We start from the raw sequence: 72,089 nt of genomic DNA on the forward strand, positions 1-72,089 counted from the left end.
TTGGGAACCCATTCTCTATTGAGAGATACACGCTTGGCCTAGATACAGGGGGAAGGGCCTAGGTCCTGCCCCAAATGATGTGTCAGACTTTTAAGATCCCTCATGGGAGGCCTCATCCTCCCTGGAGAGTGTATAAGGGGTGGGATGGGGGGTCAGTGGGAGGCATAGGAGGACAGGAGGGAAAGGGAACTGGCACCATGGTTACTTTTCTTTCAAGCCTTCTCTCATTCTTTTCAGTAGGCACTCCCATTCATTCCCCTATACATGTGACGAGTCCACTATGCACACTTGCCAGTGGTATCACTTTGCACGCCCTAAATTCCTTCCATAATGGCATCAATAAGAGTGAATTAGCATCCACTATCATGACCTTATTTTACTGTCCAGGCTTTTAATGAGCCTATGTCTAAACATAGGCACATTGGACAGTTCATGCACAGCTTAACTCTCAGCAGACATAGTGATTTGATCTCGGATCTGGGAAAACATGCATTCTTCATATTGCTTTGGGTTGTCTTGAAAATGAATGAGATAAGCATTGCAGTGAGAATTTATTTTGAGGGATGGAAGCATGGCAATAAACAATGAAAAGGGAGAAAAGAAGAAAAATGTCCAATAAAGTTCTTCATATTCAGTGAGCTAGTACTGTGGGTGATCAGGGTCAATGCCAAAAAGAAATGTAAGCAAAGGAATGTCTCAAAGCTATTCCACAAAGAGGAGAAGTTGTGGTTGTTCTTTGACTACTGTAGTCAGTCAATCATTAAGAACTACTCCAGGACTAGAGGAAAATGGATTGCATTGTTCTAATTCAGAAAATTTCCTAACATGGGTAGGCAGGAGGTCCTAGCAGGCAGAAGTCACACAAGAGCACTGGGGTTGTATGATTCTAGGATAACTTTCAGTCACTTACAGCATCTATATTACCATACTCATTCTGAGATCTGCAAAAGAAACTGTGGGGATGAGTTTTTGCACTCACAGCTTAGGTGAGAAACTAAAGACCAAACTAACTAAGTACCCTATGCTGCTCTGTAAAATACTTGCACTATGCCTGTATTTGTCAGAAATTGCTACCCCAAAACATATATGTATATGTTTTACACACACAAACACACCACATATACACTCTCTCATAAATAAATTCTATATATAAATAAACTACATATAGAGAGATATTTATCAAAAATGGAGATTAGTTGCTTAGTCTGTGAAGCCCAAAACAGTCTGAATTACAGAGTTTCTGTCATGCAGGTGATTATTGAGGACTCAGGAACTGCCACTGTGTAATCTCCCTTGTGTCTTCAGCCTCACAACTGCAGTTTCCACTGGATGTAGGAAAAGTCCTATATGAAGAAAGCTCACCTGTCTCTTCACTACACTGTACAATGCTTGGGGACAATTTCTTCTCATTGTCACTCTACTCATAGCCATAACTAAATCCATGTCTCCAGGTAAATGCCAGGAAGGTTGGACCTTGATTCCTGGCTAAGCAGGGCTTTGCCAGAAAGGACTTTACATTGGAAGAAACAACAGCTTTCAGTGTTCTGTCATCCAGACACTGTTTCTCCCTGAAATCTCAAGGCTTTAAGCCATCTGAACCCTGCCCCTCCATATGGTTCTCTGTCACATCCTTCCTTGAGGTCTGAAAAGCACCTGAGAAGCCAGTAGAAAGACTTGTGTGGGTACTTTGTTGAATAAAGGTGGACAAATTCCCAGGAGATGGAGGTGTCCCCAGCTGCCCCATAGTTAAGTCATGTGTGCATTTGGCATCATGGCACAGTGGTCAAGACTATAGCTCCATGGCCCCACAGATTTTACTGAGCCTCATCTTACTGTCTTATGTGAAGTGATCTAGAGCCAGTCCCTTGTCCATAATGACCCTCAGGATTCCCACTAGTGAGAATCACAGGGTTATTCTGAGAACCACTGATCTGCACACAAGACACTGGGATCAGGGTTTGACAATTGCAAGCTTCAAGAAATATTTGGCAAAGGAATATAAGGATGGATAAAAATAGAAACATTAAATAAATAGAAAGCATACAATCCATCAGGTTCTACCACATTTAAAAGATGCACAGTGTGCTACACATCACTGCCATCCTACTCCAGCATACTTTCATCCCTTCCCAAACAAAAGCAAAACCCAAATACAGCCTTCCCTGCCACTACCACATAGCTGCCTCCTCTTCACAAATGTTCCCTCCGAACCATTGGAGAGGACCCTGAAAAAAGACAGCATAATCATGCCTTCTATTACAATTTTAGGAACTAACACTCAGTAAAGTTTCTGTTTCTTTACATCTGTCTATTTTCGTGTAAAACATATGTCCATGTCTGCACTCAAGAGAGCTCCAACCGCAGATTTACCTCCTTGCAACACATCCGGCCTGGCGGGACAATAGCCTCCCCTGCCCCCTAACCCTTTCATCCTACTTAAGCCATATTGACCTGTCTAATAAACTGAGACTTGATCAGAGTACTCTCTTGTCTCCATCTCTCAAGTCTCTTGCACACTCCATTCTCCCTCCCTCCCCCAGGGTTCCCAGTGACTGACCCTGCGAGCCGGGGCAAACCATCATCATTTTTTCATCTTCATGCTCTGGAAACTTCATACAACTGGGAGCTTAAAGCCTAGTTTTATGGCTGGCTTATTTTATTTTTCATAGTTTAATGTTTTGGCTTTCCTGTAGCATATTGTTTTTACAAACATCATTCAGTGAGGGACAGACTACCAATTTATTCATTGTTTAGTTCATGAATATTTTGGTTGCCTTTTCCTACTGTTTTAAATATTAAATAAGTGCTATTTTATAGACATTTTGTTTGGCTCATTGTTTTCATAATTGTAGTTATGTTAATAGAACTGGAAATTTTGTGCCACATAGGAAATGTCTGCTTAGCTGTTAGAGAAACCAAGCCTTTAAACTGCTTGATAATCTATTACTTATGTTTTCCTCTCTAGAACTGACTCTGTATTTTCATATTACTACACAGTGACACTCACAGCGACCTCGAGTGAGAATATGGCATTTTCTTAGCCAGTTATACCAAGCTGTGTTCAACTCCAGCACTGCCCTGAGGTGGTGGTCCTTTGAAGAGGAACCCTTCATCAGCACCTGGTAAAGGATCCTCCCAGGTGCACTTCCACACAGTAGCCCATGATCTCTCACATGCATGCCAGTCTCTCCCTGGCCTCACATCTGGCTCGGTAAATGTTCAAAGTATGCAGGAATTCAAGGATGTGTATGTGGTAAAAGCCTAGGATTTGGGTGAAATAGAGTTGATGTACGGTACGAACGTTCTATCCCTAAATCTCAGCCCTGAAGTAAGTGAGCTCCTGACCTTGGTTGTATTTGACCTCATACAGGGCCACTTGCAAGTCTGCTACTCAGCTAATCTAGCCTTCTCTAAGGAGGTTTGATGAAACCTAACCTCACTACCAAACACAAGAGCCCAAACTCTAGGAAAGGAAAGCTGGGAGTTGAGCTCAGGTCTCCTTGGTGAGCAGTTGTGGGGCACTGAGGGTCTCCAAAACTTTTCAGCCTGTTACAAACCCCCTCTCCCATTTACCCACTAAAGCTTTAAGCCACCTCAAGGTATTTGCTTGACTTTGAGAACTCATGGGGCCCTGAAGTAAGTGTTACCAGGAGAGAAGTTTGTGTGAGAAGTTGTAAATTACATTTTCAGGGACCATCTGTAATCTGAGATTTCAAGACTGATTGTTTAGATAATAGAGGGCAAATTCTGGGTGAGTATTTAGATAAAGCTGAGTAAACTTTGGAATAGAGGAGGTGGCTCAAGGATCCCATGGAAATCCAAGAGAGCCCTTTGGAAGTGGGAGAGATTTTCTGTTGGTCTGCATTGTGTAACTGAGCTTTGTGGGCAGGGTTCCCTGGCAGGTTCCCAGCATGTGGGCAGGGCCATGCTCTTCCCTTCCTTGCAGGTCAGAGTCAGAAACCACATTGACCTGGGAGCCTGTCCCTGCAGGATGTGTCTCCGAGCTCTGTTCTTGGTGTTGCAGGCAATCATCGTGGTTTGGGGTGAGTACTTTCAAAATAAGAATTTGTGGGGACACATTTTAAAAATAGTTGCAGAAGTGTGCATAGAGCAAAACCAAGAAAGATCGATTCAGTTCTGGAGGGGAATTCACTCTCCTGACTTGAGCTTGCCTTGAAGTGGCCCAGACCACAGCACAGGACACACTGAGGTCAGGAGAGGATAAAATCCCTGAGACCCAGCAGCACACTGTACAGAGGGCACAGAAGGGCAAGGAGCCAACTCCAGCACAAACAGAGTTTGTGCACAACCCCAATCAGGTGGAATAGGTTTCCCTACTTCACTGGACTGCAGAGAGGATTAGGCGGCTTCATTTCTAAATTTAAGGAGATGCACATTGGCAGAAGGGCATCCCTTCATGCCTCTATTCGTGATGGGCACTCCATGCATATTTTCTATTAATACATAAGTATGTGATATATTAATAGAAAATATGAGGTATGATAAAGACAACATATCAGGACCCAATAGTCATTGAAAAGACACTTTGTTGTTCATTGTTCCTAACATTGAACTGGGGGTGGGAGCACAGGAAGTTCCAGGTGGGTGAGCAGGCTCAAGGCTGCAGCCAGTGATAGCATTTCAAGGGATGCTAGAGAACAGTGCTCATCTTGGCTGTCCAGTACCAGGCTCTGGGTAATGAGGGCAGATGGATAGGTGGACAGCCGTCCACACTATCAAATCTGAGTAAAACAAGTAATTAGCATGGTGATTCTGTATTGGACAAACCCTAAGAGTGACAGTTCCCACAGGGCACAATGACCTCCTAAACATCAGACACACAATGGTTACTGTGTGGCTATAGCATTGATTTTTAACATGTGTCTATGACATTTTATTGACTGAAAAGGGGGGATTACAGGGATGTGTGTCAGATATGAAACAGAGCATTCCTTTGCTGCTAGTAACCCTGGCAATGCCATTCTTTCCATCTTTAGGAAGTTCACAAGGGTGACTCCAAGTTAAATGGCATATCAATAGTTACCTAGAAAGACTCTTGTTATAAATACTGCCAAGAAACAGGGATGTACATCTGGTATACACTAGGGATCACATATGTGTGCAGTTTAGATGATGGAAGTCATAACTGCTGTTAGTAACATTCTCTCCCCCCGCCACCCTGTCACCTGCATGCGAGCATACTCTGAACTGGGTGATGTGGGTGAAAGTTCACAGCTAATTCAGCCATGACTGAGCATTTGTGATCAGACTTTACCCTCTTTCATTTCTCAAGCTTACATCTCTCTCATCCTTCATTTCACCTCCTTCTTTCCTCATCTAAGCCTTCCAAGGTCCATGCCCATCTCTGACCACCACTCTGGTGGGTGTCACTGTCAGCTCTAGCTGTGTCTGTTTGTAATTATGGCTCTTTCCTTGCTTTACACTCCTACAGTGGAGTCACATACACACATGCCACAGACTCTTGAGATGATCACATGCAGTGCTTGTTTGTTTATCTTTGCCTCACTATGCAGTTCAGGCTGTTTTAACTTGCTATGTAGCCCACACTGATCTAGAACTTAATGGGAACCCCTGCCCCAGCCTCCCAAGCAATGGGGTCATAAGTGTACCCCAAGGGCCCTGATTCATTTATCAGGACATCTCACTGTCTTCTCATTGCATCCATGCCACAGGGGGCTGGTGTTGTTTACTTGCCCTTAGCCTTCTTTCTTTCCTTTGCCCATAGCAGGGCAGGGAGAAGGTCCTCATTCGTCATGCTCATCAAAATGTCTCTTCAAAGCAGTTTCTTCCTGATTATAAATGGGGCACAAGCATTTTAAACAACTCCTGAAATTCATGGAAAAAATATCAACATGCTTTGTCACCATCTATGGATCACCTCATATCCAGGTTTCCCAGGAAGTCTGTTTCAGTGGTATACTAAAAATAAAAAGTTAAACAAAATCATAATTATTAGCAGCAATGACAAAAGGAGATAAGCATTAGATAACTTCTAATGGCACCAGGCATTGCTCCAAGCTTGTAACTAGAATTTCCCAAGAGTGTCCAGTATTAATGGCTGTCTCTATAAAGCTCTTCTTAGACTTAGGATGAGGTTACACTCTGATAATTTAATAATATTAAAGTAAAACATACATCATTAATCAAATGTCATTATGTCAAAATATCATAAGTTGTGTATCCCCCAGAATTTCCCTTGCTTTTGCTCACAATAATTAGCAGCAGAGATAAAAACAACCAGATGCCCATATTATGGAACTGGTTATTAAAATGATGTCTCACAGATACTATTTTGTAAGCTTGATTCTCATAAATACTTTCTAATGCCCAGGCTAGAACTGAGAAAAAAACCCAGAATTTTCTTTTCTGACCACATTATTATTATTATTATTATTATTATTATTATTATTATTATTATTATTTTGGTTTTTCGAGACAGGGTTTCTCTGTGTAGCTTTGGAGCCTATCCTGGCACTTGCTCTGTAGACCAGGCTGGCCTCAAACTCATAGAGATCCACCTGTCTCTGCCTCCCGAGTGCTGGGATTAAAGGCATGTGCCACCAACGCCCAGCTATTATTTTTAGATGTATACAACATCCATCATATTTTTTATCCTTCAAGCTGCTCTCAAATCTTCCCCAACTTCTTACCTACCTACTGACCTTCATGTTCTTTCTCTCTCTTAATTTCTCTTTTGAGGGAAATTTGATATACCCCCTGAAGCTAAAGGACAAGAATTAGAACCAGAAGATAGAAAGTATGGCTTACAGTTGTTGCTCTAACAAGTAGGCTATTAACCAAACAAGTAGACACCAGAATTGGTGGTGATGAAATGTGTGCATGTCCTCCTGATGCTTACAGGGGACCAGGTGGTTCTCTCTGTCCCACAGAAGGGAGAAGGACAGATGAGGAAGCTGCAGGGAGATGAGGAATGATTGTCTTCTGTTCAAGAATGGAGCCACAGAGTCAGACAGGGTATTGACCCAGCTTCTCCTCCCCTCGGAGGATCCTACACAGACAGATCACAGTGCTTTAGATCATTGTGTTCTCAGTGCCAGAAAGGTTTCTGTTACCTAATTGCCCACCATGTGAGCTCTTCTCATTTAGCCATGGGTCCAGTACCCTCCCCAACACACAGGACTCTAAGGACTGTCTTCTCTCAATGGACTCCACCTGGGCATCAATAGGCCATTCATCCTTACCAGCCAGGGTCTGTGTTATACTTTCTGGGCCTCTTACTTTTACTGGCTGCTTAATCACTGTATCTCCATTATCCTTAGTCATCCCTCCTCCTGCTGAATGTCTTGGTTCCTGCATCCTGTCGCCATTCAGAAGATCTCATTTCTTCCAACTTTTCTAGCACCTGCCTAGCTCTTCTTTGGGGACACTTCTTATCTCAAGCATTAAGTCCAGCACATCTGTTTTCCAATAAGGCCCCCTTCCTGAGACAAGAGCCACTTGTTCTTCCTCTAGAGACAGAGGCCACTTGTTCTTCCTCTACTCCCGCATGGATCTCAGCACCAGGAACGTAATTGATAGAGGTTTCTCAGAAGGAAACCAAAAGCTCTTTTTGTTCTAGCAGTTCCTTTTTCACGGTGACTTTGGCTGGATGCTTTTCTACCACACACACTCCAGTTTGATTTCGAATCAACCCTCTGGAATAAGTGTTCCCCATCTTAATTTCAGGTCTGAAACAAATGATACCTATAAGTATTTGGGTAACTTATTCAAGCTCATGTGCTTAGAAAATAGGGAAACCCACATGGAATCCAGGTCTAATTTTGTCACTCTGATGTGTTCTTTTACTTCTTCATGTTCCACAGGGCACCCATCCTCACCTCCAGTGGTGAACACTGTTCATGGCAAAGTCCTGGGGAAGTACATCAGCTTAGAAGGATTCTCACAGCCTGTGGCCATCTTCCTGGGAGTCCCCTTTGCCAGGCCTCCTCTTGGATCCCTGAGATTTGCTCCACCACAGCCTCCAGAGCCCTGGAGCTTTGTGAAGAATGCCACCTCTTACCCCCCTATGTAAGCTGCTGGGTTGGGCCTGGGCCTCCTTCAGTTAGAGCATATGTCTTAGAGTGATGCAAGTGGGAGTCAACCACTGGTCCAGTAGCCTTCTGGAATCCTCAAGATTACTTTAGAAACATTACAGACCTTTCATTCTTCTCTAGAATCCTCTGCTCGTCACCCTCTTTTATAAATAGAACCAAAGCTTAAATGAGTTAGTTTATGATGGAAATTAAAACCAGTGTCTGAACCTAGATGCCCCTCAACTGAAGAATGGATAAAGAAATTGTGGTACATTTACACAATGGAATACTACTCATTGTAAGAAACAATGACATTTTAAAATTTGAAGGAAAGTGGACAGAACAAGAAAAAAAAGCATCCTGAGTGGGATAACCCAAAACCAGAAAGACAAATATAGTATTACTCACTCATAAGTGGATACCAGACTTAAAGCAAAAGATATACAGCCTACAATCCACAATCCCAGAGAAGCTATAACCCTCTTCCAGAAATAGATGGAAGCAGATGAAGAAATCCACACTAACCAATAGGCCAAGCTCCTGGAGTACAATCAAAGTGAAGGAGAAGCAATAATATGAACAAAGGAGTCAAGACCATGATGGGGAAACCCACAGAATCAGCTGACCTGAGCTACTGAGAGATCATGACTCAGGTCTGACAAATGGGGAACCTGCATAAGATTGAACTAGACTCCTTTAATATAGGTGACAATGGTGTGACTAGGACAATATAAGGGGCCATTGGCAGTGGGTCCAAGATCTAACACTAATGCACAAACTGGACTTAGTGAAGCCTATTCTATATGGAGAGATACCTTGCCCAGCCTAGACACAGGGGTGTGGGGGTGGAGAGGTACCTTGGTCCTGCCTTAATGAGATGATGAGACAGACTTAGTAGAATTCCTACAGACTTTACCCTCTTCGAGGAGCTGATGGGAAGGGGGGATGGGGGAGCAGAAGGAGAGGTTGAAAGTGGGATTTGAATTAAAAAATAAATTAATAAAAAAGGAAACTGCAAAAAAAGAGAAAGAATTCAGTCATATTGCCTGCCTTGGGCTCAAGAGGCAGCTGGAAGAACACCAGACAGGGACACAGCTAACCAGAAGGACAAGGAAAAGAGCAACAAAAACAGAAAAAAAAGACAGTTGTGTGTTTAAACCTTGTGCACATTTCATGCAGTGACTTCCAAACAGGGGTGAGAACATGCCTGCTCTTTTGATAGAAGTTAAATTGCCAAGTCAGACAGAAAAACAACTTCACAAATACCTGTCAGTCAAACCAGGCCATAATTGCTATCTGAGCCTGCTTTTATTTTTAATGTTGTTTGTGTGTGGAGATTTGAGGTCATATATTAACACAATAATTGAAATTTTGGTCCTAATTATCATATATTAAGCTGTTGATTGCATGGTTGCATTTTACAAATTAAATCAGTGTCTGGGACTCCAAGATGACTCAGCAAGTCCCACCAATTATATTTCTATTCTACACTGGTCCTTCATGATCTCTCATTAGGGAAGTCAACAGTTATTCTTTGTCCCTTTGATCTCTCATAAAGAAGCCAACAGTTATTCTTTTTTTTCCAACTTTTTTTATTTGAATTAGAAACAGGATTGCTTTACATGACAATCCCATTTCCCTTCTCCCACCCATCCTCCCCTACCCGCCCTCCCAACTAAAACCTTATCTGTCACATATCTTCTCTGCTCCCCCTGGATGGTGAGACCTTCCATAGGGTGTCGTCATAGTCTTTCGTTTACTTTGGGGGTAGGGCCTAGGCCCACCCCCGTGTGTCTTGGCTCAGGAAGTATTCCTCTATATGGACTGGACTCCCAAAGTCCACACCTATGCTAGGAATAAATACTGGGAGAAGCCAACAGTTATTCTTTTGTACGAGGCTGACAGAGGTCTCTAGAGATAGCATTGGCTTTGCTTTGACCCGGAACATTTCTCCACAGAGCAGGAACCGTACTTAGTCAATGTCGTCCAGTGTATCCGTGACTACCTAATAGAATGTAAGTTATTGAGAGCATACCATAAAGATATCACCCGTAACTTGCAACAGGCTAAACAGTTATTAGTGGAAGTTCCTGGATTCACAGATGTCTCAAGAGACTAGAAAAAGGTCACTTAATGAAAGATCAGGGTCACTGCACTGGTTTTAGACAAGGGCGGACACTGAGCCAACTCTGGTGAGATTATCATATCCCAGGCAAGTCAGACTGTGAACATCTTCTCCATTGCCTAGAGTGTCCCAAAGGCTCCAGGAAGGGGGGAGATGCCAGGTATTTACTGGATTGGGCATATCAGAGTTCCCTCTATTTACCCATAAAGTCCCTCTTATTGATTACACCAGATTCTAGTCCTGTGAAAGCGGCTCCTTTTACTAGCTCTAACATCCTGATGCAAGATGAAGACCCAGGTGACATTTCCAGCTCCTATATGTTGGAATTTCAGGTGTTCACTGTCTCCTCCAGGTGCTCCCAAGATGCAGTGAGAGGACAGAGGACCAATGACCTCATAACCAACAGAAAGGAGAAAATCCATCTGGAGTTTTCTGAAGACTGTCTTTACCTGAATATTTACACTCCTGCTGACTTGACAAGGAGCAGCAGGTTGCCAGTAAGCATGGGGACCACTGGTCTAGTCCTGTGTGCTACAGCATCCAGATCTTCAGTGCTGCTGAAATGAAATGCAGGCAGCTAGATGCATAGGTAGACAAGCCAGGACTGGGTCAGGGACCAAGAGCTTCCTTTTACCACAAAAAAATGTTAATGGGTCACTTCTTTTCTCCCAAAGATCCTGATTTTGGTGGAATTGCTATACATCTGCAAAGCTGAAGTTTTTCACATTCTCTCACACAAATAGAAGATTCTCAAAATGATTGCTATTGGTTATTAGATTACAAATCTTGGGTCCAGAGCATCTGAGACATGATTTACAATGATGTGAGTGTCAGAAGGAATCTTAGAGAAAAATGAACAGCTCAAGCCTTTCTATACAGATAGAGAAACTGAGGCTCTGGTACAGAACGGAGGGTGCACAGAGGGAATGGACAAGAGCCAGGGTCTTTATACACCTGTGCTCCTAGGCAAGGGCTGGCAAGGGGATATGTGGTGCCTTTCTCCCCACATTACCTGTGACAATTTCCAGGTGGAAACTCTCATGGCCCATGATGGCCGTGTGGAGGGAGAAGTCTGGGGCAATCTCATAAGCACTTTTCAGGCCCCTTGCCAACCACCTGTGATTTTATTGTAGCTCCTTCCCCTCCCTGGCTGCCTTTGGCATGTGCTGGTGGCCTAGTGAGTCAGCATTTCCCACTGAAATAAAGAAGCAGGAATACAGCATGCTGCCAATTACAGACCACACACAGTCTTGGAGAGAATCTCTGTAAAGACATGATCCTTGATGTGGAATAAGATTGGGTGTGAGCACCCACCCAGTCTCCTGGGAGCCCCTGGTATGGAACTCAGAAGTAAAGGAAGAAACAGCAGTCATCAGAATAGTATTTGACCCTAAACATTTTTGCATTACATGAGGAGGTGAGAACAAATCTCACTCCCACCCACTTATTCAGCTTCTATTTTGGACTCTGTGTCTACACAGCCAGACTTTGGGTCGGGAGAAGCAAGGACAGGAACCATTGTGTATAGCCTTGCCCTCAAGGATCTTATCTGGTCTGCACAAACACCTAGGCTAACAGCTTCAACACATCCCTGGCCACCCTGTGGCCTCAGTCATTAAGATGAGCTTGACTCAGAACCTCTATGTAGGTGGTAGAGACTCCAAGGGGAGGATAAACAGAAGCTTGTGCATTTTGGAAAGCAAGGGACTGTCTAGCTATGTACAAAGGCTCTAGAGACATGGATCTGGGCATAGAGTCTGGGCCTGCTTCTAATCACTTGCCTTTCTAGACTCTTTTTGTCTCACATGTTGTAAACTGTTCACAGTGGCTGGTGAGCTGTCCTTGAGTCCTAGTGAAGGACACAGCAGCACTGACACTTGTCGGAGCTGAGGGAGGGCCCAGGTCTTGGCCCAGATCATTGAACTGTGACCATGAACTGCACCTGTAGTTCAGTTGTGAGCTGGGGCCAGTTGGCTGCTCAAGTCTTACTTCCACCTTTCATTAGCTGTGGGATCCCAGCGGAGGTGCCTCAGCTTTTTCTATTATCAATCGGGACAATCTTTGTTTCTACGTTATAGAGAATAATCATTTTACTCTGTTCAGATAATCCTTGTTTCTCTTTCCTGTTTATTAGCAGTGTTGTATAAGATTTCAACTTTTTTTTCTCCCTGTTCTGTGGAATGTAAGCTCTTTAAATCCTGAAGCCTTAAATTAACAGTTATTGTATCTGTCCTCAGACTGAAGCCATATAAAAGAACCTGGTATAGAGTAGACAATCTTAATAGTCATATGGCTGAAGACTTGATGGAGAGGGAGGATGTAAAGTGGGGTTAGCAAAATGTGGAGGATTGTGGTGGGAAGGTAGTGGGCTCAAGTGAAGGAGAGTGTGCTAACTGGGAGCCCTTCGTCAGCGCCAGGCCACAAAAATCAAACCAAACATCTTCTGGGCTCCCTCCCAATTCTATTTCTATGACAAGTATTTTTTTTTCTTGCTACCTAGGTGATGGTGTGGATCCATGGAGGAGGACTGATATTGGGCGGTGCATCAACCTATGATGGACTGGCTCTCTCTGCCCATGAAAACGTGGTGGTGGTGGCCATTCAGTACCGCCTGAGCATCTGGGGATTCTTCAGGTAGGGTTTATAGACACTCCTCTTTGCACATTGGCTTCTGTATTGATCAGCTCTATAGCACTGTATTTGAAATTTGTCAGTGACAAGGAAATCAGATTTATTTATGCCAGTATTGGGGTGGCTGGAAACCAAGAACCGAATCATTTCATCAGATTTGGATATGATGAGGGTCCCTAGGCTAAAATGCATCATGGTGGAAGAATAGAAATTGAGTCTGTGGAATAAAGAGACAACTACATTAGCAAAGCATAAAGCAGAGAATATGGGAAGGCAATCTTGCTCTTTTGGTAACAACTTCCTTTCTCAGGATATCACGTGATTCCCTTTAGGACACAGATACCTGAAAAATACAGTGGGCCCAATGGAAGATCTTAACATCTACAAATTCTACCACTGAATAAACCTGGCACATTATTTACTAAAGCCCCCACCTCTTGTTGAAAATACCATATTCAGACCATCGACCCTGCAGAAGCAAAGATGCTAGGAACCAGTCTTAGTAATTTTGCCCTGAACAGGGATGTTTAATAAATTTTCCATGATGGTGGTTCAGTCTTTCATTACTGGGCCCTATCTACCGTAATGCTCCTCAGCCACATGGCTCTTGCTTCTAGGATCTCTTGCTAGATGCCTAGTCCATGCAACAAATTCCTATTTATTCCAAAAAGCCCAGTCTTCATGTTGCTGCCTTTGAAATGGTTACCTGTATTACATCAGCACTCTGCATTCCTCTGTGGCAGCAATCAGCACCACAGCACAGCACCTGAACACTATGTATTTCCTCACAGGGAAGTAAGGAAGGAGTGAGTTCATGAAGGGATCTCAGAAATTTGTCTAAATAATAATGTCTAAGGGAATCCGAGGAATAAACTAAAAGTATATAGAAAGTTATAGAGAGTCAAAGAAAGTTGTCAAAGGTCAGATGAAAAATTGTCAAAAGTCAGAGAAAAATGTGAACTATGTTTGCTATGGTTTCTCATACTTACAAGTACTAAATTTCAAAACTTTGTAATATAAGTTAAAATTTTGAACATATTAGATTAATTCTGGTTTAAAAGTTTTGTTTATTTCTCAAAAATTATGTATGCTTGTTAGAAAGTTTTGTCTGTTTTCTGGTATAATTGTTAAGTTTTGTAACAAGCATAGAGGTGGTTTAACAGTCACCCAGGTGATAATGGTTTTAAAGCCATAAAGGGTACTTCACTTTAGATATTACAAAAAGGCACTAAGAGATTTTTAACTTTAAAAAACAATTTTAAATATTTAAATTTATAAGGCTATGGGATATTTGTGTTCATGAAATTAATAATTGCACTTAAATTAAAAAGCTAAAATTTTATATCATGGCCATAAGTACTATATGCTAACCAAAAATTGGGATGTTTATTTCTTGTGATGCAGTAAAGCAATGGAAAAGGGCTTGAAATAGTTTCTAAGCCCATAGATCGCAATCCTTTGTGGGCTGAAAAAAACTTTTTATAAGGGTAGCCTAAAACTGCCTGTATCTCAGATGTTTGCATGGATAACAACAAAAACTTTATAATAGGGTATCACCACAAAATGGGAAACTCCTTTAAAAAGTCAAAGCATTACAATTTTAAAAGCTAAATCTGACCCTATAAAGCCCTAGTCTTATAAAAGCTGCTGACCTATTGTAAGATACTAAAAAATACAAGTTAATTGCCATCCTTACTTTGCTTACAGTCTCAACAGTAGCCCTAGTCTCAGACATGAAAACTGCACATTTTGTTAATGATTTAAATAAAATGTCTCTTTAATACTTTCAAGGCAACAAATTATAGACCAAAATTTAGAAGCAAAATTTGATGTTCTAAAAGATGCAGTTTTAAAACTAGTACTACAAGAGTTGGAAAATATTAAAGTTCAGCTTTCTACCAAATGCCATGCCAGCTTTTGATATATATGTGTAACGCCATTACCTTATCATGAGAGCCATAATTGGAATCTAACTGAAAATCATTTGTTGGGAATTTGGGGAAATAATGATATTGCTCAGGATATGGCTCAATTACAAACCCAAGTCTCTGCTATGAGTAAAACACATATGGAATCCACTGAATTAGAAAATTTGGCTCAATCTACAAGTTCTGCTTTGAGATCTTTAAACCCTGTTAATTGGCTGCACTGGATTAGTATTGTCACTATGGCTTCAGGAATAAGTCTTCTCCTTATTTTCCTGCTCCTTTGACGAGTCTTTTCCTCCATCTCTACAGCCGAAAGAGATATCTCCAAGCTTCAATTAAAAAGTAAAAAAGAAAGGGAGAGATGCCACACCAAATCCATAGATTCTGTGTGACAAGTTCCACAGACTGAAGTGATAACTTCTAAAGAAGGAAGTCTCCTGGAAATGGTTGTGGAACTCTCAGCCAGAGAAAAATATTGGGCTGTGATTCTCATGGCAATTTCTGTTTGTTCTTCTATTCCTTTTTTTCACATTAACAAAATGTTCCTAAAAGCCTATGCTGACATTTTAAACAAAAGAAATAGATAAGAAACCATCCTCTAAGATGGGGTCACTAGCCATGACCTCATCTCAGGAAAAACCAGCGCCTTCCAAATAATTCACGTCATTCACATAAGTACAAACAGTAAAAACTTTACCAACAATAGAATTTCATATGGCTGTACGTGTGTCATTGAAAGTGGGCTTAAGTGTCTGGTAATGAAACCTTTCAATAAGAAATAGTTAAAATAGCTCAATACTTCAAAAACTCACAAGAACTAGGTAATAGATTAAACTCTAACTGACCATAAAAATATATTTTAATTTGATTTAAGAAATATGTGGTTAGCCTTGAATGATCCTGTGTTAGTCAAGGATGGTCTTATGTTTTGACGAATCAAGGACAATTTTATGTTTTCATTAACCCTGGATGATTCTATGTTTTGGATTTCCGTGTCACTGTGTCAAGTAACAATAAGGTCATATGTTTGGGTTTGTTTAACAAAAACGTCCCCTGAGAAAATATTTCTATAAAAAACCTTGTTTGAGAACTGCAAAATATACTCAGATTCAAACTGCCTCTGTGTTTGTTTCTGTTTGTCACGGCTGAATCCTTATCCACCTATTCTTCTAGAACCCTCTTCCCAGGGATTCCCATACCCGGATGGGGTGGTTCATGGCACCACACTATATTCTCATATTGTTTGTTAATTTGTGTTCTGTGCTGTAAACTGAGTGTTGCCATAATTTTGTTTTGTTGCAAGATATGCTGTAGCCCTTACACCAGAGTTAGATGTATGTTGGACCCTAGTTGTCGCAGGTGAAGATTCCTATGTTAAGGATGCCAAGTTCACCTGGATTCAGGAAAGCTGCAAAGGATCCCAATACATCTGTGGTCCTAAGATCCTAGCCATGCAATGTATACCTTCTTTGTCTTTGCAGCACAGGGGATGAACACAGCCGTGGAAACTGGGGTCATTTGGACCAGGTGGCTGCACTGCACTGGGTTCAAGACAACATTGCCAATTTTGGAGGGGACCCAGGCTCTGTGACCATTTTTGGAGAGTCAGCAGGAGGTGAAAGTGTCTCTGTTCTTGTAAGTGTCCCAAGCATCAGGCCTCATGGCCTGTTAGAAACGAGCTGGTTGTTTACAAAACCCCAAACCTGGACTCAGTGTCCATTTTACTCACTGTACACAATATTGATGGCTGGTTTCTGACAACCAAACTAACTCTATTTGGTTCCGTGGAAGCTCAGAATTCAACTAGGTTTCCCAAAGCCATAGATATCTCCAGTTCTAGCTTAAAGCTGTGACAACCCTAGCCTCTTCACTTAGTTGAGTTCCTTTCCCTTTTATCAGTCATATTTTTTCAAGTATTTTAAGAATGTTTATTCAAAAAACAGGTTGAGTCTCATTTTACACAGAAGGCTTTGGCCTTGTCATGTTTCTGTTATAGTTCTTTGAGAATTTTGTGCAATGTATTTGATGCTATTCATTCTTTCCCTGTCATCTGCCATATCCACCTGCCCCTAGTATAGTTTGCGTTGTCCATATACTCTTGAGTGTGTGGCCTTCACTGGAGAGTGTTCTACCTACCAAGTCCATATTCTTACAGAATACTGACTCCCGTTCTCTCAGTTGCTATCAATGACCAGTGGATTCTTAGCAGGGCTGGGACTTGGGCTGGTTATAAACTACAAATAGAAAGAAGCAGTTGTTTGGATCTCAGGTAGATCTATATGTTTGGGGACTCAAGTGTGGACAGCACACAGGATCCTCTCTGCTGTAGCCTCGGAGTGTGTCATGACTAGCATGGCAGCAGCAGAATCTGGGACAGAGGGGTGAGTTCTTTTGTAGACAGTGAGAGGAAGGATGTATGAAAATGAGATAGGAAAGAATGGGTAGCACACGAGTGAAACAACCAAACTACGTTGTAAAACTAAAATTGCTTATATGGATAATGGGAGTTAAGGAGAAGTTATAGAAAGTTCTGGTAGCTATATGAAACTCCTAGAGTTGAACAGAATATTGTAATGCTATGTCCTTGAAGTATTTACTGTTGTTTCCATGATAGTACTACTCTTCCCACTTCTTCCCACTTCTTCCTTCTCTTTTGTGTTAACTTGACCCATAGGTAATTCTTCCACTGAACTGCATCCTTGGATCTTTTTTATCTTACATGATAATTTTCTTGATACATCCAGAATAAAAGAATTTCTCAAACAGAATTTGTAACTAGGAATTTCAAAAATGTCCCCCAAGTATTTTTTTGTTACTATAGGCACTTGCCACACACTTCCTCTACTATTTCTTACTCTGTTTCCTAGTTCTACGCTACTGAGTTTCTTTGTGGAATCTCAGGCCTGAGAAAAGACTCAGAGATAGAATAGACAGATGAAGTGGTGTCATGTCTACTGAGTGCCAGAGTCTCTAAGAATGACCAAGGAAGAGGGCAAATGGGTCATGGGGCCCCTCCTGTGAGCATAAACTCTCTTCCTCTTCTCTCTAGATGTTCTCTCCCTTGGCCAAGAACCTCTTCCACAGGGCCATTTCTGAGAGTGGTGTGATCCTTGTTCCTGGCTTGTTTACCAAAGATTCCAGGATAGTCACTGAGGTATGTCTCACCCTAGAAAATGGCCATACTCTTTCCTGGAGTTCTCAGGGGTCTTTCTGGATGTAGGATTCAGCTCAAGGGACTTCTGAAGTGAGAATAGCTGGACAAAAATTCCTTCTAGGGTTCCATCTAAACCACACTCCACAGGTTCTGAAGTTTTTTCCTGTGAGTCATGTTATTCAGATGCCTTGCCAATCTGCTTGGGTTGTGTGGGAAGACAGGATACCCTCTGAAGCATACCCTCTGAAGCATGCCACGTATATTAGCTCTCCTCGTGCAACAGGCAACGTGCAACACTTACAGGCTAATGGCCAGTAAATGGAAGAATTGGATCTGAAATGGACAGTGGAATCATGGTTTTCCTAGCCCTCTATCCTCTGCACTTGGCTTCTCTCAAGGCAATACACTTCTCCAGTATTGTGACTATTTTAAAAGCTAAGGTAACAGACTCAGATGTGTTCATGCCACCTATTACAAATTATAACAAGGCAACGTTTTGTGGGCCCTAGACCCCAAGTGTGCTGGTCTGGAGTGCTTTCGGGATCACTTGTCTGTCTATAGAAATGGGACTTAGGATAGAACCCACTGTCTACACCAATGGTGGATACTAATGTTGCTCTTGACCTCTGTGTTTGCCTGTTACCTCATGCAGAAAGTTGCTGTTACTGCTGGGTGCAAAACCACCACATCTGCTGTCATTGTTCACTGCCTGCGCCAGAAGACGGAGGACGAGCTCTTGGAGGTCATGCAGAAAATGGTGGGTGTGTTTTCCAATGGTATGTGCTCCAAGTGCTTGGTTCCAGGATTCATTTATTCAGCTGTTCTTTAGCCCCAAACTGCTTGATATAGTTTCTTATCTCTTGAGAGCAGCATCAACTACCTGATCCTAAGTGGCAATTTAAAATTCTCTTTTTTATTATTAGAAGGCTTTAAATTTAAAGAAATTCAGTAACAATATGGTAAAAATTTTCAAATATTCTCCTAGTTCTTTCTAAATTTAATACTCTACCATTCTTCCTTTCAGTTGTATTTTGAGACACTAAACATTCCATATTTCTAAAAGTTAATAGTATATTGGGTTTTGAGAATGGAGTTATTAAGTAAATATTTTCAGAAATATTTCACAATTTTTCTTGGAAAATTAAGAATCTATCCAAAGTAGAATAGCACTCATACATAATTTTCCAATATTATGTGTTATGAATAGCCAAGCCTGTCTATTCATTCATCATCCATCCATTTGCACATACATACACATATTCAGTTCACTGAAATAATTTTATCAATATACAGTTAACCTATATCTAACTGTTCATGTATCTATAGCAATCTGTTCATTATCCATGTGTCATCCAACCAACATGTATGCACTTTTTATCCAGACTTCTCAAAACAATTATCATCTATCAGTTCCCTGCTAGCTTTTACATTTTTCTCCATGCTTCCATCTGAATCAATAGCGAATATATTGAACAATTCCATCCATCCTTGTATCTATCTATTTATAGATCCAGCCTTCCATGACAACTGCTAGGAAGATTAGTGTCAGAGTAGGTCAAACAAAAATTGAATATTTTCTTTGCTTGCAAGAATAATCTAAGGAGAAATACAGGCATTTGTTTATTAGAATAAATGTTGTATTGTTGGAACACAGAGAGAAAGAACATTCATTATAGCCAGTAAGTTGATACCTCTCGGAGAGACTGGTATTTTGAGGGGTATTTTAATTATTATCATTATCATTATTATTACTACAATTATATTAGCCACTTAGGGGCCCAGTTCACAGCAATCTTTCAGCATGTCAGAGAACCTGGAGAGGAGATGGGGATATCCAAACTCCTGTAACAGAGAGGCACAAACACACACTGGAACTTTATCTGAGAGCCAAACATAATTCTTCATTTTATTTCTCTCTCTGCTGGTTGTTCTTCCAACTCTGTTCCTTTTCTGTTCTATTCTTTTAATCTGCTGTTTTCCTTTTCTTTCCAGTTGTTTCCCTGTTTACATTTTTCCTGATCTCATCTCTTTACATTCTTGATATTTCCCTTTACAGTTCTCCTTTTCTGCTATCTCTTATTTTTTCTTGTCTTTTATACCTCCTAATACAAATATTTCTGTGCAAAAAAAGATTACCTTACAACCGTAAGTTATGTATTTTCCAAAAACAAATTAAAATCTTTACATAAGAAGAAATCACATTGAGGTCACAAGTTAGTTACGTCTTTCTTAGAAGCCCATAAGTAGTTAAACATTTTCTTCACCCCAAATGATTCATTTATAACTGATTAGCAAGGTTTTAATCAAGCTATGTATAGTTCAGCCAGTTCCTTTTGTACTAAGTTTCAAGCCTTTACCAAAATAGTGCAGCTAGCTGGGATCATTGTTCAATGCAAAGCTGATTAAGGACCATTTAATAGTCTAACCATAACTCACAAATAAGTCAGACCAATGATCTGAAGTAACATTACATCCCCTTCAATCTTGGTTAGCTGGAATGAGTGTCAGTGAGCTTACAGTAGTTGGGATTTTCTATTGTAAGCAAACATTCAAGTTAGAAGAAGCCTTGAACAGGAAAAGGAGTGGATTGAAACAGAATCTCCAAATGACTCAAATCTAAGAACATAGCTTGGTCCAGGTGCTCTGAAGATGGTAAGAATCCACACCCTAGCTTCCCGTTGGTTTGTTGGCTTCATTCTGAAACATGTGTGCCTCCTGAAGAGATTAAGCACAGCAGCAATCAACACTCATACCCTGAATGCTTAGAAACTATCTCCTCCTCCAGGCTAACACTGGCTTAGGTTTAAAGTCTGTTTGACCAACAGTGTCAGGCATCTATCTTTGTGCTCATCATGCCCTATGTTCTGAGGCATGGAGATCCAGCTCACATGCTGAACTCATGAAGTAAGAATAGCAAAAGGGGAAGGAGTAGAGGACTCATCCTGTCCACCCCTCATCCATCCAGCTTAGTTTCCCATTGAGGTCAAAACATCCTGCTACTGAAGTCACCTTGTCTGCATGTTTTCTCAACAGAAAATTTGGGGTGTTGCTACCTGGAGGGAGAGATGTGGGAGGGCTGAAGGAGGATACTGACACAGAGGCAGGCATCCTCTCAGAGCCTCAGTAACTCTGACTCCGGGTCTTAGCACTTGGTAGTTCCTCACTCATTCTGCCCCACCACACACCTGTACTGAGACAATGCCATGCAGGGTCCTCTTACCCTGCTTGAGAAGAGACTGGGAGAACAGTGTAGCAGGAATAATATAAACACAGAGACAAAAATTGGGGTTCAAGCTGAAGATCATATAAGCAAAGCAGCCAGCCACTGGAGTGTTCTTGCCTCTACCAGTGCTCAGACTGAAGGAGTGATTGTGTCCTCTGATTGCATCTCCAAACTGAGTGTTCCTCAGACTCACAGAGCTCCTTATACACTCTCTAGAGCTGGGATTAAAAGTGTGATCTCTGTTTCTCTTTTAAACTGATTCACTCTCATGTAGCCCTAGGTGGCCTTGAACTCACAGAGATCCATCTACCTCTGTCTCCTGAGTCCTGGAATTAAAGGTGTGTACCACCACTACCTGGCCTCTAGGGTTGTGGCTAGCTTTGCATTCTTATCTCCAGACAAACTTCATTAGGATAAATAATATATCACCACGGAACAGGGTGGAAGATATGCCTTTCCTCCAGGAAGACTTCTAACCATAATCTCTTTCTTTGCTTCCACAGAATCTGTTTAAACTTAATGTACAAGGAGACACCAAAGAGGTAAGGACCTTTTAAGGTTTAGAGTCTAACAGTGTTAGGCTGTGATTGAAAGAATTTCTGTGTATGGAATCACAGTTCTTTCTTATGTATGTGTAATGTTGAGATCTACAGCAGCAAAAATCACTTATGGGTTAACAAAACCAATAGGACCAGAGACAAGGCGGGCATTACCCCTCTGACTGCTGATTCAGGGCTCCTAACCAGCAACCTTGTATCTTCTTCTCAACTACAATTCTTGCACTAAAAGGAGCTATAAAATAGGCTGTTCTGCCAGACAGCTAAATTGACTAAATAAGGGTCATGGAAAACATTGTTAAGTAAAGCAAAAATCCTAGGAGAACCATAGGGTGAAGATGTCACACTCTTTCTTGTACCCAGACAACCTTAGTAATAGCATCCATGTTTTCCCCATCTTCTCACTTCCTATCAGTAGTCAGAGTCCACTGACATTAGCTCTGCTGAACTTACAGACCTGTTCTCCAGTCTCTCCCAGGATATCCCTCAAATGTCTATGGAATTTAAAGAATCTCAATTCTTTCAGACCTGCAGCAATTTTTTAAAGAAACTGTTACTATGTGACAGATTTCAGAGATAGACACAGCAGTGAAGCAGAAATAGGTCTGTCCAACTCAAAGAATTCCATCTTTTGAGGGCAAAGTGTGGCAAAATAAATTAGTAAATTGTTATGTCTAGTATCAATCAGAGTTAAGTTTAAAAAAAACACAGTGGAAAGTGGGCACAAAGTTAAAGCAAACCAAGAGGGAAGTAGGAAAGAGACTGGGGTGGGAGGTCTACAGTCTACTTGAATTTGACACTCTCATACCTTGAACTCATACTTGACTCCATTTCCTAAAGGATCCACCACCTCTCACTGGTAGTACATGCTGGAGACCAAGTCTACAACACATTGGTCTTTAGGGACACTTAAGATGCAAAGTATAGCACCTCCATTTTCTTACAGCTTCAAAATTTATATGGAAATAAGGATATGTTGGTATGCTACTCTGTGACTACCCTTCTCTCTAATATTGCTTCAGGACATTCATTTCTTCAAGCTAGAAATTGGACAGGCCTGGATTTATCCCAAATGGCAACATCTCTGTTCTTGGCTCATGGCCTTCTCCATTTGGATATGATCCTCTTGACCATGAAGTTACTGTTGGGTCAACAATACAGTACACCTAAGTGATGGGGAGGAGATCTGTCTGTTTTCCAGTTTGGTCATTTTGGGAAATGGTCATGTGATACCTAAAGAGTATGGTGAAACTGTGGATAGGAAAGATAGTAAAGTATTTAAACTTGTGGATTTCATATATTTAGCATCCACACGACTATAAGAAACTGCAATAAGTATAAAACTGAAGCTGGAGAAAGTTAGTGTCTTATTACTCAGGGTTGAGAAAGTAGTAATCCATGCTCATACAATGTTTTATTATAGTTTATATAAATCTTATATACAAGAACTAGTTTTAAGAAATCTATGTTATATAATATGTCTTTAAGCTGTGACTTGATGTGTAAGTCCCCTCTGTATCAATGAATATGTTTTATTATCATTGGTTAGTAAAGAAGTTGCTTTGGCCCATAGAAGGCAGAATATAGCTAGGTAGGAAATCCAAGCAGAAGAGAGGGAGAAAGAAGGCAGAGTCAGGGAGACACCAGCAGCCTCTGGAGGACTAAAATGTCAGAGCATTACAAGTAAGCCACAGACCTTGTGGTGATACACAGATTAATAGAATTGGGTTTATTTAAATATGTAGAGCTAGCCAGTAAGAATCCTGAGCCATGGGCCAAACAGTTTGCAATTAATATTAAGCCTAGAAGTGGTTATTTGGGAACTGGTGGGCAGAAGAGAAACCTCTAGTTACAGGGACCCATATATAAGGATGATGGCAATATTGTGATCAGTGGTTCTCAAGAACCTAGGTCTAGAATTCCACTGTAACAGAGGCCCAGGATTCACCAGTCTAGCATTCATGAAAACTGTATAGACATAACTATTAGGAATAGTAAAAGTCAATTCTATGGAATATAGATGATTAAAGTTATCATATACATATATGTGTGTGTGTGTGTTTATAAATTTGAAGTATTATGTATATGATACATATTTAATGAAAATGCCTCCTATCCTTCGCTTTCCTATTTCTATTAACCTCATCACTCACAAATGCTGAAAAACTGGTCTCTGTGGTTCACATCTGAGGACACTGAATCTGTGGCTGCTGCCCCCCAGTCATGGGGTCTATGTCCCAGCTGCAGTCATGGGGTCTGTGTTTCACCTGCAGTCATGGGGTCTATGCTCCAGCTGCAGTCATGGTGTCTATATTCCAGCTGCTCCCTTAGACAGCAGAGTAGGAGATGCTGATGATCTATGACACTGTGCTGCTCTCTTCCCCAGAACCACGCTTTTGTACCAACTGTGCTTGATGGGGTGCTGCTGCCAAAGGCACCTGAAGAGATCCTGGCTGAGAAGAATTTCAACACTGTGCCCTACATCGTGGGAATCAACAAGCAAGAGTTTGGCTGGCTTCTACCAACAGTGAGCATAAACAGACCCTGTAGGCAGATGCTTCTCCACCCATCCACTATCATGTCTCCACTATGTCCTGTGAATTCTGTCTTTAAGCCCTGCATTATGTAGCAGGCTGCTGTTCCCATTGCTATATAAATTCATCCTTGGAAACATTTTCTGGCATGGCCAAACTGAGACGCCCAGGCTTGCAAACTCTGTACCGATTACTCCTTATATTTTCTTAATGAATTCTGAAATTCTCAGCTTGGCTGGGCGTCTGTTGGCATAACTGTTGTGTAGCATGAATAACCAATGTCAACCAGAAAGTGAGGAAGGATCTGAGAGTTCAGGAGCGTCGGACTGTGGCACAGATGCCTCTATCTTGTGCTTGGACTCTCGGGTCCTGTAGATCTCCATAGGATCTTGCAGTGGCTTATTGCCACTATTCAGAGAAAATTGATTCTCAGTTAATATTTATTTTGAAAAGGGAAAAGGAGACTTTTCTCTTTAAAGGTTATAACACTCACTAACAATAAAGAGTATGTTTTATTCAGTAATAGGATAGCAGAGACAGAATAATAAAACATGAACTCAACTCCTGACCCCAAGGCTGGTGATTTTTCCAGCTGTTGAGAATACTGCAAGGTACTGTGGTATGATAGTGGTGAGTCCACATGTCAATACCTCAAGGATAAGGATACTCCTCTTGATGACAGGAAGCAGAGGTCCAGAGTGAAGTAAAAGCCTTAATGGAGTCATATTCCTGTCTTTCCCAGGAACTGAAGGAGAGACCAACAGGTAGCTTCCTCAATATTTATACAAAATTTTTGATAACATTTTAAAATTTACCTTTAAGTTCTTGAGTTAAAAGTTTTGTTTTGATCTTATACATTTCAAAAACAAAAGAAATAATTGATTAATTGGTTGAATGACTGATGAGGATTTTGCATATAAACAGCTCCAAGAAAAGGTTCAGTTCAAGAGCCAGACTTCTCATTAGTATTTTGTTGTTGCTTTGCTGGAGGAAAGAGTAATTTCATGTGAAAGCATTGGACTTTCTCAGGTAGGCATTTTGTGGGCTTGTGTTTAAGATGTGCCTTGCACTGCCAGAGTCAAGTGCCAAAGTTTGAACAGGATCAGTCCAATCTGAGAGTCATGCAACTCTCTTCCTCTGCAGATAGATTTTAGAGTTCAGCAAGAGCACAGACAGAGCTGTTGATTCAGACACTGAGTCTTGGGGACAGGGAGGACAGGGGCCTGTGTAAATCCACTTGCTTCATTGATTTCTTTTTCTCAAACTTATGGGAGAACCACACCCACTGATGAAAAGCTAGAGCCTTCAGGCCACAGCAGGTAGGATGGTTTTCCTGGTTGTCTCTTTCTGTTCATTCCTAAGAACTCACAAATGCTTAACCATTTCCTTTTAAACAGATGATGGGATTTCTACAAACTGATGTAAAGTGGGACAAGAAGATGGCCATAGCTCTCCTGCAGAAGTTCGCTCCCTATTTCGTAAGCACCTAGGGATTTGTGGCTATTGACTGAGAAATGCAGATGTTTTGAGGGATTGGCCCAAATTATGGATCAATCCAATGTCTCCCTCTGCACTACCCCAGGAAGGGTTTGCACAGCTCATGAGAAAATCAGATTCAATGCAGCCTCATTTGGCTGGAGAGGCTGGTGATCACCTTTGTCATCCATTTCAGGGCATGAATGAGGATGCAGTTCCAGTTGCAATTGAGAAGTATGTAAGAGGTAGCAATGAGCCACTCAAAATCAGAGATGGAGTCCTAGATATCCTTGGGGATTTAACATTTGGTATCCCATCAGTGATTGTGTCCCGTGGCCACAGAGGTGAGTCCCAGAAGTTGGATGGGAAGAGAGACAAAGATTCTTTCACTTTGTTCCTAACCTGCACACTTCCTAGGATAGACAGAAGTGGGAACTTCTCATGGTCAATGTGCAAAGTTTTATTCAGCAAAGGTTCTGTGATGGGGAATGTACTATGTATGTTTATCTTATTGATTGTTAAATAAAATAATGTTTGGCCAATGAGACAGCAAGTTAGACGGGACTAGGAGTCAAAGAGGATTCTGGGAAATGTAGTAGAGAAGTGGTGATCCAGGCAGGAAGTGACATAACAAGGAGACTCATATTTAAAGAAGGAGAAACAGGAAGCATCTATCTTTTCCCCTCCACTCCTGCTCCAGCGGCACAATGTGATCCTCCGGCAATATGGCATCCGATAAGGTAAGTCTTATAAAATATATAGGTTTATGATAGTTAAGACTGAGCTAACAGATGAGAATCCTAGTCATTGGCCAAGCAGCATTGTACCTAATACAAGTTTCTGTGTATTCATTTGGGCCCTAACTCAGGAGGGCAGCTGGTGAAAAGCTCACACATGGCAGTGGGGCTCAGTCAGCTTTTGGCAGAAAGATTTATCCTAACAGTTCTGTTCAGCTTTAAGTAACAGACTTTGAGGAAGAGGTGCAAATGCAAGTAGTTAATTTGGTAGTTAATACCAGGAGACAACACCAGGGATGTGAGGGCTGACACAGGGAAGAGATGAAGGCCAATCAATAATGCATGGCCAGGCACATGCCCACCATGGACAGCAGGAACTGTGGAATCTTTGGGGAAGGATCATATGTCAGGTCTCAGGATTATTCCATCAGAACAGAAAGGGGGCATTTACCCACAAATACTCATTGGTTAGTTGAACAGTTTGTGCTTTGGTCTATTGATAGAGTAGTTTATAGTGACCAGAGTAAACCATGAAGCAAAGAGTCACCAAGGATGCAGGTAGAACTCAGGCTTCCCTGCCCTGACAAGAAATACCAGTAAGACTCAATTGCACCTACTGATACATGGAATAAAGGCAAATGTCATATTCTTATCTTGTTTCTAAAATAGTTGCTACACAGTGGAGCAGTGAGGTAGCATGAGTTAAGTATAGGGTCAGCAGGTTTACTCAACCCAGGAGGCCAGGAAGAGGGCTTGATAGTAGGTATGCAGCATGCAACAACTCTGTTGTCATTGTGACAAAATATCAGACATTAACACAGCAAGAGAGGGGATAATTCAAAGTTCAGGAAAAACAATAGTGCCATTTCAGACCCCTCATAGAGGGAAGGGTATGTGGCTGCCTTAGTATTCTTCACTCATGATTATTTAAAAACTGTATTTTTAAAGTCTGTTAGTGTTTCACAAGAGGGAGGGCCACAGTTTGTGGCATCCTATAGTTGTGAAGTTTTATATTGTGTGTCTCTTCCTTTTGGGAAAAACCTACCTAGTAAAAGCCACTGCATGCACAGACTGTCCAATGAGTGGGTTTATTCTCCACAGCCTTGGTGTGGTACAGACTCCAGCCATTACCATTCTCCTGTGTTACTTTGACATAGGAATTTTGTACATTTTGGCTGCAGTATTGGTGGTAGAATATACTTTTGATGATCATCTCTATTTCTGTATTTATTTACTTATTACTAGACCTCAACCACAGTCTTCTACCCCTCCACTCTCCGTACATAGTCATGCACTTTGTATTAATATATTAGAAATCTACAGATCTGTTTTGTACTTTTTATACTGTTGGATACTTACAATCAAAACTTTTACTCTAGGGTATTGAATAAATTTAGTCTTATTAGGAAAAAAACAGTAAAAGAGGGAAGAATTGCTTGTATTGTTTAATTGTGTGGTGAGCAACTCCACTGCTATATCCCTGAGGTGAGGCTGAACATCACTCTGGGGGAGAAAACTAGGTCACCTCATGGCACACACAGAGCAAAGAGGAAGAGAGATTCAGGAAGTGGTCAGCAAAGACTGAGAATCCCAAGGACCCACCCTCAGCAATCAGTTTCCTGCAGGGTGATTCCCCTAAAGTCCCATCTCCTTTCAAAATAGCACTATCATCTGGAAAACTAGACTTAACTGTATGTGGGGATGTTTATACAAAGCATAACATTCTATTCCCATGTGACAAATGCTCATAATATAAATTATTTTACAGTGTAAAAGACATTTATCTCATCTGTAAGAATTCCTATGACTGGCATTTTTTTTTTGAAACTTCAAATCTTTTTTTAAAAAATTTATATAAATAACATTTTTTCATTTATTTTACATACCAGCTAAAGTTCCCCTCCATCCTCTCCTCCCAGTCCCCACAACCCCACCCCAACACCCCTTCCCATCTACCCCCATCCCCTTCCATGCCTCCTCCTCCATGTCCTGGACTTGAGCAAAGCATGGCACATCAAGTTGAGGCAGGATGGAGCTCTTTTCCCTATATGAAAGCTGGGCGAGGTAATCCAGCATGGAGAACAGGGTCCCAAAAGTCAGCTGAGTGTCAGGGACATATCTTGATCTCAATGTGAGGAACCTTACAAAGAGACCAAGCAACACAACTGTCACACACATGCAGAATGCCTAGGTTGGTCCCATGGAGGCTCCCTAAATGTTGGTCCAGAATCTATGATCTCCCACGAGCTCAGGTCATTGTGGATTCCCTGTCATGACCCATTGGCTCATACAATCACTCCTCCCTTTCTTCAGCAAGAGCTCCCAGAGGAGCTCAATCCAGTGTTTGGCTATGGATCTCTACTGCTTCCATCAGTTACTAGATAGAGTATATCTGATGACAATTAGGGTAGTTCAAGCACTCTCTCCACTATTGCCAGGAGTCTTAGCTTGCGTTATCCTTGTGGATTCTTGGGGGTTTCCCATTCCTGGCACTGTAACTTGTATTTAGTAACTTGTATCTTCTGGGGGACATATTGTTCACACATGGAGTGTTTAACTCCTTTTTCAAATATATTAGATTTTCAAATTAGTTTAAAAACCAGTGAGTTTCTTACGGGTTTTTTCATACATCTTTAATTTTGATTAGCCAGCTCTCACCCACTTCTCCCTTTCCCATCTCCTCTTTCTCTCATCTCTGCTTAAACTTCAACCCTCAGCATTCACTCCCTTTTTTCATGTACTGTGTTCTAGTATCTCCTAACTCCTTAACACATTTTCTCCTTAACCTCCCTGTGCCTTTTAAAGTTTCCTGACTTGTATAGATCCCCCAACAGGCAAAAATCTTAGAAATTGGAATCTAGGATCCACATATAAGAGAGAACACAACATTTGTCTGTCCAAAACCAAGTTATTTCACTTCGTATAATGTTTTCCAGTTCCATTCATTTTCCTACAAATTTCATAATTTTATTTTCTTTATAGTTTAATAAAAGCCCATTGTGTGTATTACATTTTCATTATTCATTCTTAAGTTGATGGATGTCGAGGCTGATTCCATTTCTAGTGATTTAGAATAAAGCAGCATTGAACAGGTATTGCAAATAACTCTGGAGGAGAACCAATTTGCACTCCCAGCAACAATAAGTGTTACCTTTCCCTATATTTCCACCCGCATTGATATTTGTTTTTTGAGGGTGTTGTCTGTTTTCTTTTTTGATGATAATGGTTCTGACTGTGGCAAGAGGGAATCTAAAAATAACTTGAATTTAAGTTTGATTTTCCTGATGCTAAGAATGTTGACCATTATAGAAAATGCTTTTAGTCATTTGTATTTCTCATTTTGAGATCTCTCTGTCATTTCCATGGCCTATATTTTATTACATTGTTGGTTTTTTTTTTTTGATGTTTAGTTTCTTGCAACTTTGTACAGTCTAGGTACTAATCTTCTATCAGATATAAATGGCAGAGTTTCCTTCATCATATAGGCTTTTGAAACTCAGTTGACTGAGTTCCCTTTGCCATACAAAATCTCTTTTTTTAATTTATTAAGTCCCATTTGTTGATAACTAGGCTTATTCTCTCAATCCTATTCGGAAAGAAAGTCCTGTGCATATATCTTGACACCTACTCCCTACCTTTTCCTCTAGCAGTTTCACAGTTTCAAATCTTATGTTGAAGTCCTCCACCCATTGGGAGTTGGTTTTGTACAAGTTGAGAAGTAAGGATTGAGTTTCATTTGTCAAATAGACATATTTGTCTTTCTTAGCATAAAGATGCTGTCTTTTGCCTAATGTGTATTTTTGGTTTTTTGTAACCAAGTGGTTGTAGTCATGTGGTATTGTATCTGGGTCCTCTGCTCTACCCTATTCATCTTTATGTCTTTTTCTGTGCCAATACCATGCTGTTTTTAATCCTACGGCTCTGAAGAATAATTTGAAATCAGATATGGTGATACCTCAGGAGCAGTATTCCTACTTGTCAGTACTGCTTTGGCTACATTCAGTACTTCAGTACAAACATTGCTTTTTCTGTTTATGTGAATAATATCACTTGGATTTTGAATGGGATTGCTCTAGCAGGCTCCATGGGGTGCTATGTTCAGGAGGGGTGATTAGGGAGCCATTGTCTCTGTAACCTCAATGTTCTGTGGTTCTGGCAAATAGGGGAGGGAAGGTTGTAAGTCTTTTCCTGTCACTTCTCTCTGAACCCCGAACTCTACCAATGTCTCTTCTGGTACAGCAGGAAGCAAAAGCAAGCAATCTTTTGTAAATTTTTATATTTTCATAAATTTCTCTCCTTTCTCTGTGTCTCTTTATCTCTGTCTCTCTCTCCCTCTCTCTGTTAATGTATCTCTCTCTCTCTCTCTCTCTCTCTCTCTCTCTCTCTCTCTCTCTCTCTCTCTCTCTCTGTGTGTGTGTGTGTGTGTGTGTGTGTGTGTGTGTGTGTGTAGGGGGTTGAACTTAGGTCTGCCAGTATGGTAGGCCAGCACTCTATTGGTAAGTTATTTCCCAAATCTTTGTAAGTTATTTCTGATCTTTTCTTTATTGCCACACTTCCCTGACTTTTGGCTTCGTTTGTTCTTCTAGTTTCTTTTAGTATAAACTTCCACTGTTTCTTTGAACTCTTTGTATGTTTTATCTGTAGGTGTTTGTTACTTTTAGCTTTTCTCTTACAGCTGCTTTAGTTTCAGCTATGACTTTTCATTATGTGTTCCAATTATATTTGCGTTACTGTAATTTTCAATCTAAAATTTCTCCTACTGTTGCTTTTGTTTTTTGTTTTTTGTTTTTTTTTTTTTAGTGAAGATGGAGGTTTCTGTCCTGCCTGGTCCCACAGCCACTTTGCCCCAAATAAAAATGTTGGCTGATGGCTAGGGCTTCTTATTGGCTAGCTCTGACTCAGTTATTAACCCATTTCTACTAAACTATTATTTTCACGTGGTCTTGGCTTACCAGAGAATGCCCGGACCTGTTAATCATTTGGCAGCTACATGGTATCTCCTCAAGGCCTCCCTCTGTCTTCCTTCCCCAGCCTTCTTCTGGTCTGGTCACCCTGTCTATGCTTCCTGCCTGGATATTGGACGAACAGTGTTTTATTCATCAACCAATAAGAGAACCATATATACTAAAGGACATCCCCCATCACTCTAGTCTCTTCAGAAAAAAAAATACTTGCTATAATTTTATTGCTGTTAACTGATGAGGAATTTTTCTTATGCCTTCACATGAAACGTATTTCTGAAGAATGTTCTATGGAACTTTAAAAATAATGAGGATTCTGCTATTAGTTGACACATTCTTTTCATTTTGGTTGGAATATTTTTATGTTTTATCCCAGAACTATTTCCATATGGATTTTCTATGTAAATGATGTGACCAGTTTTAAAATCTCTTCCTGGTAATCTTTATATTCCCTAAGATCATTTGATGCATGTCCTATAAATATTAGATGCTCTGATATTGGATATATATATATATATATATATATATATATATATCCAATTGTTACTCTCTCTTGATGAATTGACCAATGAATTCAACACACAATATCTTTATTTTTCTACTTTTACAGTTTTGACTTGAAGTTTATCATCTCATATAACCATAGTTATGTCTCTTTTCTGTTAGTTTCTATGTGTGTATAATATCTCTTCCTGTTCCTTCACCTTCAGAAGATATAAGGCTTTAAAAGGGATAAAAATCTCTGCCTTTCTTAGGAGAGTATGATCTATTTATATTGGAGGAAATTATTGCTATGCAAAAACTCCGTATTGCTATTTTCTTAGGATTTGTTTCTCAAATACTCATTTTTATCTACCTATCTGGCTGCCTTCCCTTTTGGCTCAATGATTCTCCATAGTAGAATAACTTGAGTCTTTTTGCTTTTATTTTGTGCCTCTTCTATATTGAAAATAGATTCTTCTCTCATATATTATATCCTGGCCACAATTTCCCTTCCCTCTAGCCTCTCAAATCGTCTCATACCTTCCCTCTCCCTCAGATATACTCCCCCTCCAGCTCCCTTCAGAAAAGAGCAGGCCTCTGGGACACAACAACCAAATGGGACAAAACAAGATACAATAAGACAAGACAAAAGTCCTCATACCTAGGCTAGACAAAGCAACCCAATGGGAGGAAAAGAGACCCAAGAGCAGGCAAAAGAGTCAGAGACATACTTGCTCCCACTGTTAGAACTCCCACAAAACACTGAACTAGCCTGTTATCATTAACATATATTTACCAGGTTCAATGCATACATTCATTGTAATTGCATTAATGTAAGACTCAAACACCACTTTTATTTATTAGCTATGTACATATAAGCAAATCTAGGATCTTTTCTGAAGCTGGTTTTCTGAAGTGCTTATTACCCAGGACTTTCCTTCAAAGGCAGGAGGAGCCTTGAAACTTTTTTTTTTAAACATCATTTTCTTTCTTTTTTAAAAAGATTTATTTATTATGTATACAGTGCTCTGCCTGCATGTATGTCTGTACACCAGAAGAGGGCATTAGATCTCATTATAGATGGTTGTAAACTCCCATGAGGTTCCTGGGAATTGAACTCAGGATCTCTGAAAGAGCAGTCAGGGCTCTTAACCGCTGAGCCATCTCTCCAGCCCAGGAATCTTGATTCTCTCTGGCTATTTGTCACTTAACATGAGTTGATTATGAATTCATGTCTTCACAGATACTGGAGCTCCTACCTACATGTATGAATTTCAGTACCATCCAAGTTTCTCATCACACATGAGACCCAAAAATGTAGTTGGAGACCATGGGGATGAAGTCTACTCTGTCTTCGGTGCCCCCATTTTAAGAGGTAATGACTCATGGCTAGTATGAGGGTAGAATTACTTGCGCCAGCCTCAAGTCTTGGTGTGGCAGGCTTAAGCAAGTTTCTCCAGTCTTGATCTTAATTTCTTAATTCAAAAAAATGGGGATGAGGAACACATGAATATGATCAGCCTTTCTCCTGATCTAACATACATTAAGGAGGATATATCAAAGTGCCCCCAGTACAACTGCTCTCACATTCCTGATCATCGACAATAGAAAGAGATATTGTATGTCATACATAGTAATCCAGTTGATGACAAGAATGCCACTTCTTGATTTTATACTCAAAATAGCATATCAAATCATGACTGACTGGAGGTAAGGTCAGAATTGGTGTTAACTGTGAATCAGATTCACAAATATTGGTATTTCCATTAATCTGTTTAGATATTTAAAATACTTGTGTTTTTATCAATACTATAGTTGATACAATATCAAGCTATTACACAGTTAATGTTTGAGAAAAACCTTCCTAAAATTTTGACTTTCAAAAATCACATATAGCTCCTAACCCACCTCATAGATGTTCATGACACATTGGTGTCTCTGTGAAGCTACTGGTTAAGAAAGTCTCTAGTACATTTGCATATTTATATTTTTCAACCCTCATGAGTTTACAAGACTAAGGAAAGATCAAGAGTTAACAATATTAGGAAACCCTAGGGTGTGATCTTTCCAAACAGAGTGAGGAAGAACAAACAGATGGTCATGGAAAATAAGGGCAGTTAGTATTAGATGTTAGTATTATAAGTCCTACATCATTTATACTCAATCTGAAAGTGCACACAAGTTAACCAGGATTTTGTAGACTTTGACTAAGTAGGAATGGAGTAAGATCCAAAGTTGTGCCTTTTAAAACAATACCCTGAGTTCTGTTGCTGCTGGGCCCAAGAGCTGTGCTTTTATAATGGTGACATATTTTAAACCTTTCTCTCCTTTCTTTATTCCCCACAGATGGAGCCTCTGAAGAGGAGACCAACCTCAGCAAGATGATGATGAAATTCTGGGCCAACTTTGCTCGGAATGGGTGAGACTGGTGGTAAAGATGGGACTGAGGTGGTGGGCAAGATGAGACCTTTCGGTACTCAGAGGGACAGTTTCTAAAGTTTAGTGATAAAATCAAATCCAGTCACTCCAAACCTTTGCTCTTATATTGCTTCTCCCCATCTCGTGTGGTGGTTGGGAACAGAAAATCCAGGAATCACTGTATATATCTCATAAAAAGAATGCAGGGAATCACAGAGTTGCTTTGAGGAATTCTGCTTGATTCTGTTCCAGGAACCCTAACGGTGAAGGACTGCCCCACTGGCCAGAGTATGACCAGAAGGAAGGCTACCTGCAGATCGGTGCCACCACTCAGCAAGCCCAGAGACTGAAAGGGGAGGAAGTGGCTTTCTGGACTGAGATCCTGGCTAAGAAACAACCCAAGCCAGAGCACAATGAGCTGTGAATGCAAGGTTCTGCCAACCTCAGAGCAGAGAAGCCAAGATATGGTTCTTTCACTAAAGGTGTTTATAAATTTTAATGGATCATGGAAGACCCTGGACAATTTTGTCAGAGAGATGAGCAGAGGCCAGATGGGAAATGTTTGTACTTGTGGCCTCAATTTTGAGAATAAATGTTCTTTTTAAGGTCAAAAAGTATCTGTGTTTTGGACTGACTATAAAGTTATATACCCCTGAGGGGAGGGAGAGAGCAGGGAAAGGGAGGGAAGGAGGGAGAGAGAAATCATAAACATGTTTCACAAGAGGTACCATAAAGGATAGTTACTTTGAAAGCAAAGAGAAAAGAAACGTAGAGAAAACAGGCTGTGAATTTAGAATTGCTTTACACCTCTAGCTGGGAGATGTCATCCAACATGGAGGATGATGATACAACAATTTACTAAAGTTCTAGATGTCAAGTGTGAGCTAATATCACAGTTTGAATGACCTAGGAACTGCACATTGAAGGAGGATTTTATACCAGCTACAGACTTTTCTATATATACAGCCAGGTGCTCGTGGGGTAAAAATCAGAGATATGTTAAACACCTTAGAAGTCATCTCCAGCCATGTAGGCACGAGGTCCTGCTCAGACACATACTCTAATGAATGAAATCCTTCAACCACTGGAGAAAGCTCAACAAGCATCATTTCCTCCAAGGTAAAGACCTACTGCAGCTTAAGACATAGACAAAAACTATTTGTATTGAAAAGTGGTAACAATTGACCTGTTAGTAATCATTTCTGTTAGTGACAAGGAATTCCTATGTTCAATAATCAGAGACATGGTGTTCCCCTGAACTTAAGGCTGAAACCAGATTGTAGAACACACTCCTGCAGAACACCTTTGAGTCACAAGATGCAATGATTCAAGTAGGAGAGATCAAGGAGGACAGGAACACAGGGCATGTCTAAAATGAGGGTTGAAGAAAACAGTAAAAAAGGAGTCTGTGAATAAAGGTAACCATAACTAAGAATTAGGCAAAGGTCATTTAGAAATCTACTAATCTAAACTTAAAACTTATAATCATAAAACAGAATTTGAATAGAAGTGACTTGCATGAATGAAGAATGCCAATCCCAGAATCCATAATAAAAATTCTTTTTCAGGTATGGGGTAGTTCTCTATGATTTGCTTGTTGGGACAGTTCTGGATACTTCTTAACCAATAGAGACTACTGATATTTCTTAGGGATGCCTGCAATAGTGAACTATTAAGAGCCTATTTGTGAAGATACCACATACCTTGGTTGTAGGACAGAGATAAATGAAACAAATTCAACTGGAAACTTCTGTACTGCTTAACCTTCATAGTGCCAAAACAGTGCTATGAGGGTAACTTGGGAAAAACAACTCATGAATGGAAACATCTATGTGTGGTCATTGCATGCTGCAATACTGATCCTCCAGGAAAGATGTGTCCACTAACGCAAAAGTGAAACAGAAGTAGCCACCACCCTCTGTTTATATCTGAGGCTTGCTCCATAAGAGAGATTTCATGCCTGGTACTGTATACCTGATTACAAACCTATGGCTGGGAAGTTGCTGGCCCAAACAGGGGCACTTATTCCTGTTGTTTTGCTAAATAGAGACAACATCAAACTGCCTTCTTACTATTAATGTTGAAAACCAAAGAGAAATCTTACTTCCAGCCCCAATCAAAAAATCTTATTTTTGTAAAGAATGGTGTTGAATGTAGAGACTTGTGACTGTTCAAGATTCAGAGAATAATTGACTGGTAAGAGTTACCTCCTAAGCAGGACTCCCTCCATCACCAGAGGAGGTGGAAAGAATATAAGACCAGATAACGGGGAGTCGGATTGTGAAGTACTGTCTTCTGATCATGACATAGCTATTGCAGTCATAAACTCAATGCAGCAATTGTTTCCAGCACTGAGCCTGTTCAGATACTGGGTTTGTTAACATTTATTCATGTGTGAGGCTATTCACAGATCTTCTAAAGAAAGCATAAACATTGCAGAAGATGCCTTTAAACCTTATCAGTTCTGCTTCTGTTAAGATGCTTCCCCAAGAGGCACTCTCCTTGGAGACAATAAGACTACAAGACAACCTGCAGACGGCTTTACAGACCACAGTCATTTAAATCCAACAGCACTGTGCAAGTTAAAGTAACTAGTGGCGAAATTCTACAGATGCTGTGGGAATCTTCAGGATACTTGCTCAGCTGGTTCAACTAGCCTAAAACAACTGAGTCCTCTGATCGTACATTGCCTGGTTTCTCACAAGCTTGGTTTCCTGTAACAATACTAGATTAACTGAACACCTTCAGATTCCTCAAGCAAAAACAGGAAGAATGGGTTTAATAAAATCAAAAGTACCTCTATTTTTATTCCTCGGTGCTGCGCAGTTTAGAATTTCCTATATAATATAAAGGACAATATAGCATGTATATAAAATTGTGTCAACCCACCCATGCCAGTGAGGCTAAGTCTCCATGGATTGAAGCAAATGTCATAGATCTGAGTGGAGTGATCAGCGGGCTCAAGGCTTTTCAGCTCAAGAACAGTGTTGTTCTGTCTAAAGCCTTTTCTGTGCCAAGATGATCATCTTATTTTTACTTTAAATTCAGTTCATATTCTCCATTTCATGTGTTCATTTGGACCTAGTGAACCATGCTTGCATCTCTGGACCAAGCAGAGCTTCCCCATTTCTTGACTTTATTTGAATTTATTTACTGAACAAACAAAATGATCATATAACAGTAATAACAAAAAAATCATCACTTTGCTTTGTTGTTTTTTGGGTATTTTGGGGTTTTTTTGTTTGTTTGTTTTTTGAGACAGGATTTCTCTGTTGTTGGCATACGTGTAGTAAATACTGGTGAAGGTGGAGACTCTCCACATTTAGGACTTTGAATTTCTATTTCTAGTTTGATAAATGTTACTTCTCCTATCCTTTCTGATCTAAGAAACTTTGCTCAGAATGGAGATGTAGAAGTCATCCTTGCTAGCTGCATTTTTTTCCACTATGCAGCTGTGTCCTCCTGGCACCTGAGACTGGGGTTTCCTCTTCCGCACGCCAGGTCCAATGATGCTTGGCCTTCTCAGTGATGAAGGATCTGGGATGCTGCTTATAATGGACATGAAATTATGAGCACTATCTTCCTGGGTAACCATCTTTGGCCAGTTGTGTGTCCTCAATGTGTCTCATTTCCTCATCTGTGTGCAGCCACAGTAGATGTCTGGAGCTGATGTGGGTGGAAACTGCCTTGTATCTAAGATACATATCTTTCTCTTCCAAGCTCTCTCACACTAACAAGGACAATGATGTCTAGTCTCAGTTACTAGAGTGAGAAACTGATCCTAGAGTGGTTAAGACGTAATTTCAAGCCAGGCGTTGGTGGCACACACCTTTAATCCCAGCACTCGGAAAGCAGAGGCAGGGGGATCTTTGTGAGTTCGAGGCCAGCCTGGTATCCAGAGCAAGTGCTAGGATAGGCTCCAAAGCTACACAGAGAAGCCCTGTCTCGAAAAAGAAAGAAAAAAAAGACGTAATTTCAATAAACTTAAGCTGTAAAAACACAGAAAACCTAATAACCCATGTGATTATTTACTTAAGGAGAAACTGGACTCTGAGGGGTAAAGCTGGGGCATGCAGCCAGTATACAGGGCAATAGCCTGAGTCTTTTGATCTTTGAACTTGTGCTTTTTGATTTGGGCTAGTCATGGCAGTCAGTGTGCCACTCTTTTATCCATAACACCTGTGATAAGACCTTCTGACCTATGATAAAGGTGTGAGGGGAGGAGCCTGAGGCAATCTCAGTTGCACCTTTCCTCTGTCAATATTGTTTTTTATTTTATTGGAGGCCATTTCCATCAGTAACTGCCTTTGGCACTTATTTATGATGCAATGAACCAGCATTTCCTACATAAATGATGAGCCCAAGATACAGCAAGCTTCTATTTGTTAGCCAGAGGTCGGGAAGGGGCTGCTAGGAAAGAAGCAAACCTTGGAATATACCACCTTGAGTGTAGAAGTCTGTCTGTCTCCCAGGAGTACCATGGCTTGGAGTCAAGGTGTACAGAGGGATATTTTGAACTTTGGACTGACATGGTCACTACGCATGATTTCTAACATTAGACAAAGAGGTGAGGACAAATGTTCATTCACTCAACCACTGATTTCTTCATGTGTCTATTGTGAATTCAGTGTTCCCAGACACAGCCAGACTTGAGAATCACAGGAAGCAAAAAGAGAAAAGATTCACACATGACCCTGACTCAAAGACATTGCCATCTTGTCTTCAGAAAATCATCATTACCTCTTCAGGGTGCTTAGTAGCCTCTGAATTGAGTTGTCACTCTGAGGTGACCTTTACTCAGTCCCTGCATGAAGGCAGTAAGGAATCCAAGAGGCAGGGAAAACAGGGGCTCTATCCTGGAAATTCTCCAGCTCTGGACATAGGTCTTAGAGCCACAGATCCAGGCTTAAATCCTGGGCCTACATTTGAGAAAATGGCAGACTGAGGACATTTCTTTCTTTTTAGCCTCTGTTGCCTCAAATGGGGATCATCACACGTAAATGCTCAGCGACTGTCAAGATACATCTCAGTTTTCTGGAGCAAGCAGCATGCCTACTGTCCCTGGCTCAGCACACAAAGCAACACACATGCATTATTCGGATTTTCAGGATGCTCTGAATCCTCTTTCAACAGTCTGTGCATTGTCCTATGCCTTCAGGTTTGGGACAGGTAAACCAGATGGCCTGAGTCAAGCCTTGCCTTTGCTTACTAGCAGTGGGGTCTTGTCAGACTTCAGTAGGGAATTATCATTCCCTAACCCACAGAGAGTTATTCCTAGTACTTGGATAATTATTGGTTGATAGTAACTCCTATGATTTCATTTTATTAACAAGATTCTGACCATGTTATTTTACACCCTCTTATTCTTCCCTGATTCATGTCTTCTTCAATTAAAAAACCCACAAACTATGAATTATTATATTCCTTGCATCTTCAAGTCTTATCAGGCACACATTAGGTTCTGAGATAATGTTGGGGAAATGATGAAGGCTTCTGGAGAACGTGGATGTGAGCTGAGCTTAGCAGTGGGGGATTTAATGTGCATAAAAGGCACATTAGGAAGCAGCAATCTGAGGGCAGTGCATGTCTTTTTGACTAACCACTCATACAGAGAGAATTTTAATTCTCCTCTACATAGATACCTGAGATGAGATGGAACTAATGGGAATGCAGGCCTGCCCATAGCCTAAGCACAAGTCGATTGGAGAAAATGTGATATCATTCACTTTTGTTGTTCTCAATTTGAAGAGGCTTGGAAGGATGAAGAAGTGAGAACAGCAGATGCACTGAGTTACATTACACCCTGAGTTATGAGAGTTGGAAAGGAGACAGAACACTTGCTGAAGCCTTGCTTGGAACTACTGTGTGGTTGGTGATATCTTCTTTGTGTCATAAGTGTCCAAACCAAATAACATCAGTATTTTACCCAACTGTGCTACCTATGTCCTATATGATTATGTTGTCCTTGTTCAGGTAATGGTGTGGATCCATGGAGGTTGATAGGTATGGCGGATTGCCCCTTTCTGCTCTTAAATAACCCACAGTATGCATATTCTAATGAATCTTCCCATGGAACATGTTATATGAGTCTCCAGACACTCTGCACACATCTTAGGAGATGAGAGACTGGTCACCTTCTGTGTACATTGTATCTAACTGTCACCCTCATCTGTAAGTAGGGAAAATGAGGCACAAAGAGACTGAATGATATAGTCTTTGACATGATATAGTAAGTGGTGGATGTGAGATCTGAAACCAGTGAAACCCTAGTTTTTAGTCATTAATCTCCACTTCAAACCCTTCTTAAAGGCGTTTAACATTGAGACACAGATTTTGTCACTGTCCCAATGTGAAGTGGTTCCACTCTGGGACACAACTGTAGGGGACAGTAAGCCATGCCTTTAGAGGCTGGCTACAGGTGTGCCTGTCAGGGCATGGTCAAGGTGAGGTCAGGATGATGCGGAATAGGTTCTTAAGAGGCAGCGGCGAGCACATGGAAGGCCCTTCTCTCTGGCCTCGATGCTCGGCTGCTCTGGGCAGGCTCTGGCTTGCATTTGGCTGGTATTTATCTGAATAAAAATATCTTGACCATGTGGACTCTGGATCATCTTCATTCACGTTATACACAACCTCTACACTCTTTGGTCTAGAGTACTGTTAATGTCCTTCTAATGTTTTTTTATTAATGAAGGGAAGAAAGAACATGTGCCTAATGTAGGGAGGGCAGGAACTTTGCCTGTGATCTCTTACAGAGAGTGGCTGCTCTTACTGGCTGTAAAAATGCCACATCAGCCATCATGGTTCACATCCTCATACATAAGACAGAGGATGAGCTCTAGGAGGTCTCACTGAGAATGGCAGGTGTGCCCATCCTCGTGATGACCACCAGGTATACTTGCCTCAAGACTCCATTAATTCAGACACTCTCTAGTACCAAACTACCCATAACCATTTTTCCCATCCAAGGAACCATGTCAGCATTCTAATCTAAATTGAGATGTTCATGTTTTTAGTATTAAACACACATGTAAAAAGTATTATTACAAATTGGCATCTATCACCCTATCCATCCATCTATTATCTTTCAACAATTTAGTAGAAATAGATGAATAACTTTTAATTCACCTAATTTCAATCTGTCTAACATCCATGAATTATCTGACCAACCAGTATCTACTTTCTTTCAGCCAATCCATGGTTCATCCTTCACCTACCTGCTAGTTTCGTCTCTATCATTGCCATTGTGTGCTGATAGTTTTGCCATCTTGATACAAACTAGAGTCACCTGTGAAGAGGGAACAATGACTGAGGAATTGTTCAATCAGATTGGACTATAGGTATGCTTGTGGGCATTTTCTTAATGGCCACTTGATGTAGGATGTCTTTGTCCACTGTGGGTGGTGCCATCTCTAGGCATGTGGACCTGAGCTATATAAGAAAAGTAGCTGAGACCTACTGCAGCCTTGATGAGCAGGCAGCATCATCTACTCCACACCACACCACTATCCCCCCAACTGGAGCTACAAGCCGCACCTATACCTGGAGGAAGAGGTGAGTGTCTGAGATCCTGACTGGACAGCCCTGCTCTCTAGACCCTAGCACCGTGGAGCACATCTTGTGCCCCACCCCCACCTAATGCAGCCCCACTGACCAGGCAGTAGCATCCCCCATCTCCCCTACCTTCCCCCACTGTATCAGGGACCACCAGAGCCACAGGCCCCATTTGCAATGATTGGAGGAAGAAATGGATACATGGCTGTGTAAGAATACCCTCAACAGCAGGGCCTTTAATCCCAGCACTCAGGAGGCAAAGGCAGTCAGATCGCTACGAGTTCAAGACCAGCCTGGTCTATAAGAGCTAGTTCCAGGACAGCCTCCAAAGCCACAGGGAAACTGTCTCAAAAAAAAAAAAGAGAGAGAGAGAGAATGTTCTCAACAACATAAAGAGCAATTTGGTAGCACCAGAAAATAATGGTTCTTCAACAACAAGACCTGAAATTCCCACACATATGAAGCAGAAGAAAATAACTTTATTAAGATGATAAAGGCCCTTAAAGAGGAAATGAAAATTCCCTTAAAAATAAAAATTGGAAGAAATCAATAAATCCCTTAAAGAAATCCAAGAAAAAAACAATCAAACAAGTGAAGGAAACAGTTTCAAAAGTTGGAAATTTAAATAGAAACAATAAATAAAACACAAACTGAGATAATTCTGAAAAAATAAAATCTGGGTAAACAAGCAGGAACTACAGATCAAGCATAACCAACAGAATGCAAGCAATGGAAGACAGATTCTCAGGCACTGAAGATATGGTAGGGGAAATAGGCTCATTGGTCAAAGAAAATATTAAATCCACTAAATTCTTAACACGAAACATCTAGGAAATCTGGGATACCACAGAAACACAAAACCTAAGAATAATAGGGATAGAAGAAAAAGAATTCCATCTCAAAGGCACAGAAAATATATTCAATAAAATAATAGAAGAAAAATTTCCAAACCTGAGGAAGGATATGCCTATGAAAATACAAGAAGCTTACAGAACACCAAATAGACTGGATAAAAAAGTCTCCTTACCATATAATAATCAAAACACTAACTATACACAACAAAGAAGGAATATTGAGAGCTGTAAAGGAAAAAGGCCAAGTAACATATAAAGGGAGGCCTATCAGAATTACACCCAAATACGCAATGAAAATTCTCCTATCAGAAGGACTTGGATATATGTTCTGTAGACACTAAAATACCACAGATGCCAGCCCAGACTACTATACCAAGCAAAGCTTTCAATCACCATAGATGAGGAAAACAGGCCATTCCAAAACCAAATTTAAACAATCTCTATCCACAAATTCAGCCACACAGAAATAACTAGAAGGAAAACTCCAACCCAAGGAAGTTGGCTGCACCCATAAAAAACACAGGTAACATATAACCGCACACCAGCAAACCCCCCAAAAGAGAAATATACAAACACTACCACCAACAACAACAAAATAAAATATAACAGGAATTAACAATAACTGGTCATTAATATCTCTTACTATCAAAAAGACATGGTTATCAGACTAGATATGAAAACAGGACCGATATTTGTGGCATACAAGAAAGACACATCAACCTCAAAGACAGACTTTATCACCTAGTAAAAGGTTGGCAAGAGATTTTTCAACTGAATGGGCATAAGAAACAAGCAGGTACAGCTACCCTAATATTTAACAAAATATACTCCAAACTAGAATTAATCAAAAGAGACAGAGAATGACATTTCATATTTATCACAGGGAAAATCCATAAAGATGAATTCTCAGTTCTAAACATCTATGCCCCAAATACAAGGGCACTCACATTTGTAAAAGAAACATTGCTAAACTTAAATCACATATCAAACCCTGCACACTAAGAGTGGGAGATTTCAACACCCCACTATCATCACTGGACAGGTCTTTCGGACAGAAATTTAATAGAGAAATAAAGGAACTAACAGATGCTATGCCTTAAATGGACTTAACAGACATCTATAAAACGTTCCACCAAAACACACACACAAAAAATGTACCTTCTTCTTAGCACCTCATGGAACCTTCTCTAAATTGACCACATAGTAACAAAGCAAACCTCAGCACATACAAAAAATGGAATAACCTCTGTATCTTGTCAGATCACCATGGTTTAAAGTTAGAATGAAGCAACAACACTAATTGCTGAAAGCCTAGAAACTCATGGAAATTGAACAAAGCTCAACCAAATCATTATGGGGTCAAGGATGAAATACAGAAATTAAAGACTCCCTAAAATTCAAGAAAAATGAAAGTACCACATACCCAAGCTTATGAGACACTGTTCTAAGAGGAAACTTCATAATAGTAAGTGCCTACATAAAGTATATGGAGAGATATCATATTAGGGACTTAACAGCACACCTGAAAGCTCTAGGAACTAAAAGAAGCAAACTCACCCAGGAAGAGTAATTGAGGACTGACATCAATAAAATAGAAACAAGGAGAACAATACAAAGAGTCAATGAAACAAAGAGTTGGTTCTTTGAGAAAATCAACAAGAAAAAATCTTATCCAAACTAACCAAATGGCAGAGAAAGAATATCCAAATTAACAAACTCAGAAATGAAAATGGAAGCATAACAACCAATACTGAGAAAATCCAGAGAAATCCATGTCATACTTTGAAAACTTGCACTCCAAAAATTTGAAAATTTAAAAGAAATGGCCAGTTACCATATACCAAAATTAAATCAAGACCAGATAAACAATTTAAATATACCTATAATTCCCAAGGAAGTAAAACACACACACTTTCTCTCTCCCTCTCTCAAAAATCCTAGGGCCAGAAGTTTCAGTGCAGAATTCTACCAGAAGAGCTAATACTAATACTCTTCAAGAAATAGAAGGAACATTGCCAAACTCTTTTTACAAGGCTACATTTACCCTGATAGCAGACCACACAAAGAAGCAAATAAGCAAGAGAATTACAGACCAATCTCCTTCATGAACACTGATGCAAAAATATTGGCAAACCAGTTCCAAAAACAGATGAAAAAATCATCCACCATGATCAAGTAAGCTTCATACCTAAGATGCAGGAATGGTTGAAAATCCGGCAATATAATCCACCATATAAATAAACTGAAAGAAAAAAAAACATAATTGTCTCATTAGATACTGAAAAAAGCATTGACAAAATCCAACACCCCTTCATGATAAAGGTCTTAGAGAGATCAGGGATACAAAGAATATACCTAAACATAAAAAAGGCAATATACAGCAAGCCAACATCAATTTTGCCAGCATCTGCAAGACAATGGATGTTCAGGTTCCTAAAAAAAAAAAATGGAGCAGAGGTGTGGACCTTGAGAAAATTTCTAATTGATAATTTTTGGTCCTTGACAATTCCCCTCTTTCAAATTAATAAAAAGAAACCCGTGCTTCTGCAACAGGACAGGTGACTGTGCCTGGATTAGGTGGTCCTCTTTAACCTACCAAAGGTGCCCATCATAGAGTCACACATTCTGCCATGTGTGTTCTCTCTTAGGATCCCTGGAGGCAAGAGATACTTTTCTCGTCTCTGGCTCAAACCAGTCTCTGTAACAAAGAAAGTTAATGAGGTGGGGCATGGTCCAACTCCATATGATTATGAACCTGGAAGCTCAACAGGAAGCAACATCTATACCCTCATGGCTGCAAATGACCTCCTGCAAAAAAGAAGCAGGAATGAACAGAGTTAAAATGCCCCTTTAAAACCAGTGTGGAAATTTCTCCAGTGCCTCTGGTAAAGATAAGACCCAAGTTTGCCCTCCTAAACACACTTTTACCCTAAGGCTTCTAAGTTAAATTTCTGTTAGAATGAACTCTGACTCCTTGTTTCCATAAATATTTGCATAGCACAGACAGCAAGGTTACAGACATTAACAATTTCAGTATGAACATACATTAGGGTGAGTTACAATGCAATCAAAGGACAATAAAATGTTCTAATGATCTGTGGAGTGTGAACAATTCCACACTTTTAAACATTTTTCCCTATTTTCCTGTCTGGAGTTCAATGCCTTGTGAGCTTTCTTTTTCTTGTTTAAAGTCCAATGTTCTGTTGTCTGTAAAATTCCAAAATCAGGTTTGCAATATCACAGTCTTTGAATGTTAACTGCCAAACCTTTAGTCCATGTCTCGTCCAAGCATTGAAAAGGGGCTTCTGTCACTCACCATGGTTTATACCAGTGTCTAATTACTCTAAATTGGTCCTTATCCCCCAATGGGAAAAACTGGCAAAACAGTTTTGTGCCTCAAGTTGTGGCAGAAGGCGAGCTATTTATCATCTGGTTCTTTGTTAGCTCAGGAATGAAAACTCACAGGTCTGTGATGGGAGAAGTGATTCTGTGCATGTGTTTGTCTTATTGGATGACAAATAAAGTACTGTTTGGCCAATAGGAAAGCAAGATAGGTGGAACTAGGAGTCAAGGAGGATTCTGGGAAATGTAGTAAAAAGAAGTCTTGCTATCCAGGCAGGAAGTGACGTAGCAGGGAGACTCATATATAAGCAAGGGCAAGCAGGAAGTCATTCCTTTTCTCTCTCTTCCTCCTGGTCTCTGCTCTGGAGTCACCATGTGATCCACCAGCAAGAGAGGGTGCCAGCAGGATGCGTCCTCAATAAGATAAGTGATAAGATAAGTCTTATAAAATATATAGATTTATGATATTTAAGACTGAGATAGCAGATAAGAAATCCTAGTCATTGGCCAAGCAGCATTTGTACCTAATATAAGTCTCTGTGTGTTACTTAGGACCTTAATGTGGCATGGGGCAGAACTTGGGTGGCCTGGCAGAAAGCACCCATGTGGCTCCAGGGCTCTGGCAGCTTGGTGGAAAGACTCATTGTACAGGTCTGGGAAGTTCATGTAGCTAGCCTGTTGAGAAACTGGAACTCTGGAACTGGGTGTCCCCTTTCCTCCTCTAGCTGTAGGTTCAGATGTCATCAACGATTAGGAATACCAGTGGGTTTCACTCAAACTGGCTTGGGCAGTCTCCCGAGGTCTCAGGTCCAATTTTTCTCCTCTCCACTCATCTCACCAACTGTTCTGGCAGTTAACAAGCCTTGTTCTCCTGAGAGAAATCACAAACATGCCCTAGACCCCAGATTATTACGGGGTCTGGTTCCCGCCATTGTCTGATGCATGGGTCTCTCCATTTGACCTGAGTGAAATTCGCTCGAGTTCTGTCACGCCAGAATCTGTCTGCGGCAGATTGTTCACTGACATCCACATTTAAAAAATTTAAAATGAAGAGTGCATGATTTAATGCATCATGTGGGGGTTTGGGGATACAGCTTCCCCCTTTTCATCTTAGCTGAGTTTTTAAAAGCCATGAACATGCTCCATAATTCCTTGTCCTTGGGAATTATAAGGGTTATCTGTTTTGTGATCAATCTTCCATTGAGCACAAAATTGTTAGAATGCTTTGCTAGTATATCCAGATCCATTGTCTGTTTTTATTACTTTTGGAACTCCCATGTAAGCAAAACTTTTTCAACAGTAACTTATAACTTGTTTGGTGGCTTCTCCAGTTTTTGGAGTGGCCATCAAGAAACCTGAATATGTGTCAGTTGCCACATGTATGTATTTTAACTTGCCAAACTCTGCAATATGAGTAACATCCATTTGCCATAGATAATTGGGCAGCAGACCTCGAGGGTTCACTCCTAAATTACCACAAGTAGATACTGTGGGCACACTTCCGCACTGTTTGACGATTTGTTGAGCAGTTTCTCTGGTTAAGCCAAATTGTTTTCTTGAACTTCTGCTATTCTGATGATGAAAGTTATGAGACTGCCACACTCTCTCTACCTGGGACAGAGCGACTAGTTTTGTAAACTTACCTGCAGATTCGTTCCCTTCAGCCAGTGGGCCAGGAAGGTTCCAGTAGGTTCCTACATGACCCATGAAACACGGCAGTTTTCTTAGGTAAATTGCATTTTTAATTTGCCCAAATAATATTCTAACCTGATCATTACTGGTTCCTATACGCAGAACTGTCTCTATATCTGAAGAGCCTTAAATACATAGTGACTATCAGTATACAAATTAAATGAATCATTTACTAGGAGCTGAAAGACCATTATAACAGTTGGTAATTCAACTATTTGAGCTGAAGCCAGAGCCATCTGCTCCATGTATTCCTTTCCATCAATAACATAAGCTGTGCTCCCATTAGAGGAGCCATCAGTAAAAACTAATATAGCATTTTTTACAGGACTGCTTTTTTACAATTTGGGGGAATATTAAAGTATGCATTAGCATAAATTGCAACAGCCTTTGAGCTGGAAACTGATTATCAATTCTTCCTGTAAATTGAGCAAAGGCAATTGCCAATGAATCACTGTTCTGAAACAACCAATCAACCTGTTGCTTGGTATAAGGGACATGTATCATACTTGGTTCTCTGCCAAAATACCTCCTAGATTCCACATGGCATTTCTGCAGCACGCAGGCTACTGCTTCAAAATAAGGGTTTAATACTTTGGCTGGTGAGATAGGTAGGTGCAACCACAGCAACAGTCCCCCCTGCCCCAGAACAGAAGTCAGACTATGCTTTGTGGGGAGCACATAAGCTTCCCATGGTTTTTCATAGTCAATATAACATATCTGTAGATGCTGAATAGCATCCTCTAATTGTAGAAGGACCTGTCTACCTTCTTCTGTTAACTGTCTAGGTGAATGGGGATCACTATCTCCCTTTAAAATATCATTCAGAGGTTTCAAATCACCAGTAGGTGCTCTTAGAAAAGGATGTAACCATTGAATATTCCTATCATTCAAAGACCACAAGCTATCTTTTCTAATTTCTAATTTTTTTAGGTCTAATCTCTTTAGGATATAACACATGACCCAAATACTGAAAAGGTGGCTGTCTCTGTACCTTTTCTGGAGCAATGGTTAAACCTGCTCTTCCAAAACTCTGCTGTAGCTGTCCATATGTTGCAAGCAAAACCTCTTCATATTTATGGGCAAGCAAGATATCATCCATATAATGAACAATATAGACCTGCAGAAATTTGTCCCTAATCACTTGTATAGCCTGAGACACAAACTTCTGACATAAAGTTGTACTATTGGCCATGCCCTGGGGCAAAACCTTCCAATGGTACCTCCTCATGGGCTCCTTAAAATTAACCAAAGGAATGCTAAATGCAAACCTATGACTGTCCTGAGGAGCCAGGGGAATAGTATAAAAACAATCTTTCAAGTCCACAATAACCTTATAAGTACCTTTTGGCACAGCTGCAGGAATGGGTAAACCTGGCTGCAATGTTCCCATTCAACTGCATGGTTTCGTTAACTTTTCTCAAATCTTGTATCATCCTCCATTTCCCTGATTTCTTTCTAATCATAAAAATAGGAGAATTCCATGGGGAGTTAGAAGACTCAATATGACCATTGTCCAGCTGTTCCTGCATTAACTGCTGAGCAGCCTGTATGTTTTTTTCTGATAGAGGCCACTGATGCACCCATATTGATTCATCACTTTTCCTTGTGATGGGATCTGCATGGAGTGCCGGCTTCTCAGTGACCTCCGCTAAAAATACCCTCACCCTGCTCTAGGATATCTCCCATTCGGTAAAGTGGAGATGACACTCCCCTCCCCCTCCTTGATGGAGTGACAATCCTTCCTGATTAGAGACACCTGATAGTAACAACTGCACTTCGCTATACAAATGCATTCCCATCAGAGCCTTAACATCTCAGCCCCACAAATTTACAAGCAAATGAGGAACAACACAAGGCTGAAATGTGCCTTTATGACCTTTATCATCTCTCCAATAAAGTTCACCGCTACTCTGTTCAGGATTCTGCATCTGACCAATTCCTTGTAATTGTGTAATAGTCACTGTTTTTGGCCATGTTGAAGGTCATTGACTGACTGTAATAACTGACCTGTCCATGCCAGTGTCTAAAAGGCTGGAAAAGGCCCTGCCATTTATATATAACGTAATCTCTTGGCACTGAGGACCAACAACCTGCAACGAATAGGCATCAAACCCAGAATTTCCTCTCTTATCTCTCTTAACCTGATTGTTTGTTTTCACCTGGGGGAGTAAAATCAATTGAGCAAGTCTCTGACCTGACCTTATCACTGAAATTCCATCTGGAAAATGAGTCATAACCTTTATTTCCCCCTCAAAATCAACATCAATCACTCCTGGAGCAACAAAAATTCCCTGCATTGTTGAGCTATTCCTCCCCAGCAATAATCTGACCACTTGGCAAAGGACCATAAACACCAGTGGGCAGCACTGACATCCCCATTTCTGGAGTTAAAACCGTGTCAGAAGTTGAACAGAGGTCCAGTCCAGCATTTCCTGCTGTGGTTATGTAGAGGTCTGGAACAGACTTTCTAGTGCGGGGAAACCTCTGCAGAATCACCCCATAGATTTGTCTCGGGGCCTGAGACAGGTCCCCTAAGTAGTTTCTCTGCAGGGGATTTACCTGGGCATCTCTCTTAGACCTACATTCGTATGCCCAGTGCCTATCCCTCATACATCTTAGGCATAAACCCGGTTCCCTATTCTCCCCCCCCCCCGTTAGGACACTGTATGACTTGGTGTCCCTTTTGACCACATCTAAAGCAACCTCCAAAAAGTTTCTTGCCTTTCTTTTTCCCTATGCTTTGCTTTCACTGCAGGAATAACATATCCTTAACTGAAGTCTCTTGCAAGGCAGCCGCCATCGCTAATCCCTGAGTGTAAGCCAGTCCTATATCTGAACAAATCTTAATGAACTCATCTATGTTGCCCTTCTTCCTGTGAGGCCTTAGTGTGGCCTGGCATGCAGCGTTAGCATTCTCATAAGCCAGATGCTTTCCGACCAAAAGTCCCGCCTCTGAATCTCCCATTATTCTAATGACACTTGCATTAGTCTAGAGACAAAATCCTGAAACAGCTCATCGGGCCCGTGTCTGATTTTTGTTAAGTTCCCCACCCCACCCTACCCCCACCCCCGTGCCCCAGCAGCCAAAAGTTTATTCCAAGCTCTTTTTGCCACCACGCCAATCTGTGTATACACCGATATCTCAAAATTTAACTGTTGACCTATATTCTTATAATGCCCTTCACCAGCAAGCATCTCATAGGAAACGGGAAGGCCTTGGGAGCTCTTCTTCTCAGCTGTGACCTGACATTGCCCTGCAAACTCTGTCTTCCACAACAGATAATCTCCCCCAGACAGGCAGGCCTTAGCTATCTGCTTCCAATCCCCTGGGGGTAGAGCTTCTACAGCCATATTCTCTATCAGCTTCTGGGTAAAACTTGCTGTGGGTCTATATTGGACACAAGCCATCTTCAATCCCTTGAGCTGTTTAAATGGTGCATGTACTCTGCCTATGTTTCCCTGAGCATCCCTATGCTCCAATATAGGAAATGTCTGAAACCCCCGTATGCCCTCTCCTTTGTCTGCTGCTTCTCTAATGCTAGCCTGCATTAGAGACACCTGGCCGGCTACAGCTGCCTGCCCTGGCTTGAGGGATGCTTGTATCTTGGGCTGATTTATTCTTTCTGCAGTTGGCAACAAAAGCACATCTCTCTGACCTGAGGAAACCTGCAAGGTTCTCATCTCTTGTGAGAGAGATTCCATTAAGTCTTTCAAACCTCTTGCTGCATCTTGCCCTTAGGTTTCTGCCCATCTGCATTCCTAGTCAAAAATGAGGGAGGTGAAGACTCTTCACTCTGATGCTCAGTAACTCTCTCCTCATATTCATCCCAAACACATTTTTCTACATATGCTTCTTTTTCTGGTCTCTTCTTTGTAGGGATGGAGGGCCCAATCACCTTGCTAACTGCTATGTTTTTGTTTAAATTAGATATAAAGAAAAAGAGGAGGTGGCTGAGACATAAGACTAGTTTATTATTGGCCCGGCAGAGTAGGGAGACTAAGAGAGAAGAGGAGCAGGGGTAATGGCTGACCACCATGGCCGGTCGCCATAGAGAGAGACAGAGAGGCAGAAGCAAACAGAGAGCGAAGAAGCAACAGAGAGAGGAGAGAGAGAAGCAGGGAAGTTGGAACTTTTAAAGGGAAGACTGTGCATGCACATTGAAGTTCCATGCATGCCCAGTGTCCTCACGTATGCGTGGTGGGTGATGTGGTGACGGCACATGCCTGTGCATGCCCTGACTGTTGTCAGGGGACATGGTCTGTCTCTTAAAGAGATCTTGCCCATCAGCACTAAAGCCTGAACTTTCATTAACCAGTTCAGAGGCAAATATTCCCAGCTGTTTGGCGCCTGATTCTAAGCTCTCCTATATCATTGTTCATAACCAAAGAGTGTCTGTAGATACACTTTCATAATAATGCTGTCGGATTTTTAATCTGACCTCATTCCATATGTTGGGATCTATATTCCCATGATGGGGAAACTCAGGACATACTTGCTTTACAAATTCTCAAAATTTTTGTATCCATTGCTGCTCAACTTCTGTCCCCTTATTTTTCCAAATCTCTCTAACTGACTGCACCATCAACTTCTTGCCACTTCTTTGTCCCATTTTTACAATTATATACAATTTTACTCCTGATTTAACTCCACTCATTCACGGCATTCCACTACTTCTTTCTGCTCACGCTTCTTCTTAGACTCGTAGACCTTGGGTGCCTATTTCTCTGCCATGTCCATCACATCTGTCCCTATTCTCAGCCTCAGATTGGGTGCCATTTATTCCGGACTTCTGTCTTGGACTGTGAACTGAGCCAGCTATAAAGTCCCAGGTCCGATTCTGAGTGGGGGTGTGTGGACCTGGGGAAGCGAACTACCCAATGGCGCTAAGGATGAGACAGGAAACGCCAGATCATCTCAGGAGGGCTTCCAGCAGATACCATGGTTTATTGAAGAAACCATGGAAAAACCATGGTTTATTGAAGAATCCACTTAAGTAGTTCTCCAAGGGCCAGGGCAATACTGGAAGGCATCTATTATCATGTGTGGAGCTGATAGCAAGTAATTCTTTTAATTCAAGAGTCACCTAACAATCTCTAGGCACATTGACAGAGCTCTCAGCACAGGTGCAGCACATTCAGGGCCTAGGCCTGTTGTGATGCAAACTAGGAGATATTCTTCACTGAGGCCAGGCCATCTGGTGGCAATTCCACCAGCATCTGCAAGACAATGGAGGTTCAGGTTCCGGGGGGGGGGGGGGGGGGGGGGGGGGGGGGGAATGTAGCAGAGGTTTGGACCCGGAGAAACTTTCTTTTCTGTTTCTTTTTCGTTTTCTTTTCTTTTCTTTTCTTTTTTATTTATGTGTGTGTGTGTGTGTGTGTGTGTGTGAGAGAGAGAGAGAGAGAGAGAGAGAGAGAGAGAGAGAGAGAGAGAGAGAGAGAGAGAGAGAGATCTAATATGGCCCAGGATTTATTGTTTAAAAACAAAATGATGACTGACAGGCTCACGATCAACAGCATCGCTGAACTTCCCTCTCCCTCCGCCGTATTCTATGCTTCCAATCCCCTCGGTAAAGCTGTGATGTCTCCAGGTTCTCAACCTCATTTCCCTTGCCTCAGCTCACCTCATCATCCCCAGGCAGGGCTGGTGCCTCAGTTTGAATGCATGGGAGAGCCCAGAGCAGTGATGGGAAGAGAGGTTAAGGCCTCACCCTCAGGAAAAGGGACAGCAGGGTAGAATGTGGTGAAGTGGGGGCTCCCGTAGCTTGGGGCGCCAAAATGGGTCCCTGGGGGCAGAGGGAAGGATACATGTCCCCCTGGGAAAGGAGACCTGGCAGCCTCATACTCTTCTCGTTGGGTATAGTCGGTACTTGATCATTTGCCTTTCTGGTGCCACATCCTTCTCCAACCCAAGCTGAACGGCGATGGCACTGATCTGCTGCAGGCTGGGCTTTGGGCACTGTAAAAAGAAACATGTTCTCCAGGTTCCCCCTCACAGGGTTCTCAATGCTCGTCTGCTTTCTCTTTCGAGCCTGCACCAGGGTCTCGGCTTTCCATATCTCCTGAAGGTTCTCGTGGTTGTTGGCTTCCTCCACCCACTTCTCCAGCAGGGGGTGCAGCTTGCATATGTTCTTGAAGCTGAGCTGCAGAGCCTCGAAGGGGCAGTCTGGCTGAACACCTTTCCGAAGAGAACGCCCAGGGTGAGCACCACGTCGGCCTGGGTGTACCCCAAGGTGATCCTCTTCTGCTTCAGAAGCTTGACAAACTGTTCTAGTTCTTTCTGCAAGGCCTTCAAGTCCTGGGACTCCTCGGGACTCGGTTCTACCTTCTCCAACGTCATGGGGACAATGGGCCTGGCAGTACAGGGCCCAGGGGAGGACCCCCTCTGAGTGGTTCTCCACTCCTGCTCCTGCCTGGCCCTCAGGCTGTGAAGTCTCCAGGCCAACTTGCAGCACTAGACCCAGTCCTCCTGAGGTCCACAGTATGCCACCCCTCCACAGAACTCTTATGTTCGGGGACAAGGGGAAACCCCAGCACTTCTGAGCCTGGTCCAACCCCTGGCCCAATTCCAGGCCTACCTGGTGGCCCTTGGAAGCTTAGCCAGGTCCGGTGGTCCACCCAGCCCATCTCCAGCCCTCCTGACCCATCACCCCCACCAGGTGGAGGTGAGAAAGCAAAGTCTGAAGCCAGGTGTCCAGCCATGGGGAAGGCAGGTACCCCAAGCCAGGGGGCCTGACCAAAAACCAGAGAAACTTTCTAATTGATAGTTTTTGGTCCCTGACAAGGAAACGTATTCCATTCTATGGTCCATGTACTTTCTGAGGCTGATTCAACATCTACCCTATATAAAATTCACTAGGGGAGGAAGATTGGAGATTGAATATCTGGATTTCAAAACACTCATCTAAATCTGAACATAACAAGAAGTGGGTGGCACAAATGAAATAATTATCCAAAGCAAATGACTTGCATTTATAGAGCATTTACTTTGTTCCAAGCCTGTGATAATGTTCACCAAAAATCACCCCATGGAAGCCTCACAAAGACAAGGTAGTACTATTATTATCCATGTCTTGTCAATGAAGAAATTGCACATTCAATGTCACAGTGTCATTAGTAGCAAGGGCAGAGACCTAACACCAACACTTGAGCTTAAACCCTGTACCCCATACCTTCCCATGAGATGTCAACAAGGTAGCATAAGTAGGTCGTTAATACATTAGAAAGTAACTCTGTATCCAAAATAACAATGTCTTCACATAATCATCTGTCAAAGCCAACAGACAAGAAACACAATTTATCTTTTTAATTTATCAACTAGGAAGCATGATCAACATTAGATGAGGTCTGTATAAAGTCACACATAACACTGCACAGCTGTGATCTCAGTATGTGGGAGGTGAAGATAAGAGGATCAGGAGGTGAAAGTCAATGTGTTGCAGGTCACCTGTTTATGAGTAGAAGATGGATGGGAAGAAGGGAGGAGGAAGAGGAGCATGAGAGGAAAAAGAAAAGTGAGAAAGACAAAACAAGCTCCAAAACCAGCATGAGATTGAAGCAGTGTAACTCTTCCTGGTCAACCCAGGAGGGAGCGAAGCAATTGAGATGGTCAGAGCTGGGGATTCCCAGCCTTTAAAGTCTTCTAAATACCATTGTATTGCAAAGTTGTGCTTTGCTCAAAACCATCTCCAGGGCTCTTCCTTAAATATACTTTAGTCAGGAAAGTTAGTTAGATAAATGGGCTATTTGTTGTGGGTGCAATTATTTTCAGCAAAACTGCAAGCATAGCATGTGTGCACATTCACAATGCTGTTTCTTTTGATATTAACAGCCACCCTCTGAGGCTGCTCTTTGAGCACTATGGTCCATTGAAGTAATCTTGGCAAAGAGCACAAAGAATTTCAGTTACAGTTGATTTAGTAACTTGAGGTTTTAATTTTTTTGGTTCAACTGTGAGTTCTTCATTGAATAAATTTTCAGTGTGTGAGTATTCTGCCCTCATCTACTTTGTTAGGAAACTGTAAACACCATCACTCATCAAAGGAGATGGACCTGATCTAGTCTTCAGGTTGTTATGGTCAATTATACAATCATATGTCTGTCATGTGCCCTCCCTACATCATTTAATTTAGTGGGTTTGTAAAAAGAAAAAAAAAAAGTCCCTACCAACTCGAAATTTTTATCTCCTAATTGAAATATTTGTCCTTTCCCATTCCGGGTTATACAGGAACAATAAAGCAGCTCCCATGACCACACTAGGAATAAGACCAATTTTTAACTACCCCTTAAATCTCATGACATGACATGGAGACATATCAATTTATTTTATTTTTTTAAAAATGTTGAAAGACCTCAGAAGAGGTACTTTCATAGAAGGAGACCCGCACCCAGGAATCAGCGAAACCATGAACTTTGGATGCAAAAGCAAGAGGCTTTATTAGTAGCGCTGGTACCCGGGGGCCTAGCTTTTGTTAGGCTAAGCCCCGAGCCAAGGGAAAGGGGTCCTTATATAGCTAAAAGCACAGTGCAGAATCGAAAAGCATAGTTACAGGGATTCTATTGGACAATTTAATGAGGTACAGAGTTATTTTAGGTCAGTATATTCTCAAGGTCTGCACCTGGTACAACAGACCCAATTCCCCCTTCTGCGTCCAGATGGCTGACCTTGGGACGGAGGTTCCCCATCGGGCGGGGGCGGGGGGCGTCCTCTCCCTGCTCGGCCCCAGCCCCGGGGCGCGGCACCAGGTGGGCGGGCCTGGGTCGCGGCCCCGCCTGGGTGAACCGGCTTGGGAGGGAGCCAGCCGCCAGGCGTGTGGGTGCGCGCGTACGGGAGTGTCACCGAGAGAGAACCAGCCAGGGGGCGGGGTCTTTCATTCTCCCATTTCTCTTGTAACTGAATGGAATCTTTCATTCAGAGGCCTCTGGATATTCTGGGTCTATTAGAATGTAGGGACCAAATATAAGGATTAAAAATAGAATAACCAGGGGTCCCTATGCTGGCTGCTATGCCCCCCATTGTTACTCCTTCTAATAATAGGGCCATGGTTAAGGATATTGGCTCCCTCTGATGTCAGATGATTTCTTTAGTACGCTGTAAACATATTCAGGTTGGTGATAGTTTTTACTTTGAGTCTAATTTTAAAGATGGCCCCCCTGATCTGGTCCCGACAGGTACCAGCGAAGGCCCCAAGCATATCCCTTCTGTCATTTTGTTGCTTTCTTATCCTCATCCATAAAGGAAATAAGGAGAGGCATAGAGGTGGTACCAGTGGAGCCCTTTTGCCATCCTCTGGTTACCTGAATCCCATGAGGATGAAGGCTTCCAGTGAGCATCCCCTGTCGTTTTGCATCCCCATGCAAGGGAGTTCCTTTTGACTTAGCATTTTAACCAGGGAAAATGGACGGTGAAATTTCTTTCCAAACTGCTTCCTGCTGACTTTGGGACGAAGTTAGGGACCCCAGAAGATTGAAATGCTAGTCAAAAGCAAAAAGAAATTTAGACAATGGGGAATCCATCAGGGGCTTCTGGTTAGCAGACATTGTTGCAGAGATAGGGGGTGTCCACATCAGCAGACTGGTTCACATCCATAGCAAGTCCAGGGCTCGCAGTCTACTTAGAACAGCCTGTAGTCAGCAACTGGTACTCAGATGTCTGTCAGAAGCAGAAACCTGTTTAAGACATATTTAAACTGGGAACAGAGGTTAAAACTTATTTATTGAAGCCCATAGTGCAGAAAAAGCAGATATCTGGATATCTGTTCAAACAGCAAGAACATATTTATAACTTTGAGTCCTAGCAAAAACTACAGATTTGGGCTATAAGCATGTACATTTTTCTTCTGTCCAGAGAGCCAGGTATGGATTGGACAGAGGTGCCTTTGGCCTAATGAAAAGCCCTTTAAGTTTGTACTTAGATGACAACCAAAATAAACTTAAAAACCTTGAGCTTGTGCCTGAACAGTAGATAGTCATTATTTTATCAGCTAACATACTGACTAGTCTATAGTGGATCTGACTGTCTGATGCTGTCAAGCTGACAACCAGTAATATTTCAGAGATCTGAGAAGGGTATATTTTATCCGAATCTATTAAAAAGTGACAGAAGCCAGTTAGAAGCAAGTCCATATACAGTTAGCCAAACCTAAGTTTCTCCATCACCGTTGGAGGCAGCTGTCTCAAAGAACAACAATCTTCGCCAGTCCTATATTGTGAGAGGTTTTTTTCCTCTCTGTGGAAGAGGGACATGGAAAAGACTGACCTTGTTTTGTCTAGGCAAAGGGGTACAATCAATTTTCCAGCAGCTTTGTCCACAGTCTCGGCCAGGTTCTGGCAGGCGGCAGGTTTCATATCTGAGCATCTCGCTCATTGGTCCAGGTGCAGGAACTGAGGTGCCTGTAATCTTCGGGTCATTGTCAGGATCTGGCAGTCTGTCTGACATTATAAACTTTAAAGATAACAATTTAAATGCCATATTCTGAAGATCTCTGAAGCATTAGAGGTCTGTTTGTCTGTTTTAATTACTTGCCTTAAGCACACATTAAGTATACAGGTGGCTAGGTAAGGTCTTATTTCTGTAAATAATTTTTAGTCTGACTGTAACTGGTTTTAACTTAGTAAGATGTTTGAAACAGCACAGCTGAACTTAAAACTGCATAGAGCTACCTTATATTCCTTAAACAGTAGCTTAACTTCTTTCTTAGGCAGGGTTTTTCTGTGACTTTGGAGCCTGTCCTGGAATTCGATCTGCCGGACCAGGCAGGCCTTGAACTCATAAAGATCCATCTGCCTCTTACTCCCGAGTGGTGGGATTAAAGGCGTGTGTCACCAATGTTCTAAACTTAAGGCGTGTGCTACCTATACCCTGAGCTTAAAGGTGTGTGTTACCAACATCCTAAACTTATTTCTAAAATATAAACTGTAATATCATATAATAGATCAGCATCTTTCATAAAACAAAAACTTTACATTGTCAGGCTTTGCTCAAAAATAGTTCTAAATTGAAACTCTTTAAGTACAAACATTAATAAAAACAAACATTAAAAAAACTGGTTTTTTAAAAAAGAAATTTAAATTCCCTTAAGGTCTTTTCTGTAATATATAGAAGCATTAACATTTTAAATCTTAACTGAAAAACTTGTTTCTAAGATGGTATCTCTAATTTCCATGTGGTCATCTTTAGTCAAGATGGCGGTTTAAGTATTCTTTTTTTAATTTTAGCAAAATGGCGACCAGTCAAGCCATGTGACTATTTTGCCATGTGCTGGCTACCGGGAAACAGAACATTTTAAAACAAGTATATATAATTTATTTGAGAAATAAACAGGACCTTTTAAAACAGAATTAGCTTAATATGGTTAAACATGTGAAACCATAGCACAGTTTACATTTTTTCTCTGACCTTTTATAACTTGCTTTAACCCTCTATAATTTTCTGTAACAATCTTCTCTGCTATGACTTGCTTTAATTCTCTATAACCTTTAGTTCATTTCTCTGACTCTCTTAGACACTTTTAGACAAGTTTTCCTTTTTTTTTTCTCAGTCAACATAAAAATTTTATTAAAGTCTTTTTACAGTTCTTAATAACTTTAAGGCCGTTTAGATGTCCTGGCGGGGGCTCCTCAGTCAATTCTCCCGGGGGGAGTACCTCAGGTGTCTTCTCTTTTATCTGAAATATAGTTTGGGGGTTAAAGGTACCATCCCGCTGCCGGCCCATGTCAAAGGCTGGCCATTCTGAGGAACAAAGAGTAATCCATTTGTGTTTATGCACATCAATTACAAAATAAAGACCAAACAACACAGAACAGGCTTTCGAAGCGCGGTTTCAACAGAGAGTCGAAAGTAAGAATTGAGAGGGGGGTCGAAGAAGGGGGCCCTCCTTCTTCGTCCCCAGTAAAGATTGCAAATCCCTCAAGCCGAGGGCCTTCTCCAAAGAGACTGGGAAGATGTCCAGTCATAAATCTCAGCTCAAAAACAAAAGTACAAAGGTGAGCCCACTAAGGCCTCAATTGCTACCAGGACGTCTCCTAGAGCCGAGGTCGGGAGTCCGAACCCGTCAGTTCCTCCCCGGAGCCACCAAATACAAATGTACGCAGCTGTGTACTCCAAACGCAAGCGCAGTTCATAAAATGGTTTCAGACAGAAAGACAGGACAGGACGAGACAAGACAGTGGATCCACATAACACTTACCTCCCAAATGTGGGTCGGTGGTCCCTGGGCGGGTCTCGATCCCGGACCGAGCCCCCAAATGAAAGACCTCAGAAGAGGTACTTTCGTAGAAGGAGACCCGCACCCAGGAATCAGCGAAACCACGAACTTTGGATGCAAAAGCAAGAGGCTTTATTAGTAGCGCTGGTACCCGGGGGCTTAGCTTTTGTTAGGCTAAGCCCCGAGCCAAGGGAGAGGGGTCCTTATATAGCTAAAAGCACAGTGCAGAATCGAAAAGCATAGTTACAGGGATTCTATTGGACAATTTAATGAGGTACAGAGTTATTTTAGGTCAGTATATTCTCAAGGTCTGCACCTGGTACAACAGACCCAATTCCCCCCTCCGCGTCCAGATGGCTGACCTTGGGACGGAGGTTCCCCATCGGGCGGGGGCGGGGGGCGTCCTCTCCCCGCTCGGCCCCAGCCCCGGGGCGCGGCACCAGGTGGGCGGGCCTGGGTCGCGGCCCCGCCTGGGTGAACCGGCTTGGGAGGGAGCCAGCCGCCAGGCGTGTGGGTGCGCGCGTACGGGAGTGTCACCGAGAGAGAACCAGCCAGGGGGCGGGGTCTTTCAATGTGAACTTTGTCTTTACTCAAGTTCTCAGAAGACTCAGCTAACTTCACACATGCATACTCATTCAGAGTTAATTTTTTCAGTAGATGTTGATGTTGGGATGGCTACTCAGCTGAATAAAGAACTCCAAATGATCCTTGGAAACAGCAAACCTGGAGCCAGGTATAATTATCCTTCAAATTGTAAAATATCACTTGTGAGAAAGCCACCATGGCCTCGTGGGTAATCTAGAATGGAGTACTGAGTTCTGGCAAGCATCTGCATCTTTCTTCCAGTGAGTACCCAAACAGGGCTGATGTTCATTAAGTACTGTCCAGATCTGAAAAATCGTACTTCCTCATGGATCTCCACAAACCAGTGGGTGTCCTTGCTGCCCTTGTGTGATAGCCTCTGTAGAGTAGAGGCTTCAAGTGAATTGTAGCTATCCTGGTGTCCCTCTGGGGACACTGGACATATATATTTAAATTGGTGTTCCCTTACATTCCAGTGGTACTGTAATGTAATTTGTATATTTTAGGTAGCAGATTGCCCAAGGAAAAACAGATTTTCCTGGTCCTTGCTTTACATGTTCCATGGAGAGAAAAGTGGGGCTTAGGCTGGAGTTCCCTTCCTAGGAGATGCTGCAGAGAACAACTCTCCATTCTGAAAAGCTAATGTGTGATATTTAAATCAATATGTCACATTAATGTCATAAAATACACGTCTTTTTGCACCAGGTTTTCACATAGGTGACTCCCAGGTCCATTTTCACAGAATTACTTTTATGCCTCAGTGGGATCCTCAGGTAATCTCCAAAGTTCTTGTTAGCCAACTCAATCTCTTCACTGCTCATTCACTAGTGATGATAAGATAACAAGTAGACATTAACTGTTGGAATTTCATATGCTTATCCAACAAGTTTATTTCCTATTATGGCCAGAAATATTAAACATTTTTCTTTTAAATCAGTATGTCTCCATTTCCTTTCATTTTCCTTCCTTGATTTATTGCTTCTTGTCTTCATTTCTTCCTTCTACTACCCTTCTTTCCCTGTCCTTCCTTTATTTCTAAAAAAAAAAAGAAAAACAAACATACAAAAACAAGGTCTTATATGTGTTATGATAAATCTTTCTGCCCCGTCCTGCGGGGCTCCGGCAATTTGTGAGTCCGAGGTGGATCATGCCTGCAAATAATGGGCGGGAAAGAAAGAGTGGGACCAAGCAGATTCCATTGTCAAGGCCCCTTTATTGATTATTGCAAGGGGTTTTTATAGAGAAAGGAGGAAGCAGAGAAAAAGGAGGTGGGGGGGTGGGATGAATTAATTGTTCTCAGGCAGGTATCCGGAATCTCCTGTGTTAAGGAAGTGGGGGAAGAGATAGGTGTCAGTTGCTTCTCAGGCCAGGTATCTGGAATCTCCTATGTTTATCTCAAGCACTAACTAAGGAAATGGGGGAAGGTGTTAATTGCTTCTCAGGCCAGGTCCCGGAACCTGAGGGGTGGGATGCTAGGCTAGCTAGGCATGGGGGGTCGCCAAGGCTGGCTTCTGATATCTTTCCACCAAAAGCCCCTGAGCCCCACCGTCACGTGTGTGCTTTACGCCAGCTGCCCGCCCGAGTTAGGGCCCAAATTAATACACAGAAACTTGTATTAGGGTCAAATGCTGCTTGGCCAATGTCTAGGATTTCTCATTTGTTAGCTCAGTCTTAATTATCATAAATCTATATATTTTATAAGACTTATCTTATAGAGGATGCCTTTCGTTGGCGCCCTCTCTTCCTGGTGGCTCACATCCTGCTGCTGGAGGACGCGAAGGGGAAAAGGGGGATACTTCCTGTTTCCTTTGCTTAAATATGAGTCTCCTTGCTATGGCACTTCCTGCCTGGATCACCACTTCTCTACTACATTTCCCAGGACCCTCTTTGACTCCTAGTCCTGTCTAACTTGCTGTTTTATATATGTTGTAAGGCTGACCTTGAACTTTCCATCCTCCTGCCTCCTCCTCACCAAGTGCTCTCTTGATTCTGTGTTTGAGATGCTGACTAGTATGTACAAAATGGTTAGACTCTATTCTCAGTTAACACATGGCTTTCAATGGTGACTTTGTATGTTTTGTTTCCAACTAAACTTTTTTTTATCTCTTTGAATAACTCTCACTTCATTTTACAATGGTTTTGTTTTTCCATATTATTTATTGAGTTACAATTTTATTAATTTAATTTAATTGCCAAGATCTCAATTACTATGAAAAATGTTAAAAAGCAAAGGTGATTCTATCCTCATCAAAAAAAAAAAAGTGAAAAGCTTCAACATTTTATGAAGAAACTAATGTAATTGTTCATGTCATCTTCAAATATAGTCAAAGACTCTGAGGACCAAGAAAAATCTACATTTTTTTCACATATAAGTAAAACCACATCCCAGAGACAAATAACAGAAATCATGGAATTAAATGAATCCTGACCCCACACATGAAACTACATTATATTACCAGAGAAGAGGATAGTCCCAGGTAGTCTTGTTCTCAAAAAATTTGCAAGCAGTCACAGAGATAAAATCTAGGATTTTGAGGTATTTCCACGAGGCCTTATCTTAATGGGAAATGGTGAAACTGCAACTCCTTTCCCTGCTACATGATGACTGTTCAATGTCTCCACAGAGAAGAGAGTGATCTCCTGTTTGTCCCTAATTATATACTGATTCTGCCCAGCTATGTCACTTCTTGTCTGGCCAATCAGCCAATCAATGATTTATTCTTTAAACAATAAGAGAAACATATATACAGAAAAACATTTCCCATCAATAACTCAGTGGATGGGGATGACTTGTGGAGCTGGCCAGGATTTTCTCCTATTCTGAGGGTTGCCTATTTATTTGTTGCACAGTTCCCTTTGTTATAATAAGCTTTTTAGTTTAATGAGATTCTATCCCTTAATTGCTGTTTTTATTCCCCGTGTTTCTAGAGTCCTGAAATCATATTAGAACATTTTATCACGTGCTTGTAAGCTGAAGCATACTCTTTACTTCCCCTCCATTTAACAGTCTCAGAGTATTAGGCTATATGTTAAGGCCCTTCATCCATTTGCATTAGAGTTTTGTTCAATGTAAGAGATATGGGCATAATTTCATTTTTTTCTATATGTTTAAATCCAGTTTTCCCAGCACCACTTGGTAAAGTTGCCATTTCCCCCCAGTATGTATTCTTATCATCTTTGAAAAATTGGATAATTCTAGTTCTATGGATTCATATCTGTAACTTCAAATCTAGTCCACTAATCTATATGTCTATTTTTGTGCTAGTACCATGCTGTTTTTATTACTATGGTTTTGTAGTACAATTTGAGACCAGATGCAGTGATACCTCTTTTCATTCAGGATTTTTTAAACTATCCTTGCTGTTTTGTGCTCCTATATAAATTGAATTTTGGTGTGTGTGTGTGTGTGTGTGTGTGTGTGTGTGTGTGTGTGTGTGTGTTGTGTGTGTGTGTGTAGAATGGCCCTGGGATCTTTATAGGGATTGCATTAAAATTACATATTGCTTTTGGTAAGGTAGCCATTTCCCCAAGATTCTTCCAATTCATGATTATGGGATGTTATCTTAGTTAGGGTTTCTATTACTGTGAAAAGACACCATGAACACAAATTTGAATTCTTAGACAAGAAAATTCTAATTGGGGGTGGCTTACAGTTCAGAGGGTTAATTCATTATCATCATAGTGTGAAGCAAAGCAGCACACAGACAGATATGGTGCCAGAGAAGTAGCTGAGCCTTATACATCTTGAGATGCAGGAAGAAGAAGAAGACTGGGTGCCACACTGGGCATAACTTGAGCACATAGAACCTCAAAGACCACACCCACAATGAGATACTTCCTCCAACAAGGCTAAACTTCCTAATAGTGCCACTCCCCATGGACCAAGCACTCAAACACATGAGTCTGTGGGGGCAATTCCTATCCAAACCACCACATTCCACTCCCTGGCCCCCATATGCTTGTAGTCATAACATAATGCAGAAATGTATCCAGTCCAACTTGAAAAGTCCCTATAGTCTGTAATTGTTTCCACCCTATTTAAAAGCCCAAAATTAAATTTTTCTTTGAGATTCATGTAAACTCTTGATTTTAATCTCATGTAAAATCAAAATAAAAAATCAGATCACATATTTCCAACATATAATGCCACAGGATATTCATAACCATTTGAAAATGTAGGGAAGGGAGCATAGTGAGGAAATACTAGACTAAAGCAAGACTAAAAACTATCTGGGCAAACTCCAAATTCTGCATCTCCATGTCTGATGTTAAAATGCTCTGCATTTTCTCCAACTCCTGTTAGCTTTGTTGACTTCAACACACTTCTTTACTTGGGCTGTTTTCACTCTCTGTCAGAAGCTCTCCTCAACAAGTATCCCGTGGCTCTGGTATCTCCAACATTTTAGGGTTTCCAAGGCAATCTAGGCTTCATCTTCACAGCTTCACACAGTGGCCTCTCTAGACCTCTGTAAAAGGGAGTTGTTACTTGGTCTAATAATAAAAGCCTGGAGTCAGATGTAGAGGAAAATTCTAAGAGATCGGAGAGATGAAGGAGCAAGCCACAGCCACAATTTACCTCCTAAAATCTCAGCAGACAAGAGAGTGAGTTCATGTTTCTTCTTGCTTATAGACACTATCTGCCCAGCCACCACTTTCTATGTATCCAGCCATCTCGCTTCCTGTCTGTCTGTACAAGCAAAATGGGAGATGTCCTTCTGTATGCTGTGAATATATGTTTCTCTTATTGGTTGATGAATAAAGCTCTTTTGATCAATAAACATGGAGGATTTAGCCAGGTGAGAAATCCAAACAGGGATAGAGAAAGGTAGTAGGAAGAGTCAAGGACATGCCATGTAGCTACAGGGAAGGTAGAACACCTGGGCATTCTCTGGTAAGCCTAGACTATGTGGAGATATATAGATTAATATTAATGATTTAAAAATTAAGAGAAATATAGCCAATAAGAAGCCTGAGCCTGGAGCCAAACATTTTAAAATTGATATATGCTACTGTGTATTTATTTGGGACTAAACAGCTACAGGACTGGATGGGACAGAACTCTCCATCTGCAAGTGGAACCCCAGGGTTTGGCAAGAATTTCCATGTCAAATCTGAAAGAATCTTAAAAAAGGAATCTGCACACGAAAGAACAGAATCAAGCACAACTTCTTGGTAGAAGCATTTTCTCAGGTGGGATCTGTTTTCTAGAGGCAAGAAGAGGTGTGGCTCCTTTAAGAGAGGCTTCCTGACTCAGTGTTAGCAGCAAAAACAGCAAGGCACTTTTAAAAGAGCTCTAAACACATAAAAGTTGCCACCAAACACTTTTATGGTGTGTATGGGCAGTGAGAAGCATGCTTCTTGTGTTTTGGGGGGATTAAATGGCTGCAGGACCAGGTGGGACAGAAACCTCCATCAACAGGTCTCCACACAGGACACTCCTGACACACACCCAACCTCAGCAGCATCTCTTCTCTCTCTCTCTCTCTCTCTCTCTCTCTCTCTCTCTCTCTCTCTCTCTCTCTCATACATACACACACACACACACACACACACACACACATACACACACACACTCATGCTTGATTTGTGAAAGTTCAAAGACAACCAATGTGTGAGATCCAAGACAGTAAGTTGCTCCTGCCTAATAATTCAGTGGCTTGAAATTCTCTCTCTCTATTATTAAATTGAAATGTTTACCAGAGACAAGCAATAATTATTGAGTCATTACTGAAACTGGATACAATTCATATCAACAGGAATGTAATTGTAGCTTCAAGATATAGAGCCCTCTGACTCTGCATGTGGTTCTGAGAACTGCAATAGTAGGAGAAAGAGAAAGGGAGGAGAGGAGAGGGAAGAAGAAAATGAGGAATCAAGAAGATTGAGTCAAGGGAAGAATAGAGGACAGCAAGAAAAGGGTTACCTGTATAGATGGAGGTATTAAAGTTTTAAAGAGAAATCTGGCACTTGGGAAATGTCCAGGGATCCACAAGGATGATCCAAACTAAGAATTTAAGCAATTTTGGAGAGGCTTCCCCTATAATGATAGTGATGACTACTTTAAATACCATCCTAGAACCTTCATCCAGTAGTTGATAAAAGCAGAAGCAGACATCCACAGCTAAGCACTGAGCCGAAAACCTGGAGAGGGCAGAGGGATGAGCAAAGGGGTCAAGACCATGCTGGAGAAACCCACAGAAACAGCTGATCTATGGAACCATCATTAGACAAACCAAGCCTCCTGAATGTGAGTGTCAGTTAGGAGGCCTTGGCAGTCTATGGGAACATTGAAATTGGAACCAGTATCTATCTCTAGTGTACAAGTGGACTTTGGTAGCCCATTCCCCGTGGAGGGATACTCTCTCAGCCTAGAAACACAAGGGAGGTCCTAGACCCCACCCCCACCCCAAATTATGTAACAGACTTTAATGATCTCCCATGGAAGGCCTCACCCTTCCTGGTGAGAGGATGGGTGTCACTGGGGGAGCATGGGATAATGGGAGGGAGAGGGAACTAGGACAGATATATAAAATAAGATTGTTTCTAAATTAAATAAAAATATAAAAATTAAATTAAAATTTATATCTGGAACAAAACCAGAAAAAGAAAAAAGATATAGAAAATATAAAGAGGAAACAACAGCTTTTAAATGGAAATAAAGCATTGCTCCCAAAATAAACACTGAATGAGCAAGAGAAAGGAATAAGCATCACCTATGCTGAGCATAGCTTCTATCCAGGTTTTCTAAGCCACAGGGGCAGGGAATTAATTAGCCAGAGGTTTTCACGCCTCATTCCATTATGGTGCCCAACTGGTGTTGAGAGGCAATGAGTTATAGTTAAAGCTAGCTAAAGTCTGAGCTGTGTGCTGGGATGAATTATCACAGGGTGGTGATATCTTCAGGCACGGATTCTCTCAGGAACACATTAGACTGTGTGTACCTTAGGGTTGGAGGAAATTCGGGAGCCATATCTGGTCCCAGTGTACTGCTGAGCAAGGGATAACAGAGTGCAATGGGACGACAAAGTGCTATGCTTGCACAGAAGCAGTGGCAATGTGTGGTCTTCTGCCTGAAGTCATGATGGCATCCTTCATCTTGACACAGGTTCAAACTAGATTCAACTTGCCATGCCTCTATTAGACTGCAAGGTCCAGGACCTGTTGATTCTAGAGAGCATTGCCTTCTCCTTCCCTTTGTCTCACCAGGTTCCACATACTATCAAATTGTCAGCAGGTAAACCTGAGTCTCCATGCCAAGACTCTTTTGTGAGGCAGCCGTCCACTGACACAAGGCAACACAATGGCTCTGAAATCACAAGAATTGAGAGTGTGATATGTGACACCCAAATCAGTACAAACTTAAACAATGGCTGTTTCTCAAGGTGGCCTCTTGTGGGGCTTGGAGATGCTCAGTACACTAGAGCACTTGTCCTTTGTGCAAGAGGACCTGAGTTTTCATTCCTAGCACCTATATAACATCTGGGAATGGCCGTGCATGCCTATGACCCCAGCATTGTGAAATGGAGACACTGAAACAGTGAGATACCAGTTCATTAAGATACCCTGCTTCAAGGTAATAACATGGATTTGATAGGGACAGATGTTTGATATCATGGCCTCCACATACACATGTACAATAATCACACACTCAGGAGTATACATCACACACACACACACATAAATAAATGTAGCTTTTAATGTTTCTAAAATATGTAAACAAATAAATGTTGGTTTCTAAGTACATTATGCTAAAAGTCCACTAAGAGGCAGAGGACTCTCTTTCTCTATTCCTAGCGTGCTGGGCAACCTTACCTCTCCTCTCTAATTTAGGAGATAGATAGATAGATAGATAGATAGATAGATAGATAGATAGATAGATAGATTTGCAAGGTGTTCGTCTCTACACCAACAGAGTTGCCTGAGACCCTCACTCTGTAATCTGTACAACCCAGTGGAGAGACACCCTCCTCTTCCCTGACCACAGCACCAAGTAACAGGAGCTGTGACTCCCTGGGTCTCTCTCCTTCCACACTTTCATATCAGGTCTTCACATCTCACCAGACTCCATCTCTTTGTTCTTGACTTCCAGGACTCTCCCCTGGCCACTCACCTCACCAAGAAGCTATGTACCTATTTCTTTATGTTCTTAGAGGCACAGAGGAATGCTGGTTATCTCTAGACTGAGTGTCCCACCTCACATACTATTCCTTGAACCAGACATTAATTACACAAGTGTGAATAGTTGTGAAACTCCATTGAGACATAGGATACATACTCTCTTTATGTATCCATATTTTATTTAGAAGATTAAAAGTTTCAGGCAAACAGTAAGAACAAAGCTAATAATATTGATAAAGAAAAAAGTATCGTGGGTCTTATAAATTAGAATAGGATAAAATATAAATGATCAAACATGGAAATTACTTAAATTGAGGCATCCACACTGACAGAAATTCAACTTCAAAATTATAACACCCCTCTTAACAGACCCTCTGGAAACAAAAAAAGAAATAAAATAAAAAGCAGAGTACTTATCCCTAGCATAGGTGTGGACTTTGGGAGCCCATTCCACATAGAGGACTACTCCCTAAGCCAAGACACATGGAGGAGGGCCTAGGGCCTATACAAAAGGATAAAATAGACTCTGATGACACCATATGGAAGACCTCACCATCCAGTGGGAGCAGAAAGGATATGAGATAGGTAGGATTTTAGTTACGGGGGTGGTAGGGGAAGATGGGAGGGAGAAGGGAACTGGGATTGTCATGCAAAACAATCTTATTTCTAATCTAAATAAACATCTGCATAAAATGATATAATGGTATAATCTAAGCCCTGAAGCAAATAATTGCTACCCAGGCTTGCCAAGTTATGTTCAAAAATTGATGGAGACCCAAAGACCTTCCACAACAAGCACAAACTTAAATCATGACAACTATGATGGCACTGAGGATCCTGAGAGAAATTCTACACACAGAGGCAGGAAAGGCAGTAACAAACAAAGCTTTGAGGCATCTCCTCCACATCTCCCAGGGGTTTTCACTGTTCTAGCATGTTTCTGTGAAGGCTGGTTTCTGGAGAGTTGCCTTGATGTCTTTCTCAACCCTCAACTTCAGACCTGCTCTTCACATAGGTCCCCTGACTTGATACTTAATATCTGATCACTTAAAGGTGGCACAAAAGAGTGGTTGATACAGTGTTAATGTGGCTTCAAACAGGGAAGAGGCTGTATTCCTAAATATCAAACATATGGATTTCTCAGTCAGTTTGTTCTTCCCTAACAATAGAAATTACTTATGATCTCTATCTAGGACAGTTTCTTACCACTCTCCCATGGGTATATAAGATGGGCATGGATTTTTCTTGTTTTCTCAAGCCCCAGTAGTTCTTCAAAAGAGCCCTGAAGCAGAGAATTATGTATTTTCTCCAATGGCTGAAGGACTGAATCAGAGTATATATTTAAGCAGGGCTGCATGTCTACACAGCTGGAGATGGGCTTTCTACAATCCTAAAACCCGCCTCCAGTTTTTCCATGGGCACCTGACAGACTCCCACAGAGAAATTAGTGGTGGGAGTAAACTTCTCCTTAGGTGTGTGGTTAAACTCTCATGCTAGCCACATATCACCTCTAACAGTTTAGTAAACTCTCATGTGTCCTCCTCCTGGGTTTGATGATGTCTCCCAGTTGGAGGTGGAAGAGGAGCCAAAGCTCACATTGTATTCTTCTTGAAAAATATTTCCTCCATATCTGGAGGTAAGCACTTGTCAAGCCACACCCCTACCTGGAGGCATCTTCCTATGATAATCTCTTTCTATTTGCCTTTCTCAATCTAATGTAGGTGGAGATACAGACACTGAGTTGAACTTAGAATGAATATTTATTCTCCAAATTGAGGCCACAGATTCAACCATTACCCTCCTCATCCCCATAACAAAATTCTCCAATCTTCTCGAGGACTCTCATCTTTGGCCATGAAACATCTTCTATGGGGTAGCTTTATCTTGACTTTGCTGGTCTCCTGAGGCTGGAAGAGCTTCCTATTCATAGCTCAGTATGTGCACTGTCTGTGGTGGCTTCTTGGCCCTGAGCTTAGTCCAGAAAGTCACTTCCTTATCTTTTAGTCTCTGGGCTTGCTGGGTGGTGACACTAATCTGCAGATAGCCTTCCTTCTTGTCATACTTTGGCCAATAGGGCAGTCCCTTCCCATTGGGGTTCCTGAGAAGAGAATCAAACAGAATTTCTCAAAGTTGCTGTGTGGTCACACATTCATATGACAATTATAGTGATTTGTAGTTTATCTCTGCCAAAGGCTTGTACACAACAAGAAATTGGAGGTCACAGGTCCTAAAATCAACCCCTCCCCCATGATTCCACCTTGCCCAATGCCTTTGTACTATTCTCACCCATTCCTAGCAAAGTTGGCCCAGAATTTCATCACCATCTTGCTGAGGTTGACCTCCTCTTCTGAGGCACCATCTGAGGGATATAAGAATATGTATAATCAACTTAATATGCATTTCATGAACCAGCAGTAGCTTGTTATAAATACAGAATATGGGTTCTAACTCAAAAATTACTGTATACAATTATTCATTGCAAGAAGTTCATAGTTAGTTGGTGTGCACAGTTGATTTGAGAATGAATGATCCAGGACTCAGCAATAGTCATGCAGTTCGTTCCTAGCTGTCTGGCTTTGTTTTACATACCCAGCATCCAGTTCTTCCCTACTGTGAATATGGATGCTGCAGCTCAGTGATGTCCCTATATGTAAGTATTTCTGGTATGTGTATCTTTTCGCAAGCTCCTCTTTAAAACTACATATTCACTGTTTGAAAAAATATTAGAAGAGCATATATCCTAAAACATACCTCATTGGGAAATACTCAGAGTGTGCTATCAGCAGTCACTGAAATGGGGCAAATCACATGAACTGCTAAGAATTAAGGTAACAAAGATGTTCATCAAAGGGTTTTAAAATATTATACTATTAACTATAAGTAAAAATACAACTTTTTGATAAATAGATATGCATACAGACAGATGGATGCAAATGACATCTGGTTGACAGTCAGCAACAGCTTGAACTCTTCTTAACTCACATTCAGATATGTCATTGTGGGTGGGAAATCAAGCAGTGCAATTCTTATCTTCAGGTGGGGGAACATGGGGGGATACATTTCTCTTATGTTAGTGATCAGCATCCTGATGGAAAGCATTGCTGGCTGCCCATGTGTATATACCTTTCCTAGAGTGTGCTGGAGCGGGAGAAAGGCTGGGCACCTGACAAGCTAGCTCATTCCTGTTACCCTGTGTTGGGGAAAAAATACAAAGCTCAAAGGCAACAAAACACCATTACCACTTAAAATCGGGGCACCGAAGACAGAGTAGACTTCATCTCCATGGTCTCCAATCACTGTCTTGGGTTTCATTTCTGATGAGAAGCTTGGGCGATATTGAAATTCATACATGTAGGTGGGGGCTCCAGCATCTGGGAAGAGAGTTCATGTTATCAGGCATTTACTTGGATGGTAAAAAGGGCTCTACATGTGAAGGAACCCCTGGTTGTCAGCAAAGAAGATTAAC

The 72,089-nt window shown here is 41.4% G+C and overlaps 2 protein-coding genes and 1 pseudogene across 2 annotated transcripts in view; 1 reads left to right on the plus strand and 2 right to left on the minus strand.

Moving 5' to 3' along the window:
- Positions 1-3,886: 3,886 nt before the first annotated feature.
- LOC100769145 (carboxylesterase 1F) lies at positions 3,887-34,889 on the plus strand. The gene is made up of 14 exons (XM_027405611.2): positions 3,887-4,043; positions 7,845-8,049; positions 10,532-10,676; positions 12,680-12,813; positions 16,220-16,373; positions 17,788-17,892; positions 18,545-18,649; positions 21,619-21,657; positions 24,059-24,199; positions 25,604-25,684; positions 25,879-26,026; positions 33,107-33,238; positions 34,210-34,282; positions 34,534-34,889. Exons 1-14 carry the CDS (start codon positions 3,926-3,928, stop codon positions 34,703-34,705), a joined length of 1,752 nt encoding a protein of 583 aa, XP_027261412.1. The 5' UTR covers positions 3,887-3,925; the 3' UTR covers positions 34,706-34,889.
- An 18,480-nt stretch (positions 34,890-53,369) lies between these two features.
- Positions 53,370-54,419, minus strand: LOC100768867 (annotated as a pseudogene).
- Positions 54,420-70,457: 16,038 nt separating this feature from the next.
- The window catches only part of LOC100770009 (carboxylesterase 1E), a 25,148-nt gene continuing 23,516 nt past the window's right edge, over positions 70,458-72,089 (minus strand). The window contains exons 11-13 of the mRNA XM_027406085.2: positions 71,863-71,994; positions 70,910-70,982; positions 70,458-70,721 (exon numbers count right to left, since the gene is read on the minus strand). Of these exons, the coding sequence (XP_027261886.1) occupies positions 70,544-70,721; positions 70,910-70,982; positions 71,863-71,994 (383 nt within the window). The 3' untranslated portion in view covers positions 70,458-70,543. The remainder of the gene's footprint in view (positions 70,722-70,909; positions 70,983-71,862; positions 71,995-72,089) is intronic.

The sequence above is a fragment of the Cricetulus griseus genome, chromosome 3, assembly GCF_003668045.3.
Source record: "Cricetulus griseus strain 17A/GY chromosome 3, alternate assembly CriGri-PICRH-1.0, whole genome shotgun sequence".
NCBI classification, from domain to species: domain Eukaryota; kingdom Metazoa; phylum Chordata; class Mammalia; order Rodentia; family Cricetidae; genus Cricetulus; species Cricetulus griseus.

Coding starts and splice junctions, on each gene's coding strand:
- LOC100769145 (XM_027405611.2), top strand. CDS start 3,926: ATGCTCTTCCCTTCCTTGCAGGTCAGAGTCAGAAACCACATTGACCTG. Junction 4,044..7,844: donor GGCAATCATCGTGGTTTGGG/GTGAGTACTTTC, acceptor CATGTTCCACAG/GGCACCCATCCTCACCTCCA. Junction 10,677..12,679: donor CAAGGAGCAGCAGGTTGCCA/GTAAGCATGGGG, acceptor CTTGCTACCTAG/GTGATGGTGTGGATCCATGG.